The sequence below is a fragment of the Anarhichas minor genome, unplaced genomic scaffold, assembly GCF_050575085.1.
Source record: "Anarhichas minor isolate MPS153535 unplaced genomic scaffold, ASM5057508v1 ptg000007l, whole genome shotgun sequence".
Lineage (NCBI taxonomy): Eukaryota > Metazoa > Chordata > Actinopteri > Perciformes > Anarhichadidae > Anarhichas > Anarhichas minor.
This window is the reverse complement of record NW_027466453.1, coordinates 14,973,142-15,045,230: the sequence shown is the minus strand read 5'-3', so window position 1 is coordinate 15,045,230 and position 72,089 is coordinate 14,973,142. Positions and strand designations below refer to the sequence as shown.

Here is a 72,089-nt window from a genome sequence, read left to right as displayed (position 1 = left end):
GGTGAATACCAAACAAGACAGTCAACATGGTTAGATAGGTCTCTGCTTCCTGTAACAATATGCTGACCGGTCGTCTTGTCTGGTTGGGGTAAGCAGCCTCAGGACCTGGGGACCTGCGTGGAGGGTCAGGAAGAGGGTCTGGGTCGATGTTCTGGGGCCCTGAACTGAAAACCCAATTATCCCAGCATTTCAGTCAGGCTTAATTAGGCTTGTCTGATGTGCAGCGGATTCATTATGTTTCTAATTAAGTGCCTATCGGCCCCCTTAGAAATAATGTCTTTATGCTACATCAAAACCAAGCTGCACTCTGCTGACATGATTGCAAAAACTATCCTTCGGCGTTCTTCCTCAGTGGGTGGTCGCATGGAGGTTGGTGTCTCCTTCAAGAAAGGCAAGTTGTTCATCTTGTGGGCTACCGGGGAAAGAATGTGCTTTGGAATGAGATGGAAGTCTTTCTCAACCGCCAAGAGAAACGAAAGACAAGAGTATAAGATGTTTTAAAACAGTGGAATTGATGTTCATTGTTTGTTTCATCTCAACACCAGGGCTTCAAGACATACTTGTGTTGGAAAATGCCTGATTCCCAAACTTTGTGCATGGACTGCATTTAGATTTGTCTCACATGATTTGTGTATATAAAAAGTAATTTTGACCTTGAGAAAAGTTTCCCAACCTTCGGATATTCTCTTCAAAACATGGACTTGTTCATGTGCGTTCATACACAAATGCATTCATACAACAATGGGAGCGGCACGGTGGCAAAGATGTAAAGCAATATCGGTAAACAGACACTGCAAAACATGTCACAACCACCCAAACAAAGCGGCATAGTTGGGCTTTTGGCCTTTATCTTCTTCATGAATTTATGTGCCACTCTAGAGAACTCGAAAATAGAGTGCTTTGATTTGTTTAAGGCAACAACTACAAGCGGAACACGAGTCCTGGATGAGGAGCTCTAACTGCCGCTGATTTAAATATCTCAGAGGATGAGATACTCCAGGGACGAATGAGGGCTCAAGAGGAGAGAACGTGTGGGGAACAGAGGGGTGCGACGTGCACCGTAGCAGCTCTGTGAAACAAACATTTGAAAACCAGCCACCTTGCAGTAGAGTCAACAAATCATATATACAAAACAGACACCATAGGTGGTTTCTTTTTTTTTTTTTTTTTACTTTCCATATTTCTTTTTTACAACAATAGGATTTTGCATGCATACGTTTGAATGTTATTGAAGCAAAAAGCGAAACATAATATTTTAAATACACAATCATATGTGATATTTGTCCTTCTGTAAATTGAGTTATTATGGGCAGCCTTCATTTTTTTGCATTCGTGTGACCATGTGAGCTTAAATAGACCATTTGTTTTGTTTTTTAGATAATAACAGTTGGTGCTTGAGGACATTTGGGTCTCTGTAGGGGGGTCCGGGGGGATCATACCCTTGATAAACAAGCTCTGTTTTGATGCTTTTTATTACACTTTCCAGATTCATTTTGTTATTAAAAATATTATTAGTCTTTAGTCGTACTATATTAAGTAGAGACAGAATACTTCACAATTGCTATCACATTTATTGACTAAAGTTTAAAAAAACTATTACGGTTATTAAATGCCTTTATTGTAACAGCGGTGGAATGTACATTTATGTACTCAATTACTGTACTGAAGTACAATGTTGAAGTACTTGTACTTGAGTATTTTTATGCTAGTTTACACTCAGAGGGAAATATTGTACTTTTTACTGCACTACATTTATCTGACAGCTTTAAATACATAAAAGATTTTGATCAATAATGCAAAATATATGTATTATTATATATTAAATTACCCAGCAGTATATAAAGGAATTCAAATGAAGTCCACCTTTACCAGCAGCAACATTAAAGTGATGAACACATTTATGTATAAACAATTACATTCCAATAACTTTTACTGTACTTTTGTTATATTGAGTATAGTTTTATGATAATAAGTTTGAGTTTTTACACTGTAGTATTACTATTTTTACTTGAACAGAGATCTGAGTACTTCTTCCTCCATTGTATGTTAACATTAGTTTTTTGAAATAGTAAACGGGTTTTTATTTCACTAACAATTTTCGGACACAGTTCATTTAGTTTACTGTGTGTACTGTTTCTCTCTCTAAGTCATCTGCTGCTGTCTGTCTCCCTTTTCCCTCTCCATCAACTGCTTCTCTCTGTCTCCACTGTGACTTTAACGAAGTGCGTTTGCACACAGCATGTTTCCAGTAAAATTCGTAGTTTTCCGTTTAAATGTGTATGCAAACATGTTTTGAAGCTCGTCTCACCTTTTGTTAAAAACTGCCTGCCACGTTAAAAGGGAACAAGAAGAGCTGATGTGATCGGCCATTGCTGGAGTCATCCAACACCACAAGCAATGTTTTCCTCACAACAGTTTATACACTTGCAGCCCTTGTTTGCTGGCTCCCAGCCTTACCTCACTAGACGGCCCTTCAGCGCTGTGTTCTGTTGTGTAGACCACTTTGGAGTCACCCAATGTGCCCGGGGGAAAATCAATATCAGTATGACTGTTGTGATAGTGACCAATGTTCCAAACAGGTTTCTAATGATAGGACCTTTTCTTTTATCAATGCTAGATCAATGCCACATGGTAATGACAAAAAAAACTGTTGTTTTTAACGCCCAATGAGCATTGTGGTAGAATATATTATTCAATCGCAGCATCATTGATCCACTGTGGATTTATGAAACATGAAACGGTTTCCTGTCCGTGATCATTTGAACAGCACATGTCATAAATTGCTTTGAATGGCTGGCAGAGGAACTGTGTGTCAAGTGTTTACACTTGAACATTCATTTATATTTATGGATAACGCAAAAAAAAGAGGCCCAGGTAAAAATGTGATCAGCCTACAGTAAAATATGTTATGCATAGTCTGTCACGATGATTGACAGGCTCTGTCGCACTTGACGGCAATAGATCACTCAAGAGCCCTGCTTTGCATTCAGTAAGAAGAGTCACTGTGCCTTTAATTGTAAATCCTTCTTGCAAGGCACTTAGTTCTGTATATCTGTGTACGTGTGTGTGTGTGTGTGTGTGTGTGTGTGTGTGTGTGTGTGTGTGTGTGTGTGCGTGCAGCTGGTGGGATTTTATTTTATCGTTCAGTGGAGCAGAAATATGGGAGGCAGTAGGAGAGCATTGCTGCTGGGAGACATTTCGAGGAGCTGCGTGCAGGTTTCTCTTGGGGGGGAATAGGCACTTGGAGGCAGGTGATTGCCTGGATAGCCCTAAACCGTACTTTAAGTTTGTCCCAGTCAAAAGATGATTTCTTACTCTGTGAAAGCACTTGGTAAAAAAGATGAACAAAAATAAACTGATTCTGGCTTGTGTGGTGTGTACGTAATGGCGGCATCACCGTGCATACAAGGCACCAAAAACAGTGAGACGGACCCAATCGAACATCTTCTCTTTCAGCTGTGGTCAAATATCTGACATCACTCTTGTTGTGGGTGACAGTAATTTGTGAGTGGGACAAATGTCAAGCCTGGATTCTTGTTTGTAGTAAAAAAAAAAAAAAAAAAAAAATGGAAGAGGACAGAGTTTAAGTTTATATGTGCAGTAGCGTTCAGCCCTGACCGCCTAACAGTCCCGAGACGGCGAGTGAGAGCAGCTGTGTTATTTTTCATCTTTCTGACAGAGGGCTCGACACTTGTTTTTTTTTTGTGACAGTGTTTTGAGCTGTCATTGTCAATATTCACGATACACTAGGGAACGCTGTCGCAGTGATTGAGTGGGTTGTTATATAGAGATTCACATTCTTGTTAGATAATTTTGATTGAATTACTCCAAAACTGCAATAAATAATGATTACTGATTTCTTGACAAGCAAATAGTTTCTGAAGTACACATAAATATCCATTTAGAGAAAGATTTATTATTTCATGTCTCAAAAACACGTCTGATATTTGAACGAAAAACTTTTTTACCACCGGCTAATTGGATATTCTCACTGGATAATGGCTTTGATTGTCTCTGATTGTCTCTGATTTTGGAGGAGCAGGACACAATTCTAAGCACACTTTATGTAAAACGACACAGTGGGGGGTGGTTTTATATTAAACAGAAACGGATTACAGCACATTTTAGAATTTAACACTTAAATTAACACTGAATCTTGTGAATACTGACTCACCACTCCCTGACTTCTGCTTTGCATTTTTAGATGACAATCGCTGATGAAAATCGTTTTTCCCGTTGGACCAACAACGCCTGTGTGACAGCTTCAACCAAAAAAGTCACTTGTGATTTTGACTCATTCTTTAAAGTTGGACCACACTTCCCCAAACATCCAGTTTGTCTCAAGTAGAGGTGCCAGGGTTGATACGCTTGTGATCACATTACACCGGACATATTCACAAGAAAAGATGTTCATTGTCAATATCCGTAGAGCACTCACTTTGATTTTAAAACGTTGTGTAGCTTTGGCTATCGCTTCGGACCCAATCTGGCAGCCTCAGTATTGCCCGGCTTAATCTGCTCTGTGCAACATGCCGTGGCTCCATCAATAATAGACCAGGCGTGTATTTATAGTCGCTCGGAGTGTAGAGAGACACTTCCGGGACGCGTTGTAGCGTATCTGGTGGAACAAGCGTTGCCTAAAGTTTACGGATTGCCTCATTGACGTATCGGGTTCCCTTAAATTTGAAATATTCCAAAATAGCCGCATTTGCTTTTCGCTTTGACACTAAATCCTCCGCTGCAACTGTGCTGCTGCAGTGTTATTAGTTTTGATAGTAAGCTTAGTATTTTCTTTATTTGATGAACGTGGCCGTTTATATGCAGAAATTAACTAAATAGGTTTTATTCAGTGTAAAAAAGCAAAACAAGATATATGTATACAGTATATATACAGTATGTATATATTATATACTATATGTATATTGCATACAGTATGTATATATATATGTATATGTTTATAATTTATGATTATTTTGGTGCAGCCACGATGACAAAGGCTTTACTGACACATTCATATCTTTCTTAGCGTTTGTATTTAGGATGGCAGACTTCAGCGAATATATTTAATCAGCAGGTGTTTCTCCTTGTACTGACATTTATTTTTAAAGTTGGATTCAGATAATCCAAAGGATTATCTGCTCCCGGTGATGTAATGATGCTGTCAAAGCTCACAACAAAATAAATCCTTCGGATGGAAGCCTGCGACGTCAGGCAGGCTGTTTTTGATTTTGGGGGAGTTTGAGTATACGGTTTGCATACTGTAGTGTTATTGCGACATCTAGCACGGCCCCACAGTAAGACCCAGGCCATGCATCATTCATGACTAAAAGAAGTTTGCAAAATGTCGAAAAAACACTCGTGTTCAATAGCAGCACACTGGTTGTTTTGCTCTTTCCTGGAAAGAAAGGGAAAGCTAGTTTATACTGCAGCAGCCACATTGAGATGTACAGTCTCCAGTAAGACAGGGTTATGTTTTTAGGTTGTTTCTTTTCAGCCCACGTTGCCAATTTCTTACAACTTTTCACCCTTGCAGCGGAAATCTAACCTCAGAAAGCACAGAAGGTGTTTCTCATCTTTGCTGTGCAGAAACCTGCCTGAACATGGATTGCGTTTGACACCTGAAGAAAAGAATCACATCTTCTAGGTACTGACAACAGTCGTTCCCCCGACTGACACGAGCATTACACAAATCACAAATACATCGGCCACTGAAACAGGACTTTGACAAGTTGTGCTTTTTCAATAACAGCAATCTTACACTTCAGTCTTGCCATGCTTGTCTGTTTTGATTGCTGTGATGGTGAGGGACAAAAATACGTTTTCATTTTTCTTAGAATTCATGAAGGCTACAAGTTATCAAAGTATGCGAGGTTCTGATGACACAAACTAACGATGGGGATTGGAGACATATTCAAATTCTGACACTTACTCTTTTAAAAAATCTAGATACACTCCACACAAACCCATTGCTGACTTCAAGTATTTCAATACAAAAAAATGTTTTCATGCAAAAAACACAAAAATATTGAATTAGTGAAGCACTGAAAATATTGAACCAAACAGCACGTCTCATCCTTCATTCAGACCCTGAAACAAACGGTGCCATACTTTCTGACAGTTAAGACAGTGACCGGAGAAACTGAGACTCATTAAGCAAACACAGCTGCCTTTCACAAAAATCGGGAAAACAAACCATGTGCCATTTCATTTTACACCTCATTTCGCAAGCTAAGCAGATAAACCATTATTGCCCGGTGGCAGAGGACTAGCAGGCCTCTGACTACCACACTGCTCGGATGGTGACAGAATTAGCACAGCTAAGTGTTTCACACTCCAAAGGTCAGGGGCTTGCGGTGATTGAATATTAGCTTGTGTAGCACAAATGAAATAAATTACCTTTGTGCTTCATGGAGGGAGAGGAGAATACAGAGAGGGGAGAGAAAGACAAGTGCATCTGATGGAAAGGGACAGTCAGCGTGGAGGCTCAGTAGACCGACTGCTCCGATTCACAACCACGATCATTCACAGCCACGATCCTCTGCTGGTCATTTTCTCTTGTTACCATCTAATGCCACATCCACATCCTATGCTCTTTCCTTACCTGAGATTTTTTACTCTTTGATGCTGTTGTATCTCAGGTAAAACTGGATTTATTCTCTTACATCGAGGTGTCGTGGAGGTTACACAAGGATGCTAAGTAGCTCTGCCAAAGGTACCGCTGGAGTTGATGTACAACTGCATCTACACACTGACTTTAGGTGTACAATTAATGCACGACACAGACATATATGAGTAACTGGTATCATTTGTATGAGACATCCGTCTTGTGTTGCAGCAGTGCTACAATGATTCAGAGTACAGTCTAAATACAGTTCTGATTATTATGTTTATGACCACAGCAGCAGTTTTATTGTAGCCTGAATAGAAGCCAAGAATAAAACAAAAAAACTGCAGTAAATGGAGATGTAGATGTTCATTATGGGTGACATTTCCATCCACCAGCAACAGTTGGGCTTTTCACACTTCAGTGGGGATCCAAATGATAATTGTTATGTGCATACAATGAAACCAGAACATTAGAAATTGGCGAGAGCAAAACAAACAAAATGCAACGTGACATGGTGCTCACTTATAACCATTCCATGGTCTGTCAGTTACACCAGGTCCCAGCAAAGCTCTTCCACCAGATACAGCTTTTTTATTGCATACTGTAAAATAGGAGAAATGCCAGCCTGCATGAATATGTGTATTCTTCTTCCATGATTTATTGAATGTAGAGCTGAAACAATATTCATTTAACAATATTTTTATTATTTTTATTTAATTGTTTGGCCAAAGAAATGTCCGAAAACATCTGTTCTGTTTTGTATCTGTCCATCTATCCATTTTTCGTCCACTTACTAGGGGCTGGGTCACGGGTGAAAAAGGCTAAGCAAGCTTTGCCAAACGTCCGTCTGCCCAGACATTTTTACAGCTCTTTCTCAGGAACCTCGAGGCTTCTCAGGTCAGATGAAATATATGATCTCTCCAGCATGTTCTGGGTTTACCCCGGAGGCCCCGCTTACCAGGACATGCTCCGACCAACTGGTTACAAACTAACTTCATATTTATTATACCTACAAACCAGATTTGACATCAATCGTTTTTATAATTCTTTCTTGAAGGGAATCCTGATCAGATGCCCGAACCAGCTCAACTGGCCGGTTTCAATGCAAAGGAGCAGCGGCTATACTTTGAGCTTCTTCCGGATGTCTGAGCTCCTCAACCTATCTCAAAGGCTGAACCCATCCACCATACGAAGGAAGCTCATTTCGGCGTCTTGTATCCGCGATCTCTTTCTTTTGGTCATTACAAAGGTTACAATGTCACAAGGTTTAAGTACGCAACGAAATATGACAAATTCCATAACTGCATTTACCCGCGCTTCCATTGAGCCAGGCATGTTGTTTTATAGTCTGAAGGGCTACATTCAAATATGAACGCCTCCCAGGGAGTGTTTAGGCTGTCAGAGAAACCACCATGCTGGGCTGCGGCACCAACGGAGATGCTGAGGTGGCCAAATATAGCCCCCTCCACAGGAGGTCCATCCTTTCCAGCTTCTCATAATGCTCCTTCAAATGCAAGGACGTGCATCCCATTGTAATTGTCTTCTGAAACCTTTTAGGGCAATGGCAATATTCCATGAGGTTATAAATGACTTAAGATGTTTTGCCTACGTGAATTTTAGCAGTTCTGTTTTCTTGTGTTTTTGGTTTTAAGGAACTTTTATGTTTAAACAGCGATGCTGCCATGGTAAGAACTCATCAACCTCATAACCTGTAGCCACCTTTCCTCTCACCTTACTTCAATAGGCATCAAATTGCTTGTACGTGAGATAAATGTGTCTTTGTTTGTACTGAGATGTAGGACAGGCCTCCTCTGTTCCCTCCCACGCCTGGCGACTTATCTCTCTCTTTACCTGCAAGAGAAGGAGAAGTGGCAAGTGTGGATAGTCTGACAGATCTGATTTGTCAAGCCATTACCCTGGTTATGTGCTACGGTGGCTTCGCCAAGCAACGCTACTCAATGAAATAAATACGCATTAGCCCCCGTCTGCATCAGCCCACAACATTTCGCTCACCGTTCATGGCATTCTTGAAGCGTGTGCAAATTCCTCTCTGTCAAAAAAGGCACAAGGGGGGGAAAGCTCTGCTCAAAAAACTGGAGAAGGATGAAGTTGGTGCGGGTCGGTGGGGAGGACGCGCCAAACACTTGAGCTGTGATAAAGGCATTAGTGTCTTCAATAGGGTGGAAACAATATGTGCATGCGTGGAAGGTGTGAAGCCCATGGATGAGAGAGCAGGAGACACAGGGCCGAATCAGTCGCAGAGAAGCCGAGTGTCAGAGAGGCAACAAATGAACCGTAACTCAATCTTATTTTGGTGAGTCATCTAAAGTCAATATAGCATATATAAAACAATATAGCAATCCATACTAGATTTGTGACATGCTCTACTGACACCCCTCAAAGCGCTTCTTTTCTTTCTGATCGTGACACGAGTCACTGTACCATGTAGACTTTGAGCTCCATGTTCACCCAAACAAAAGGAATGGCATGAATAAGAAGTGTGGTGTCTGTCCTCCGTGTGGCCGACGACTGTGAAACCACAGCTTTGCTTTGGTCACAGGGTGGTGACACATGTTAAGGGGCTTCGTGCCGCTGTGTGCATGAGGGCGGAATTTGTCTCGTTAGTCATATTGTATTTTTATTAGTTTTTTTTTATATACTTACTACACTATACTATAAAGTTCAGTTTGTACATAAATTAATTTTGTGCACAGTACAGTATGTCATGAATCAATATATTTTTTGTGCATGTGACTGTAATGTTTGTCAGCCTGTATGCATGCATGCATGTGTGCGGACATACCTCTTGCACACGTGAGTGTATGTTTAGACTTTTAAAGGGGCCTAATTAGAGCCTTGAGTATCTGGGGTTGTGTGGGTGGCAGGTTGGTGCTGTTTGTGTCGGCTCGTGTGACGTGCAGTCACAAGTCTGTGTTGACTTGATGTGCGTTTGAGGTCAAGCTGTGGAATCCAGACGTGTGGGTGTGTGTGGTCAGCTGTGGTAAAAACCTGGATTTCCCCCTCTATGGTTATAGCCAAACTGGGTTGCTCAGAAACCACTGTGACTGTTGTTGGATGCTGGCCACTGTAAAGGGAAAGAAGAAGAAAAGCTTCATGAACAAGTCACTGTTTCCTTTATTTCCTGTGTAGGTTGCATGGAAGAAAAGATGCAATCTTCAGAACTCCATTACACTTAAAGGCAACATTGTTTCCACATTATATTTTTAAGAATAATTTGTCATGTGGAAGAAATTATTTTGGTTGCTGAGTGACAAGAAGCTTGTGTTTCAGCTTATGAAGTCAAGAGCAAGACAAAGTTTTTAAGTTTGGAGGGTCAGGTTGTCGCTTCCACTCAATGACAATAAAACGGAGAGATTGTGATGAACCACCTGACTGATTGCTGGCATTTCAAACCCACACTAGGTAACTCTCCCTGGGCGGCTGTCACAGCTGGCCCTGAGCCTGCTGAACACGGAAGCCTAAATGTCACAGCGCCTTTTTCTCCACGGAGGTGAGACTGCAGGGCACCCTAAGTGCTGATGTACCCACTCAATAGCCAACATGTAATGCTCTTAAAGGAGAGAGCTTGATGGTGAAATTATATGAACTAAAGCATTTAGAATGTGAAACTTTGAAAGTGGTATACTGTATATACTCTATAGTTGTGCATTTGACATATTTCCATGTCGCAGTTCCCCCCCCCCCCCCAATGATGGTAGTGACGCCTAAAATGTAGCCATATCAAAGCAATGTTGCTAATATAATTGCTTTCTTTAAAAAACGACAGAAAACGTACGGAAGAACAAAACGTTTACCCACGAAACTACTCATGCATAGTTTAGAACTTGCTTCATCTGTACCTGACTGAGTGTCTCTATCTGTTGCTACCAGACAAGAACATGTTATCAGTAGAGAACAAAAGCAGCATTTTCCACAGTTTCACATATATTATTTATCTTGCGTGAAGCTCTGCTGACACTGAACTCCAAAAAGCCCTTTAGATGGAGACAGTCATTTTCGTGTACTCTATGAAAACAATGAGAGAGAAATTGATTCGGATAGGATCACAGGTGTATTTGCGAGAGATACTCAAATGTGTTGAGCAAGGGCTGGGCAATAATGGAAAACTCACGAGTACAGACTGCGAAGACTACAGAATAGATTGAGGAAATTAGGGGGTTTATGGAGACCAAGCTCAGTGTTGGGGGTGTGGAAAAAGAGAGTGAGCGAGCACATGAGCCAGATAGAGTAAATAGAAAGCAGCCCAGAGAGAAGAGACAGAACGAGTGGTGGAAGAGAGCAGATGGTGGGGTAATAATGCTCTGCTCTCATTACTTCCCCCTTCCCTGACATTATTGTTTGGGAAATGGATATTACAGCGGACATAATAGCCTTTATCGTCAATTTTCCCCTGTATAATTCCCTTGGTTCTGCTCCTTCAAAGGCAGATGAAATGCTTACTGGATGAGGAGAGAGTCAGCACTGAGGAGAAGAAACCTACTCCACTGGCATGGACAGCATGTCGTTTATTTCAGCCAGCTTTAGTGCAATGCATACAAAATCAATAGAGCGGTCTGAAAATCCATGAGGGGTAAAACGCTTCCAATAAGATCCCATCTGGCCGTATTCTTTACCAGCCTGTTCGGTGCCATAAATATAAATCTTGCAGTGCTCCAGAAGCCATCAGTCACAGGAGTGTTTTTTTTTTCATTTAAGAAGCCATGTCTTTACTCTGGATCACAGAACTTTGTCTTAGCTGAATCATGGATATCGACAAGCCATGTAATGTATATTTGCACACGCACATGGGTAATTGCTGGTTGAAGCATAGTGACCACTTAAGGTGTTTCTCGTTGAAAATTGTCAAAACAATAAATCTGACGATTGATAATCTGCTAAATTCTGTGCATGGCTCTGCAAAGACAACCGGAATTCCTTCTCCCCAACCAGTCCAATGAATATCTATAATCCAACTGCAATGTGTTTTTTGAAGGAGAATGATAGGCTTGGCAAATTCTTTCATCAGCAGATTGGTACGACCAGAATGGCGCTGCGGGCCTAATTGGAATAATTTAACTGCTGACTTTGAAGTGTAAAATACGTGCGCTGGAGAGGAGGTGCCTGAAAGGTCAGTGCTAAAGGCGGTACACGTTGCTGCTTTGAGCCGTAGAATGGCATGTAGACATGGTATCATTATCTGGATTTCTCTTTGATTACCAGTGCAGGTTGTGGTAGTCCTGTGCATTTTGACGACATATATTCACACGGAACTATTTGTGCTCGCTTTGTTGAGATTGTTTTTTTAAAAAAGAACCCACTTCAGGATTTAAACTATTGCTATCAGACGTTCTGCTGTCCCGCCCACGGCCTCGGTCGGGTAATGTTACCTTTTATTGACGCGTCAATCTAATTGTATCCATACTGAATTATGGAAATGAAATCAACACTTTGTCCGACCTCTACGAACTGAGACCTGTGGATGCAAAACAAGATTTGCAAGCGCACACTCAGATGTGCAAATGTGTTCTGAGAAATGTAAATGTATACCCAAGGCGCCAATCCATTTTTTGATCTTCACCGTGCCCAGATATGGCGGCCGTGTTGTTGTGGATGAGTCCTCTCGATGGATCTTCTTTGCGAAACACACATTAACAGGACGGCATGGAGAGATCAAAGCATGTTGGTGCCGTCGCCTGGTAGCGGGTCGGCTGCCATGTTTTGCAGATCTTACATGCTAAAGGTATACGGGGAAATTAAAGCTGAGCTGATTCTGGATATAGTTTCTGAATTATATCTTCCCCGTTTTACAATAAATGTTGCACAACACAGTCCTAACATATACAACTCAAAACATACACTCTATCCGATGTTTTGTATGGATTAAAAGTAACTACTGTTCAATCTAATAAATGAATTCCAACTGATGAATAAAAGTTGCAGCTACAGTTTCGTTCCATAAATAAAAGCTGTACAGTGATGGAGGAGAACCTGTGCTTTGAGCTATTATAACCCTTTTTCACTGCTGCCAGCTTGGCAACTTTGTTACACCAATTTTTTAGACTTCCACCAAACTAGCTACTGATTATGACCGTGTTTCCCATGAACAGCGGCATCACTTCCTCTGGTAACAGCAGTGGCCTTTAGCAAATAGTTTCATATATGACATTATCTGAAGCAACTTTGACTTGTGGAAAAACTATTTCCTTAATTAATAGATAGCTAGGAACGCTGTTCCATTCATTTCTTTTGCACAAACAAAGGAAACAAGAAGAGATTGGTGGTACAAGCTGGACTAAACTCTTCGCTACTGGGAGACGTAGCACTCTGTCCACTGGTGCATCCAATCAATTCATGTGAACAATCGCGAGGACACCAAATATTCAGGTATTAGTTATTATAGCGATCAGAATACAAGCTATTTATGTACAGAAGCTGCTTTATTACCATACAAAAACATTTTCCTTGTATGATACAAAAAGTTCAACTGAGATTATAAATTCCAAGGTTTAAAAGAAATGTCATAGAACCGAAGCAGAATACAAACAGACGACCCAAACAAATTCACAAACGCTGTACACACTATATACGTATGTATGATTACTTGTACGAGTCTGAATGGAATTGCACTGTCAATCAATAGCAATGGCCCAGAGATGAGTAGATGCATATAACCTGATGCAGAAGGCTGGCAGAAATCGCCACGCGCGCTTTCAAAAAGCCAATTCCACCCCGTCCTTCAGAAGGCATTGAAATGCTGGACGCACTGCCTCGGAGATGCTCACAGCGTGCTGTTGCTGCGAATCTGCAATGCCGTTGCACAAGAAGGCTGAAATGGCATTTGTCACAGACCCATTCTCACCAGTTCTGACTCATTAGACTTATTTGCTCACGAGTATTTGTTCAGTTAGCTTTTGTACACCTGATGACACAGCTGGAGGAGAAATGAAAAGTGTTCATGTTTCATAATGTTCGCAATAGCTACAAAGGTTTGAAGGTCTTTGTCGTCCTCTGTTTCACAAGCCGTACGGTCTGTGTTCCTGCGAGAGGCTGCCATGAACGGCTGGGTAGTCATGGAGAGTGTTGACATCACCGGTGATGTTTCAGCGGAGGTTGTGTTTTTATTTGAGTCTCCTGATTAGGATGACGTACGGGGAAAGCTGTACTGGGGGAAATACAGCGGGGGTTCTGACTCACAGACTCAGTGTCTGGACTAAAAATGCATTTTGTAGGTGATGATGTTCATATATGTTGTTTGTGAAACAAAATGTTCTCAAGAGTATGACCGTTGCAAAGCAGCAATGAGGTTTCTTGTTACTTCCTGTGCAGACTAACAAGAAAGATGTTGAACTGTGACTACTGGTGAATATAAATGAAGTTTAGAGTTAATTAGTGCTGGTCTCAAACCCCAAAAGTTTACACTGTGACTGATTTAAGTAATATGAAACACATCTCATTAATCGCATGACTTAAAATGAAGTCGGAATCTGACTTCCTGCGCTTCATCACCTGTTTATTGTCCTTGGTGGGAATAAATTAACATTACTTGGCATTACATTAGTCAGCTGATGATGAAATACTCATTACGAACTCCCTCTGAATACATCTAGGTTTGTCTTACTCGAGGCTTTCCTGGTATATTGGGTCCCCCTTGCAACATTTTATTTTTACTGAACAAATCTGATATTTTAAAGCTGGTTAAGTTTGATTTTACACTGCCGACACCCCTCGCATAATCTGGTTTTGAGGCAAAGAATTTTTTTATTTGAAATAGGAATTTGTGGTTTGTTGAACAACACTTTCCCTTGAGATGTTTATTTTTGCATCGTGTTGGGATTCAAAAGTGTATCTTTTCATAAAGATTCTATTCATTTAGATTGGCTAATTGACATCGCTCCACAACTTTGAACCTGTGTACTGTTGTTGTTTTGCAGAAGAAAAATAATGTGTCAAAATATCTGCAAACATATTCTTGTTTCCATTCATACAAAGTTCTCCACGGTAGCCTTGAGGCGTTGTGAGAAACTTCACATGGAGATAACACAAAGCGATGATTGGAATCAGAATAGCTTTTCACCTCGACACTGAAATATATCAAGCGAACCTGCGTGAGAAGCAAACTCATCATAAAGACGAAATGTAGAACTCTTAGTCAATTCCATATCAAATGCTCATGAGATGCAGAGGCAGTGAATCCAGGTGTCAGTGTTTCACAGCAGCTGAGATAAAAATAAAAGAATATCTTCCATTTACAATGTGGTAAAAAAATATTGGCTGTGTTGACATCTGATTTAAAATGGGTATAAAAGATAAAAGGTATGTCTCGGTGTTAGCTTCAGAAAACACACAGACAGACGTACTGTAAAGCTAAGACAGAGCCAGACAGGCAGCACACACAAACACGCACAGAATCCCACCTTCCTGCCCGATCACACGGTCTGTCAGACGGCTCCTTGGACGGGAGCTGATTTATCTCTCTGACATGTGCAATGACTTTTAGCGGGAAATGTTTTCCGATGTTTAATAGCTGACAAATATTAGCGGATGCTACCGAAATGAGCTCATCTCAAAAATATTTACCTTTCAGGGAATATGTCTGTATTCAATTTGGCAGCCGGCGTTTACACATTACCTGCTTTAAGACACAGATGAGCTCCACTTTCAAATAATATCGTGAGTTTGTTTGCAAAGTTATAAAGGTAACGCTGCAGGATTGCCTGGAATAACATTTCGAGCTTTTGAAACTGGAAGGAAATAAAGAACTGAAGAGCAATTTCAGCAATTTTGTCCACTCTTACCAACCCTTGAAGCCATATTTGTGTCAGTATTTTCACATAAAGTCACAAATCTCTGGCATCAATCGACATCACTACAACAATTCTTGTTCTTTGTTCCTTTTCTGTTTCCCTTCCCTTCAGTTTCATCAGCCAACCCGCCAGTCATGTATCTGTTCAATAATTCAGAACTGTACTTTTCTTTCTTCATCTGATAGAGAGACGTTTATTTATGCTGTGGAAACTGCAAAGAACCGAGACTGGGCCGTGAAATTGGAGTGCCAGGCAGGCATTGACCTGGCTAGGTATGTACATATTAATATGCTCATTATCTGCAGTGTGGAGGCACACCAGTGACATTCAAGAGGACACAATAGAAAGGCACATGTGTTTACACCGGGAAATCTTTAGCCAAACACACACACACACACACACACACACACACACACAACCAAGTCCACTCTCATACACCCATGCTCATCTTCACAATTTGTCCCCGTTAATTCCCACAACAGAAGGTTTAGGACGGCATTATTAATCATGTGCAGCTTCCAACAAAAAAAAAGCCAGCCAAACAACCCCCAAGAAACAAACTGTAACTTGTTTATGCAGGAAATTAATTCTCTGTCATGCACATCTTGTTTAAGAATTAAAGAAATTAGCCCGAGGTAAAGACGTATCCGTGGTGCGTGTTCGACCTTGTTCTCTGGCTGTACAGGGTCTGTATTAGACTAAAGACAGAATGAATGTGCAGCAGCACCAAAGGATAGAAATTGTTTGGAGGACAGAGCGGAGGGTTTACGGGGTTACGGCAGAATAAAAACATGAAAACATGAAAACAAAATATCTGTTTTATAAATCATCTCACATTTCTTAAAAGGCTTTTTTTTTGCGCTGCTTGTGTTGAGCCTTGAGGGTTATCAATATAGATTTGTTTTTTAGAGTAGCACATCAGACATATAACTGCAGCCTGTGGTAATGTATTAATCAATTCATTTCTTTGGTTTCTGTAGTTCAACTTCTGTTATCAGCTGCTGCTTCATCAAAGTTAATGATTGACTTAAAGGGGAACTTTGGTATGTTTTAACCTAGACTCTACTCTGCCATGTTGTTTGAGTCTATGTGACTAATGGGGACAACAATTTTTGAATTTGGTTCAGTATTGAGTATGAACGCTGCAGAAGGCTAAACGGTATGACCATAGTTGGCAAATTCCTCAGCGTCTATTTACATCCACTTAAAGTGTTCGTTTTTGCCATCGACTGGCGCAGATTGTTACTATAAGTGTCTGACTCTTTCATGGAAAGGACCCTACACAGAGAAATAATCCAATCTGTTCGTTATTGTGTCATATGACTTGTTGCCGGAAGAAAACGTGACTGAGAGTTGGAGAGAGGAGTGTCAGAGTTTGTTGTGTTGGAGTCAGTCGGAGTGCAGGAAGCGTAGCTTTGTGTTGTCTGATAGATTTTCAGTGTCATGGCTGAATATGAAACTGATATCGAAAATGTGGATTTGAAGATTTCAGAATGCGACAACTCTGAGCGAGACACAATAACAAACAGACTAGATCCAGCGAAAGGTAAAAAATATAGATTTTTCTGAAGTAATGTTGTCAGATATAACAATCAGAGACTGTCAGTAGCAGAAACAAGCACTTTTAATGGATTCTAGTGGCGGCCGTCTGCAACGTTGTCCCTCAGTATTGGACCATTATCAAAAATTGTTGTCCCCGTTAATCACTTGGACTTAAAAACATGGGAAAATAGGGTCTAAGTTGGAGGAAAAAAAACGTTACCCTTTAAAGCTTGACCATACGGTAGCTTTGCCAGAGATGCCTGTTGTTTGTGAGTCCCACAGCAAAGAATTATGGGTGTTTTCTAGTCAAAGAGCACTTAGTTCACTCCTGCTTTATTCCCCTATCATGTAACACCACTCATTGTGTGGCAGGGTTATATAAGTACACACTGAAGGCTCTTGGATTAGCATAATGACCAGCTGCAGACTTTAAAAAGCTGTAATCAAGTTCCTCAATGAATCTGTACATGCTAATTAGACTCATCGAAGACTTGTTCAGAAAAGAAAAACGCAATCTAATGTGCCTTCCAGCTAAGTTTAAGTGTAGAGTGGAGCTGAGAAAATGAATCTGAGGAGGCCAAACACTTACTTACATTTTATTTACTTCTTCACCGAGAAAGCATTACTCTGCACAATGTTACGGAATACTCTTGTGATTATGTCAGTCCATTTAAAGGTCTCTGCTTCTATTCTCAGAGCGGACATAAAGACATTTTCTTAGGGCCTGACTCGTTGTCCAGTCTATCACATTCACTCCCAGTGGACGAGTGAAACATTAGTACAGCTCACTCAGCTTTTGTGCCTGAGTCGGCGGGATAGCAGGAACAGGACACGGAGCATAAGGACAGCCCACAGTGCTGCTGAATAAAGGCATTTAAGTTCAAGTAGGACAACCGTGGAGGACGGTTGTGCGTGGAGGGCATTTCCCATTCTGTCAGTAAGTTGCATAAAGCTAGTTTGACGTGCATTGGTGAATGTTTTACATGAAATATGTATGATGCGCAGCAATGTTTGAAATATTAACTAGACACATTATGAATAGCCTATACATCATGTCAAAATAAATCACATGGTGCAGCGGGTGATAACATAGTTTGCTGCACTACTGGCTTGTAGCCAATGCTGCGATCAGATTTTGACATTTACAGTTACACAAACAAAAGGCTGTGCATTTATGGGGAAAGAGATGTGGACATATGATCCCCCCCACATTACCGTGCTTCAGTGGCCATAAGACTGAGGTAGTGGCTGCAACAGAATTTGCTCACAGGTTACGTCATTATTTGTATTATTTACTGCACAATAAAGAAGAACGGGAGATCTCTTGTTCACTCAGATCTTTTGTAGAAAAATAAGAAGGAGAAGGAGAAATAAAATGTGCTCAGCACTAATTGCATGCTTAGCAGCTGTGTGTGTCTTGGTGAATTAAAATGTAACAATGAACAATCACAACACCAATAATAACTGGGGACATAGAAATGATTTGTCTTATGAGCGTTGAATAATGTGTTCCAATCAATGTAAGTTAAACACATTTTTTAAAAGACTCCAAGATTTAGCACCACTACTTACACAAATAAGTGGCCTGACAAAGTTCTGCTATATTAGTATTTCAACTCCACACGTTACAATTATCCTATGCAATTTTCTAATGTCTTTTAGGCTACATCAATCCACACGTGTCGACAAAACTGGGGAAATAATGTGTCTCAAATCCCTTTTTAAAAAGAAAACTGATTCACAAATTTAGGAAGAAATGACACAACAGCAACAGCTTTGGGCAGATGGTTAGATTATCTTAGGCGGAGAGAACACATTTGCTTTACATGTTGCTGTGCTCTTATGATAACTGTAATCTAATGTAGATGTGCAACACGCCAACTAAAAGCTGGCATGGGATATTTTGCCAATTTGAGAAAGACAAACAAAGACCGAATGTCAAGAGAGCTGTGGGTGAGAGTGCTGAAAATAGAGCCCTTTCTCTGATGACAGACTTTTGGGGGGACAAAGCGACAGACCAGAGCCATATACCTCTCATTGGGAAAATAGTATTTGTAGGCCACAGCATGGACTATCAGGAGATGCTAAAACGTACAATCCAATCCGCCTTATTGAAGCATAACATACAAAAGTTTGCTTTCTAAGAATCCCTTAACACTGTGGCTTCATTCTTTAAACGTGATGGCTTTTTTCTCAAAATATCACAACTTTTATTTTCAAATTCTCCGGGGGTTCTAACTACGCTGTAGTAAAGTGCGAGTTCAAAAATATTGAGTCTTTTACATTTTCTCTTGATTTTTTTAAATGTATTTTTTGTAATTTTTTTATACAAACGTCTCAAAACAAAAATGCTTTTCTGTAATGTTGTCATTGTCAATTTACAGAACATTTTTAGTCAGTCCTGGCGACATGAGATGGAAAGGGAATTTACCTCATCAGCTGACTTTCACATGAGAAAACAAAACACAGCAGATAGATCACTTGATAGATTAGCAACAGAAAACAAGGCGAGACAATCCCATCTCCGCTGCGTTGGTTCAAAACTAAAAGCGCTGACTCATCGCCTCCTGTCATATTGACGACATGTAATATTAGAAGTTTATCTTTGGGTGGAATTTTCCTCTAAAAGCAAGACGCACGTCACGATTTTCATCACGTTGCAACACACATCATACACAGTGACATATCGTGACATAATCTGTCGTCGTTACATTTGTTTGAGGACACACATTATGCAAATGCAGCATCATACAGCGATTCCTTAAATTGACAGTGTCATACTTAAGCTGATTATATCAAAATCATTCTGTTTGTTTGAGTTCTATGTTAATTTGGTGACGCCGAGCTAATTTTGTCGGTTGCTATTGTGATAAACAAGCATGAATATGCATGAGGGACAGTTTAATACAGTGATTTCTTCTGACGGTACACTAATGCCTGTCAGTGGCAATGCTGAGGAATGATATTGATGAGATGTGTTTAAACAGCCCCCCCCCCAGCACATAGAGGCCTGATGATCTCCAATAATGAATAGTTCATCCTAACATGCATCCCCAGCTGAGACATGAAGCAGTCAACATTTTCCAAAAAAAGCTCCAGGAGACAGCAAGCAATTGGCCCGTCCAAACTTTTAAGACTACTTGGCACATGCTCACACACAAACATACCAAACACACGCCCTTGTATTGGCTGCCCTGAGCCGCCCCCTGACTAAAACCACTTGTTTACTTGGTGATTCCATGTTGACTTCCAGACCACAGTGGCCTGGGAGCGGGGTGACTTTCCACAGGCCTTGCCTGCCCTGTAGCCACCATCTCTGGCTGAAGATCAAGGTTGTCTGGGTTCACAGCCGGCGAAGAGACGAGGACCCAAACACTGCAGGAGGAAGAGAGTGAAACAGGCAGGGACACAAGATGTTGGTGACAGCACACATCACATATGTAACTGCGCTTCCAAAAAGTGCCTGCTCCATTATTTTTGATGATTTACACACTTGTGTTATTTACTGGTACACTATAGCATCATCTCTCAGGATGTGTTATGTGTTTTATTGTTTTTCTGCTATTGCTCTCCATTTCTTTTCTTTTTATCAAGCATGAGTTGAGGTGTTCAGTGTAAAACTGATTAGGCGAGGGATGATAAATATTGTGAACAACAGCAGAGCCAACAGAACACATATTTTACGAGTTAGCATGAGGTTTTGTTTGTATTTCTTGATAGGAAGGTGGAAGATTGATGGATTGGTGGTGCAAGGGGAATTGCAGAGCAGTCAACATGCCCGAGGTGACCCAAAGGTCAGAAGGAAGTATATCGATCACACTCAACCTCAAGCCTAATTGGTTGGTATTGGAAAACCTGGAGGATTGATTGCATTCAATCTGATATGCATTCAGGAAACATCAGCAAACAACATGATGCCAAAACAATGGGTTATAATTGACACAACCGCTGAAAAAAAGTCTCTAATGTATTGCAGTGTTGCAGCATGAAACAGCTTTCAGAGCGTTGTGGCGTGAACAGGTTTCACATCTCATACACTACTGCCTCGCCATCATCAGGGACAGGGCTCACCTCAGCCACCAACAGGCAATTATTCCAACGCAATTAAACATGACTCTACTCTGCCTCTTTCACGATCGATACCAATCATTTCCTCTAATCACAGGAAACGTGTCATCAAAGTCCAGCGGGGGTATCACTTCTGTAATCAAGCCACAAAAAGCTCCTCATAGCGTTTGTGAAAACAGGCCACTACTCCCACTCCGTAACCTCATCCTTCCTCACCAGCATCCAGTGCTGTCTAATTATGGGCTTCCAGGATGAAAAGGCATGGCCAAACACAACATATCCCAGGAGCCATCGCACACACACACACACACACACACACACACACTGACACTGTAATGAGAAGAGAAATGTCTGCCTGTTGCTGACTTGACAAGCTCAGCTCAGAGTGTGTGCGTGTTTTCTTATATTTGTGGGTCTGCCGTGTCTTTTTAAGTCTGAATGTTTGGAAGCACAGCCAACGCCCTGCAATGACCTATGTGTCAACAAGCGAGTGGGTGCAGAGCGGTAACAGGATGTGGCCCACGAGGGACACAGCAGCAGCACTAGAGCCATGCCAAACTCTTTTGTAACAAACAGCCTGTTAAATCAGCCAGAGCCAAGAGGAGGAAGTGAGGGCCAGTGGCTGCCCTGTTGCAGAAAGATCCCGCACGTACGATGAAATCAGTAGAGAGGATTGCCACATCATCATACTGGCTTTCTCTTGGTTGCTCTTTCTGGTGATTCATAATATGTCAAGCTAACCGGGCACTGCAGGCAAATGAATCCCAGAGCACAGAGTAGAATTTAACTTTAAAAATACAGTGTGCAAGATATGGTAGTAATACACATACTGTATCTATTGTTTTTACAATAGGTGATGTTTTTTGTTGGTCTGTCTGTCAGTCAGGTAACTTGCAGCTAATGGCTGATTTTTTTGTTTTTTGGGGGGGGTTTATGACCACCATTCATTCATGGTCCCCAGAGGTCGAATCCTAATTTGTTTGATGATCCCCCCCCCTCACCATTTTTAGCACCACCAGTCCAAAGTTTCCACTTTTATCTGACTTTTCATCGACCTTTGATTAGACCATGCCCACAACATCTGGATCTGCACACGGTGCATTGAGTCATGGACTACCCATATCCCAGATGGACATTGATTTGGTATCCATTTGATTATTGGCCATATGGAGCAATTCATAATTGTATTCTATGTGCTGCATTTTATTCCCATAACATCCAAAACAAAGGCGGAAATACTGTGACTCTATGGCAAGCTAAAGGCAGTATCCAAAGCATGTATTATTGGAAGTGACACCTCACTAACAATATCATCATTATTCTCTCGTGCGCATTACTTTTGTTTGGTTGAGCAGTATTCCAGCTTCAGCCCTGCTGGAGGAGATACAGCCCGTGATCTCCCTCTGAGGCGTCACACTCTGACATCCAGAGAGCTAATATGACAGCATATTACCACTGCAGCCCAGCTTACCAATAACCTTGCTGAAATATAAGACTCTGTTCTGCTACAGTGAGTGGTTGCAGGCCTGTCCTCTCTCACTGCTAGTATGTTGTTGTCATAGCTTTGGACAAGGTGTTTTATTTAACCTTCCGAGCCGCTGAACGTGATCTTCAGAAATTGTTATTTCCCTGCTAACAATATGCATTGTGAATGAGGAGCTGGAGGTTCAACTATAATAAATCACTTTCTCCCCATGTGCTCAAGTGCAAAGTCATTAAAACAGGTTTCTGTGATAAGCATAATGACTAATAAGTCAAATGGAAATTGAAAACATATTCTTTTCACCTCATGTTTATTGTTTGTTTGCAAGCTGCTTAATTGAGGGCAGAGGTTGTTGTTGGATCCAGCTAAACCCACCAAGCCTTTGTGGTGCGAGACCACATCCACACACACACACCTGCATCACAAACAAACAAACACATATTAAAACATACAAATGTGAAACACTAGAGAAGATCAAATCTGACCACCGAGACACAGCTGGATAAATTGACGCAGGCTTATCCCTGTTGTACCAATCAGAAGATTCATGGACCATACAGTCATTATCTTGCTCCTCTTCCAAGTGTGTTGAGATGATGTCAATAGAGGAAAGATGATGTTTTGGTTCCTAATTAGTCAGCTATTAGTTGTAACAATTAGAGTCCAAGATGTTTAGTCAAGAGACTCCACTATAAACAGACAATATGCTCTTGGGAGGCATAGTGGATGTTTGATTTTTAACAATCAGGAGGTGCACGTTAACAATAAACAGTGTTACAGAGTATGTTTATCTCTCTCTGATACAACTTCTCTTTGGTCAACATCCAATCTATATTGGAGGCAGGGAATTGTTTTTGGTCAAATAATTCACATAAGTTTAGACTCACTTGCTCCAATGTCTTTGTGTTTTTGTTGAGCAGGACATTAGGAAGAGAAACCTTGATACCGAGAGGTCTCAGGTGCTACGTATGTTTGTCTCAGCCGTGTCGCCTGTTTAGAGAAAACGCCTTCAGGCATTTTGAAGAAATCACAAACAGAGGTTACAACAGAGAAGTCTACTTAGATTTATCATGCATACCTAAAAAAAACATTATAGTGTTGAGTGGGTTATTCTTGTAGCGGGAAATGTTGAATCAAGAGCAAAATAGAAACAAGGGATCTCAGTGAGGAAGCTCTCCATAGAGTGAAAGGTAGACTCTAGATGTTTCCCTTTGTTGCACTTCGTTTTAGTGTCTTTTGATTTAAAGAAATCTCTCAGCAGGGTTGGTAAACATGAGTGCTGCTCACTTTTGTCAAGTTGCATCATTTCTTTCCACCATTTGGTAAGATTTCGGAGCATATCCCAAACTGCCGTTGGTGCAAACAAGTATAGCACAAAGTCCCCAGTCCAACACACGGACATTAACACAGGCAGGCTATTTAAATCCCCAGTGCACCTGAGATGCAGCTCACACTGTGAAATGAAACTCAGATACAGAAGAGAACCAACTCCACATGGAAATCTGTGATTGTCATTTATGTTATTTGAATATGAAATGACAAAAAAAATCATCAATATGGAAGCTGAGCTCAATTTATATGGATAGTCCCCTCAGAGTAAAAAGAAAAGGCAGACATCTATCATCTGGCCTTTGATGGTGGTGTGAAGTGGGACCTTGGGGGACAACAAGGTGTCACCTCCTTTGTCAGCAGATGATGGACAGACAAGAATTCACCACCTGAGCACTCTGATGATAGATGGGCCAGCAGCTTGATGTACCACTGCCATGTCTCTGTTAGGAATAGAGCATTCATACACACCACATCACACAAAGAACATACAACCATCCCTTCTGTGCCTCAACTTCCAAGGTCACACCCTACCACCCTCTCATCTAAAATCCCCAAGCTCAGTTTTACTCTTTGAGTCTTTGAGATGAAGAGATCAACACAGCAGGACCACTGTACCACTGCGCACGGCGCCAATGGTCTCATTATTCTAATTCTGTGTCGTGCTGCGATTGGCACAGGCTCCAAATGAAATACTAATACAGTCCATGTGCCAGAGTGATGCTTTATGCTGAAATTCATATTACACATTCAAAAGAGTATATGGCCCGTAATGTCAGTGTATTCAGCAAATTCCACTTGACGCTTTCACAGTATTTGAAACCGAAAGAATTTAATCAAATTGAAAGTTCCACGTGGAGAAAAACAAGTAATTTGAAAATAATAGGAGTATAGTTTTTTACTAAAGGAAATTACACTGAGGTAGCAAATTAGGTGGAAATATTTCGACACTTACAGTCTGTGATGGGCTCTTTTCACACAATGTTCCCAAAGAAGTCCATTTTCAGCTTGTTCTCAGTCAAGTGAATAATTGTGTCATTACTCAACACTCTCCCTCTCACTCGTTTCTTCTCTCTCCCTCTCACTCGTTAACTCGCTCGGCCACACCCTCCTTGATTTTAGCGTACCAGCGGTGCCCAATGACAAGCCATTCGTCAAAACATTTGTATTGCTATTATCCACTTGCATTATTCCCCGATAAATAACTTCCATACTTGTGACATTTGCGCAGCCATTTATGGCTCAGCTTGAAATTAGCTGTTAACAAATCATCACGCTCATAAAACTGGGCTTGATGTGACGGAGCTTATGGCCTTTTATGGAACGCAGCAATAAAAACTGATTTTTTTTTAATTATTATTATTGTTTCCAAAGAGAGATATTGCGAATGTTTGATTCATTCGAATTAGAAATAAGTTTTGCCTTAATCTGGTGCCAAAGTCACGTTGTTTTATAACCTTGATTCCTGCTGACTAGTTTGACATTGGTGAGGTCTAGAAGCTCAAACTTCACAAAGTCCGCTTCCAACCCGAGGACGAGACGATGGGGTCAAACATTCAGACACAAAAATATTCCTCAGTGGATACCAATGGGCCAGAGCTGAATCCAAAGTTAATATTGATCTTTTATCCATACTGTAGCTCCGGTGTTTCTCCCTCTCCTCCCTTCCCATCTTATTTTAAACACAAGATGAGTCATCCTCTGATACCCAAGGCTAATCAAAATGGTATGAGACCAGCTTCGGCTATGAAATGCAGAAAGACTTTGGGTCCCCGTGCTGAACTGCTCCATCTTTAGTCACGTTTCCTTCTTTGGCTCAAAGGTTCCCGAAAGAAAATAAATTTCATGAAGATAAATTGCCGTGGGAATGAAGCTCTAACTTTGAGCTACTATTGCCATATCCTTTACAAGAGTTGATTGATATTATGGGCTAACAAATAGATCAATTTTATTATTATTAATTATCAATGTATCAATTATCATATCCATTCGGGGATTATTGCTGTAGTGAATGTATTCTTTACCCATTATTACACTAATGTGAAGACAAAATGACCCAGATGTGATGTGAGGCTGGTATGTGCTTAACCTTTATGTTGATCATTTCTTCATATTTTTTGTCATTCAAAAAATCTAAAAAGGAATACATCAAAGACAAAAGCAACATGTGTATGTATTGTTTTGCAGCAGGTAGCGACTTAATAAGAGCCCATACAGAGTGACCTCACAAAAGACCATCCTGCTATTTTTATTTCTCTCCTGAGGTTTTGTAAAATGTCAAAATAGTTCTGGCTCATTCTGGAGCACTTTTAACTTTTAAATTAATTTGACTCCATGGCCTGAATCCAAAGCAAAAAGGATGCCGTTGCCTTCTTTAGGCCCGTCAATTGGATGCATATTACTTTTTTTTATTACGTTTATGAAATTGAGTCTCTCAATTTTCCTTTCCATAAGTGCTCTTAATTGCTTTGTTGCAAAGCGCATGAATGATACAATTTCTTCATAATCAACACAAATGGGTATTTAATCTCTCAGTCAATGTTTGCCAGAAATGGGGGAAAAACAAAACCTCTTTTCAGTGAAAGTATTTTGAAATATTAAGCTCTGGACAGTGGGGAACAAATAACTCAAATGCTTCAGAGAGAAGACAACTGCAGTTGCCAGCAAACGATTACAAATCGGCTGAAATAGGTTAGCTCTGCTCACTGGCAATCCCCGTTGATGTTGTGTGCCAACTGTGTGTGACTGTAGCATGCTCACAGGCTCAGACTGCTCCCACAGTCAAATGTACAAAATCCATCGTATGAGGTTTATATAGTCTTTTGAGTCCAAGCTAATTAAATAGTTCTTGAAATACCTTTTTTTTATCAGTGGATTCCGACGTGTCTGAACGTGCCAATTTGTTTTGTTTGGAGCACAAGATGAATTGGGACAGTAGAGCCGCCTTTGGGAGAGCAATTTGTTTGCTTGTTATCTTTAAGATCCCGTTTTATTTAGACGCACAAATCTGGCAGTGGCATGAACTCCAACTCAGTGCCTCTGGGAGGAGTGGCGCAAGCCAAGTGAAGCTCTTCCAATCGGGCCCATTTAGTGAGCCATGTGCAGCACACACACACACACACAACACAAGCCAAAAGAATATTTACCATTTGTTCATTTCATTACTCTGTGTTTCCGCTGAGCTGACATTACTATAGCTTCCCCATCTGACACTGAATACCCCTTCTGCTTTGTGACAAAATGGTTAAATAGATTTTCTTAGTGAGTTTGTATATTTCTGTCTGGCAGCTTGAATGAACTCCATGGCAGTTCAAATGTTTAATCCTGCAGAGTCTCAGAGAAATCTAGTCCAGGCCCAGCTATAAGTGCTGGCTTCAGTAATTGCTGCCAGTGCCCCCCCCCTGCAGTTAACAGTAAATGAAAGGTGTGTTTCACTTAATCAGCAAATCGAAAAAATTGCTTCTGAGAAGGCAGGCGGGTGTGTTTTGAAAGCAAAAGTTCCATGAAAGAAGATTAATGTTTGTGGACAACAAATAACCATATTATAAACCTTTGGATTCAAATTTAATTGATCATGTCTAAAATAAAGTGTGGGTGGACAGCGAAGCATGAGATTCCAAGACACACAATTAAAACATGAATAAACTCACAAAATACCAAATATTCTTGATACTAACTCAGAATAAAATGACTGTGAAATTTACTCACAATTAACAAGCTTCACATCTATCTCTCGCTCTCTTTATATATATATATATATATATGTGTGTGTGTGTGTGTGTGTGTGTGTGTGTGTGTGTGCTTTATGCTCACATCAATCAAATAAAACTGTAGACAGACATTTACAGCAAACAAGCACAGACAAGCCAACTGCCTGGTGAAGGAAGTCAAGCGTCTATAGGAGGTAAAGACACACACATAGATATATATATATATATTCTACATTTTTCATTTATTTATGTGTCTACCTTATTTATTGATTTATGCATTGTTGTTTAAGCAGAGTTGGTGCTTAAACAAGTGGTCTATTACTCTGTTTCAAAGATCCACAGAAAAGCAGACGACAGTTGTATTGACTGATAATAATTGCCAGCTCGTGAGTCTGTATGTGAGTCATCATGGCTACATGAGGTCCTGGAGACACCTACTGTAGAGGGAACTACCACAGACGTGGTTTTGAGTGAGTCGCCAGTCACAAAACCTTACAGGTGTAGTTGAGATCAAATGGAAGGTAGAGTTCCAAAATGAGCTTAATGACCCTGGCCCGACTTGGTGTTGCTGGCTGCTGTGAACCCACGATGGTCTCTAGTTAGGTTTGTTATGAAGCAAACATGTCAAACATATCTGATTTCAGTTCCTCAAATGTGTTAATTAGCTGCTTTTCGCTGTGAGAGGGAAGTCTGGGTCAGCCTGCTTGGCCTGTTGCCACCGCGACCCGACCCTGGATAAGCGGAGGAAAATGGATGGATGGATGGATAGCTGCTTTTCTCTGTGTTGTATAATATCGATACATAACGAGAGAATGCACAATGCGTACTGTGGTTCTCAATGAACACGGGAGACTACCGTCCACTAGGAGTAGATGCCTTCTCCTCTGAACTTTGCCCCAGAGCTCTCCTTTAAGCATTGTCCCCCCCCCCCAGTTCCTCTGATTCCTCACCTTTTAGACTGCATCCAGGAAGAGAATCTAACGGTCATTCTGCTGGCCCCATAACGGACATAACCCTACAACGTGTTATGCGGGTAAACGTTCCGCTTTTCAGTGCTGGTGTGTGAAGAGAGGCTCAGACCCTGCATCGTGCCATGCCTCTCGTGTTACCTTCAAACGTTTGTATCTGGTGTATCTGAGCCTTCCCCTGACTCATTTAGTGTTAAATGTGCCAGACAGCATATGAAGCGTTGCAGGACTGGCATGCTTTTACGCACTTGTCTAACAGTGTGCCTGTAATCTGACCATCACAGATAAGTGGGCTGCATTGGGACTATTATGATACATATTATTTTGTCCCACTCTTCTGCAGCAACAGTGTAGTGTGAAGAGAGTGTAACATATTATTTCTCCACACAGGACTGTTAACCGTGACACAGCCAATGCCTCTCTGCCTTATTGCCGGGTGTATGCTGTCTGCCTGTGGACCTTGGTGTCACAGTGGGGCATAGACTACATCAGCTTCGCCCTCAACCCAATAGCGAAGCCAATGGTATTAGTTACATATTGTACCTTAGGTTATCTGAGATGTAGGCCCCTATGGCTTCACCTACGCCAGCTGAAGAAATGCTAGTTTAAATTGGGAGCAGAGCTATGGTCGCACGGCTGTTGTATGTCGCAAGTGCGGCATAAAGGCGGGCCTATGCAGAACATAAGGGCCAGAAAATAAATCTTCATGACTACGCTTGCAAACAGGGATAAACCCTATAGCGACAGCTCTTGGAGGGCTACGCCTATAGTCTAGAATCTTTGTATCTAGAATGATGTAGGTGTGTCTGTGTTTTGGCCAGCATGTTTTATTTTGTCTCAAGAAACAGACTTTTGTTTTGGGTACCAATATAATAGTCCATCATCTGTCCTTGTGTCAGCCTCTCATAAATGTTGAATGAATTCCAAATATTCCTGGTGTGCTGCAGAACCCTTGGCCCATCCTCAAGGACCCATCGTGCCTCCCCAGAGTGCACTTAAAACAACTGTAGCTTATTGAGCACTTTCAAGAATTGCGTGTAGTATACATACTCATTGTTCTTCACATCATATATCTCGGTACAAAGCCAGCATAGTATTTCAGGTTGTGCCAACGCCCCCTGGCTGCGTGCAGGGGAGTTGCAGCCTCAAAGTCTTTCAGTCCACATATTTTTTTTCCCCTGAAGCTCGCCTTTCATGTCACTAGTGCTCCAGTACTTGTATGTGCAGACGCAGCCAACCTCTTCCTCGTGACGCAACACCGAGGCTGGGCTCAGAGGGCTCCGATCATAATATTCAACACACCCACCGTGGATGAACACTTGGAAGGAAGACAAGGCGGTGTGAAGGGGGGGGGTGGGGGGGGGGAAGACAAATGACAACCAGGATCCTTACACCTGCCAGCCAGTCTCTGATTTGACTTCAACGAGGCTTTGCACAAAGCAGGAGCGGGACAGCATCCAAGCGCCTCAGCGGATCAGCTGGTATTTTCTTTATGGAATTTTCACTTTCTTCTTTAATAATCAATTCATCCTAAATACCAGGGAGGCTGTGGACTATACCAATCTCTTTTTTTTTTACTTTTTTTCAGTCATGACACAATTGACACCTCACTCCGTGCTGGCAGCAACACAAGGAAGCAGATTTGAGGAGGAATATCGGTGCTTTTAACAAGACCCCCCCCCCCCTCCTCCTTCTTCTTCTTCCTGTTACCTATTCTTAACGATTTATTTAGCGGTCCGTCCTCCTGACACGATATCCTGTTCAACAAGGCAATGAATGAAGAGCACTTCTTGAGCCGCTGCCAGTGAAGTGTCCAGAGCTCACAATGTGTCGGTCAGCCCACCTGTCTGGCGACGAACAATTTGGACTATTGTGAAGAAAATAACAATAATAACAAAATAAGACCGAGCACATCATGGAGTTGTTAACATAGGCTGACACGCATTATGTGTGCAATGATCACAGTACATCTTCAACCTAACATTGCTGCTTTGTCATCGCATAACAGTGTTGGACATCAATGTCGGTGCTGTAAGGTGCGCTGCGCTTAAATCGTATTAGCCTGACTGCGTAAAGAAACATATATATAAAGATGATATTGTTTCGTAAATTCAGAGTGTTGATACTCATGGTGTTTTTGGTAGCGTGCACCATGCACATTATGATAGACTTGTTACCGAAACTAGAAAAGCGGGCGGCGGGAGCGGACGGCGGGGACGGCGGCTGTCAGTGCGCTCACCACCCCGGCGGGGAGTCGCAGGGCTGGGGGAAGCAACGCGCCATGTCCGCGGCTGAAGCTGGCTGGCCTAACAAGCACACGCTGAGAATCCTGCAGGATTTCAGCAACGAGCCGAGCTCCAACCTCACGTCGCATTCCCTGGAAAAGATCACAGCGGCCGGGGACAGAGCGGAGTCCGTCAGGCGGACGAGACCGTCTGCGGGGAAGGCGGAAGACCACAAGCCGCTCATCGGAGACGCGAGCGCGGGTCGGACGGTGCCCGCGCACGGTGTATCCCGCCTGTCTGCTCTGTTTGAGCATCCTTTTTACAAGGTTGACCTTCCTCCCCTCACAAACGATGACACTTTGTTCAACGTCAACACTGACATCAGGTTCTATCCCAGAGCAACCGCGAACCAAGGATGGTAAGCTGATGGAAATGTTTAAAACTTAAAGGGTTACAAGTGGGACCTGGGACAGACGGCTTTAACCTATTTAGCTGTTGATGATAATGGGATGGAAGAAGGGGACCAAAAGTAGGTGATATTACATGTTTGCTCCACAAAGAAATATAAGTAATCTGATATCTACATTGAAGTAGTTGAATTCAGTTAGCTCTTGTTCATGCAGGCCTGCAAATCATGAGACATGTGCTCATATCTGCCTGCCTGTCTGTCTGTCTGTCTGTTTGGATATCATCAAATCAACCAGCAGACAGGTTCATCCGTCCGTTTTCTCTGCCTCAACTATAATGTCCACAGATGCATCTGCTGTCTCCACCCACCTATTCTCATGGCATTTTACCTTTAAGGCACACAATTTACAAGTTACCATCATGCTGGATTGTTTTATATACCTGTCATTAAGGCTATATTGTAACTATTTTAACTCCATGTGTTACTTAGAATGAAGTGTTTTGTGCCAAAAGCCTATCCTTCAGCTTGAATTTGTCTGACACAGTTAGTCTGCATTGAGACTGCAACAAATTGTCTACCAATAACAAAGACTAAAAATAATCTAAACAGGAATCTGCTTGCACCACAACGTCTTGTTAAACCTCCTCCACTCTCCCTGTTTTCCAGGCACAATGAGGAGGGGAACGAAGAGGAGGAGGAGGAGTTCTCTCCAACAGGAGAGCTGACTGCAGAATCTTACCCCAACTGGTTACGTTTCCACATCGGCATCAACCGCTACGAGTTGTACTCCAGACACAGTCTTGTGCTGGACGCCCTCCTGAAGGACCTGGTCACACAGAGGATCACCAGCGTGGGTGAGTCAATCACAAAGTCGTAAAAATCTGAATGAGAACATGTGCTGCGCTACTAAATTGAAAGTAAGGATGGATAACAGATGGGTAGAAAAGGAGGGATCACACATGCCTGAAAAACGTCACGACGAAACATCTTCTGGCAAAGTTATTGGCAGGAAACATGGAGAGAAGAGTGGAGAAGAATTTCCCTCTACTAAGTCTAAAAGTCTAAACATTGCTTTCATTGCTAAATATCCATCACTGTTTTTCATTTGTAGACACTTTGCTTTTCAGATGATTAATATGTGCAAATTGCTAGGGGAACTCAAGGGAAGCTTTAAGAAATTCTGTTCTGTAAAAAGTAAAAAAAAGATGTCACGGTGCAGAGATTGCAAGATTTCTGCAAAGTATTTGTCAACTGACAAAGAGACAGGTCTGCTATAAGACTGATTTGTATTTTTCTCCCATGATGTACATTTTCTTTACTGTAGTTTGTTTTTTAACTTCTCATTACACTGATACCATCTTCAACAAATCTGTGTGAAAGAGATCTCAGTGTGAATATACCTTATCATTTTTGCTATAATGGCTTCATAAAAACTGGACAGTGAACACCAAAATATCCTCCACGGGGGCGTGTTGTTATCTCTATCTCTTTGTGCATCAGTGTCATTGTATTTCTTATTGAGGCTGTTCTCCACTACCTCTTTGTTATGAGTCCCTCTGGCAGCTCACAATCATTCATCATTCATGCTACACATCTCCGCCTAAACTTAATAGTTTGTGTGTTTTTGGTCGCCTCTGTTTATAATATATAAACCATCAATCTGTGCCCAGACACACCTATAAAAACACACACATCTGTCTTCTGAAATGAAAACCCAGCGCAGTGTGTGTGTGTGTGTGCCTGGAAGCACGCATTACAGCTTTTGTGCCCCGTAATTAAAGCACACGCACACCTCAGATCTGTCCCACTAAAATTACTAAACACAGAAGTTTCTCTGTTCAGCATTTTCTCTGTAACAGTGCCTCCCTCCTCTGTGTCTGTCCCTCTGCGGCCTTTTGTTCCGTCTCCAGCTGCACTCATAAATCATACGCACAGTGCCGTGAGGTGGCACAGGTGAGAGCAGGGTGGATTTATCATCATGGGGATGGGAGCGCACTGTGATGGTGGTGGGCAAGGCCCGGGGCTTTCTGAAAGACCAGAGAACATGAAGGTTTAGAAAAGGCTACATCGATTCATTTGTGGATGCTCGGAGAAACGGAGCAAGAGATGGATGGTTAGATCAACAGGGGCCCATACATCCTCGCACAGACACCGAGACAGATGGCCTTTAGGAGAATCAAAAGAATCTTTTGTTGAAGTGGGCGACGGTGGGTAAGTGCAGAGCAGGGCCGTCTTTCAATCAGGCGGTTCGATCCCCGGCTCTGGCTAGTCGCATGTCGATGTGTCCTGGAGCTTAACCCCATAAATTGCTCCCGTAGCTGTGTGTTAGAATCTGAATTGTAAGTCGCTTTGGATAAAAGCGTCTGCTAAAATGACTGTAATGAAGTTCGCTGACATGTTTGATCACATGTCAGCGCAGATTCAATCCAGGGAAACAATCAGCTGAGCTCTGCTGGGGTTTTTCACAGGGGATTAACTTTTGTAGTTTCCAATTAGAAACAAAATTTTATAAACGTCCAGCACAGAGCAGAGAATTGAGGTCAGCTCCTCAAGGATTGTGGCTTATGGGTTCAAAGTCACAGTATTAAAACATTGTCCAGTTGTTTGCAATCTCTCAAAGGTTTTAGGTTTGCTGTATAGCTGTAACAAGTTTAAAGATTACTCTGGGGCACCGTCCACTTGTCCTGGCTGCAGCAAATCTAGCACACGTGTAGGCATAATGCTCTCGGTGCGTTCTTTGGCTTTGATTGCCAATCTACTTTCAATATCCATCCTCTGTCGTGAAGAAGAGGCGCTCACCTCAGGTTATGCGGGTTTAACTCTGTGCAACAGTGGATGTAAAATGCAGAAGCTTTTGAAAATGAGTCACGGTAAATGGGGAGGCTTGCCAGCAGTGAGTAAAGCAAAGTGAGACAGACAGAGCATAGCAGAGACAATATGAATAAAAGGATGGCATGTGCAAACAAGGAAGGAGAAAAAGGGTTCTCTCATAATATTTCTTTTATGAGAGAACCACCAAGAGATTCGATAAACACAAAAGACAGTTCTGTGGGTAGAGTGCAGCCAGCTACTCAGCCAGCAAGCCATTCAGTAAGTGGGTCCACTACATGGGGCTTATGTTGATATTGGGGTTAGGCAGAAGCGCTGTGTTGTGTAATACGCTCAAGTTAATGCGCTGTAATAAATAGGCAAATCCCACTGAAAGCCCGTCCATTATGACGGAAACACAAGGCATTTAGACAGGCCGGGCGGTGCCTTTGTTTGAGTCGGAGGCAGGCAAGAAGTTAAGGCTCCATCAGCCTCTGGGAGACACTGTGGACATGACTGATAGTCAGAGACATGGGCCCTGGCTCACGTTTTGCTCGTTGAGATCAGTTTGGTGGGAGTGAGAGGAAGACACAAGCACATCTGTGTACAGAGAAACATCTGGTCAGAAAACAGGTCTGTTATGTGCACATATACACACATGGATGGAAACACGCGGTTCGTTTTCTATTTGATTCAGGAAATGAAGATTCAGCCAAGTTTTGAAACAAGAGGATGTTCAAAATGTAATTGCACAATAATAACACGCTTCTGAATTGTAGTGTCCGTGGACTTAATGTGCCAAAAATCACTGTGTGTTTTTTGGCTCTCTCAAAGTGACACATGTTGTCACTATTATATTTGTCCATCTCCAGTTTCATCAAACTCAGAACTAGCTGTAGTTGTCAGCAGACGCTTTTCACGCCACTTCTGTCTCTCAGTCACACCCACCTCCTAACTGCCACTTTGGTTGTACAGTGTCTGGCAAATTGGTCAGCAGATGTGAGAGCTCTATTACGCAGTCATGCAAAATTGCATCCTCCAAATTGGCAAATAATGAAACAGCTGTGCTTATGCGGAAGTGTATTTCAGTGTGTTTGGGTTCATGTGTGTGCGTGTATGTGTGTGTGTGTGTGTGTGTGTGTGTGTGTGTGTGTGTGTGTGTGTGTGTGTGTGTGTGTTTGTTTGCTTCAAATACTCATCTAACATCTCAATTGTTTTTCTCTCAGCCATGAAATCAGGAGGCACCCAGCTGAAGTTGATCATGACTTTCCAGAACTATGGACAAGCTCTGTTCAAGCCCATGAAGTAAGTAGCACAGATACTAAATTTACACTTTACTCTCCACCAAATCATCTGGTTATCGCAGATGTTATCAGTGTCCAGAGTATCCATCTAAAAGCAGTTTCTCTGCTTTAAGTTTGAGCAAAATCTGCATTTTTCCACCTAAAATAACTAACATCAAAAATCTGTTCAATGCACTCGGTTTGATGCGCCCACTTGTAATGCATATGCTTCAAGAAGGCTACATGAAATCTCCTCTGAATAGGTGCCAAGCGCTGCCGCTGCATGTTTTCGTGCGTTCGGATATACAGCTCTCCCCCTCTGTGTGATCTTTTTTTTGTCTGCTTTTTAATTACCATCAACAGGCTTATGTGTTAATTAAAATGAGCATTGAGCCGTCGTCAAGACGTCTTTGGGGAAGCATATATGCTAGCAAATGCGCTTGGTACATGAAAAATAAATACCCTCCCTCTCAGCTGTCTTGAGTTTTACCCGATGAATTCCCATGCCGACGCAAATAAACAGCGTCCAGGCCAACTGGAAGTAATTGCTCAGGAGCCTGGTGCGATTGCTATGAAATGCATAATGGGTTTCTACATGAGAGCCTCAGTGGAGAGTATAAGATCCTGGGAGAGGGACAAGGAGACTGACAGAGGGGGTGGCTGGGTGAGTTTTTCTTGCAAGAACTGGTGCTTAATACTTGTGAAAGCTCAAAGTGTCACATCTTGACATTCTGCACAGGTATACTCTTTGGTGATTCTTTATTTCAAGTGAACCAAGCCCGTTACCATACCAGCCAAAGCCACACTTGTGGGAGGGTAAACAGTCCAGGCCTGTTCGGTCAACGTCAGCTTGGAAATGAATGATGCAACATTATATCTTTTCCCTGTCAGGGCGTGATTTATGGAGAGCTGCAGCATTTATTCTCAGTTTATTCACTTAATATTTGGTGTTTGTATCCCTTATTCATCTCCTCTTTACCTGAATGTAGTGCAACTTAGCATTTCATTTCAAGGTCAATAAGCAGCTGAATTTTTTGAACATGTCGCGTCGTTTACAGACTTGGCCGCAGAGAATATGTGATCCAAACAATGACAAGCTGAGCATCTATTGAAGGTTCCATACATACAAACCTTTCAAGTCAACAACAGCATCCAGCAGGCATATCTGACAGGAACAGAGATTACCCGATGTGTGTGTGTGTGTGTGTGTGTGTGTGTGTGTGTGTGTGTGTGTGTGTGTGTGTGTGTGTGTGTGTGTGTGTGTGTGTGTGTGTGTGTGTGTGTGTGTGTGTGTGTGTGTGTGTGTGTGTGTTTTGATTTAAATAGATGTTTGATTGGATAAGGCCTTCACAGGCTCCTTCTAGGCAACAGACAGCATGCATGAGTACTGTGATGTCAGGATGGGTTAAAGAAGGAGAGTGTTGTGAGGTGTGGTCAGCAGGTGGGCTGTTGCTCTGACTATCATCTGGTCTTAATAGTATCAGGGGAAAGTCATACATTATCAGCAGTCATGCAATGTCTTGTGATACAGATGTTGTCAGTTTCAGAACACAGATAATGAGTTCCTTATAGGAGTAAAGGTTGTCAAGGTGTGAAATGTCTGCACAACAAAAAATACACAGTGATTGTCTTTATGTATTGATATGTATGTCTACTTTTGTGCATGAGAATGAGAATAGTATATCATTTGCCCCACTTTTCAATAAACCTTTAGCTGATTGAAAGATTGAAGCCTCAGGTTCAGAGTTATGAGAATCTAGAAAGTAAATGATTTAATTGCTCGTGTTCGGGTTTCATTTTAAAATTTAAATGATGTTGCTTAGCAGGGATTGGATACATAACACTCCAATAAAATGTAAACGATAAGTGCTCATTTCTTACGGTAGTCTTTCTCAGTTGCTGTCAGAAATTCTTTTGACGGTAATTACATGCCAGTTTCTGAATTATATGCTACAGATTCCCACAGCTCTTTATTTAGCCTGTCATATTTTATTCAAACTCCTTGCTTTGACTGTCACCATCATCCGTCTCCAGTGTTTACAGATATTATGCAAAAGTCTTAAGAGCGGAAATACAAAAATATCAGTTTTCTGCGAGAGATAATGTAGAAAGATAACCTTTGTTCTTCTTTTGTTAATGCACATCATTAAGTTTCGTTTTTTTCTATCATGGCATTGATGTGTCCCACTTTTATTTTAGGATCTGTGGTGCATTATGGGTACAGTAGTTCAGAGCCTTTCTGCGTTGTATTGTTTTTTCTTCACCTGTCCTATTGTGCAGCATCAAGTGGTGCTTCAAAGAGGCTTTGATGTTTCAGGCCTCCTTTGAGCTGAATGCAAATCTGCACACTGGCATGGACCAGGAGACTGCACAAGCTGACAGCTTGCCAGACACCTCCACAAGATGTTTTCTCTGTGCAGCTCTGGGAAAAAAAGTTTGTAGCTCGCTTTTATTTGTCTGACAAGCTCTATGATCGTGTTTGGTGATTTAAAGTGTGTGCCAACACTCAGGGGTAGAAGATGCTTGTTAAGTTTTGCAAACTGCAATTTGGTTTAGTCAGTTAGGTCACGACAGCCTGTTTTTCCCCCAACAAAAAAATATCTCCTCTAAAATTGGAGTCAGCCAAATGTTTCTGATCCTCCCGAAAATTTGAATCTGACAATCACACAAGTACAAATATAGTTCCTTAGATGCGGATATTATAAATCATTTTTAGAGGTCAATTCATGCACAACTGCAGGTGTCTGCACTAATGCCTTGACTACCTACGAGTAAAAAAGTGGATGAATTATAGCGGTGTCACCATGAGAAAACCTTTAGCCAACAAATATGAATGCAAATTCTATTTGAACGAAATATAGGGATATAAGATGGCTGTGAATTAGGATGGAGAGGAATGAAGTGGCATGTGAAAAGCGAGAGGGCTGGTGTTGGAAGACAGATGACAGGCAGTGATAGACCAGAGGGTAGGCGAGCAGTTAGCACTGCCAACCTGTCAAGGAACTGGGTCTTCCAGCTGGAGGCGGGTTACAGGCTGAGCGGAGACCCTCTATTGCCAGGCCTCTGTGTCTGTCTGGCTCAGGTCCCTGGTGCCCCATCCTACCCATCCCCTTGCCAAGATCCTGGCTGTGGTGTGTATACAGAACAGCAATGTTCATGTCATGGTAATTGGATTTGTCAGACAGAGGGTTGAGGGATTGAAGGAGGAAGTGTAAGCCTCAGATATGCAAAGAAAGAATTAATTTCTCCATCACACGCTGTTTGACAAGCCTGTTTCCACCCCCTTCGCTTTGATTTTGTTGATAGTCTTACAGTTCCAAATGGTGTATGCATTGCAGGAAGAGCAAAAATAACTTTGATCGTCCCTATTTGTTGTGTGCATGTCCCAGTCGTGCCAAGAGCTATTATATCAACGCACAGGGTTCATTGCATGTAAACACATGTGCTAGGACATATACAGTATATAGGGCACACATGTCGCTTCTTTAGCACCGTGGGAAATCAAGAGACATGCTCATCTGCATGAACCAGAACAGTTATGACAAGCTCTAGCGCTGGTAAAGCCAATGGGGATGGATTCTTAGCTGCAACACCCAAGAGGCTGTTATGTTTTTATCATCTGCAGGCTATTTCATAACCAAAAGTTAATTTGAGGGCCTCATCATATCTGCTGTGCCCCATTTGGGTTATGACCATCTCTGTAGATGGGGAATTGTATTAGGGCTGAAGTCATCTAATGTTCTCTGGAGGTAGCCTCTCCCTGCTCTGGTTATTGATCTTATCATGAAAGATTGATGATTTTATTAATGATTTGCATGCATTTGTGTAAAGTGCAAGAGGAAACAGAGCTGTTCATAAAGTGTTTTTGATGGTTTGTAATCTTTATGGTAAGCTTGATGCTGGAGAGTTCACCTGTTGCTTACAATTATTTCCTGTATACGAGAACTGCCAGTTAATCTGTCCATCCATCCATTTACTCTCCGCTTGTCCGGGGCTGGGTCCCGGGGGCAGCAGGCTTTACAGGGTATTCCAGACATCCCTCTCCCCAGCAACACCTTTACAGCTTTACAAGTTGGATGTGCACGGAAAACCTCTAAAGGGAGGCGTCGTGGAGGCATATACTGATCAGATGCCCGAACCACCTCAGCTGGCCCCTTTCAACACAAAGAAGGACGGCTCTACTCTTGAGTTCCCTCCGGATGTCTGAGCTCCTCCTTCCATCTCTAAGGCTGGGCCAAGCAACCCTGCAAAACCCCTTCATTTCAGGGGTTTGCATCGGTCATGACCCAAAGCTCATGACCATAGGTGAGGAACAGAACATAGATGGACTGGTAAATTTAGAGCTTTCCCTTGTGGCTCCACCACAATGGTCTGGCACAGCCGATGCCAGTGCTGATGCCGAACACTCTGTCAATCTCACACTCCAGTTTTCCTTCACTTGTGACACTTTCCTCCACTCAGCTGAGCCTTGAAATCCTGTCCATAAAGACCACAAACAAGAGCGGTGACAAGGGAAAACCCTGGCGGAGGCCAACAGCCACTGGGAACGTGTTTGATTTGTGCTGAGTAAACGGACACAGCTCTCACTTTAGTCGTACAAGGACCGTAAGGCTTGTAGCAATTACCCCAGTACACTGTATTCCTACAGTACCCCCCACAGAACTCTCCGAGGGACAGAACTTCTCCAAGTCCACAAAAGACATGTAGACTGGATGGGCAAACTCCCATGACCCCTCCAACAGATCTGCAAGTGTAAAGAGCTGGTCCACTGTTTCACGGCCAGGACGAAATCCGCATTGCTTCTCCTGGATCTGAGGTTCAACAATTGGTCGGAGCCTCCTTTCCAGCAATCTGGAATAAACTTTCCTGGGGAGTCTGATTAGTGTGATTCCCAGATTATTGGAGCACATTCCCTGATCCCCTTTTGTAAAAATGGGAACCACCACCCAGGTCTTCCACTCCACAGGCACTGACCCCAACTTCCATGCAAAACTGAAGAGGTGTGTCAGCCAAGACAGCCCAACAACGTCCAGAGCCTTCATCATCTCAGTGAAAATATCCACCCCTTTAGCTTTTTGACTGCACAAGTTTTCGCCTCCAGAAACGCGCCCCTGTTTCCCTTTTCTGGGCGAGGTGCAACTCTTTTGGGTCAGTTATTTTAGATATCTCTTGACTAGATAACAAGCATCTGTGGTCTAAATTGGAAGGAAAAAAAACTGACACAGATGTCACAAAAAAAAAAGCCATCACATGGAGCTTCATAAGATCCATTCTGAGCCAAAGACATCCAATTGTTTGGAACCTGAACATCTCATTTCAAGGATGAATACGGCATGATTACATACATCTACATGCACTTAAGCACACTGTATGTTTACATATTTATGTAAATCTATGTATACATGGCATTCACTGTACGAACACACAAAATCCCCCTCTGAATTCATCATCATGTCTTAAAATATGTTTTCATTATCCTAGACCCTTAAGATGAAAGTATTCCTCTTTGGTAGTCACTTGTATAACACTGTTACCCTAAAGAGCCCCCACAAGGGCCAAAAGAATGCCGTTGGCTCTCATAAGTTAGACACACTTTTGAGAGGTGTAGTCTGAGCTCATCTTTGGGGGTGTGCACCAATGAACCGTGTTACTATAGACAGCTGTTCGCACAGCTGCGGCTCACACACACACACACACACGCACGCACACACACACACACACACACACACACACAGACAAACACATACACTTACATGTGCACACATGCTGCAAAGAGAAGGATGCTGTGGGGGTTAAGGAGTTTGTGCACCCTCCATCACCCGGGGCTGGTACTGGAAAATCCGCAAGCAGCAAGCCAAGTCGCAGCTGTAGCCACTCACTCAGAGCTGTGGGTATATTACACAGAAGGTGATGACCGCAAGCCCACACTTTGCCTGCACACACAATAGAAAAGTAGCTCATTCAGTCCCGACCGCTCACCATTTAACACTTCCCTAATGATTTCCACCCTGACGAGTCAAAGAGCCTTGAAGCACATAAAGAGACTTCAAATGTGATGAAACGTCAAATCTTTTCACTTTAACATCCTCGTCTTGTAGACCATGATGAAGTTTTCTGACCTCAATCTTGCATATTATATAAAGCTGAGTTGTCATAACTCTCTTTTCACGTGCTGATAGGTTATGTAAACTGTAGCTATAGCCCTTATGGTTGAACGGACCGTAGCAACGAGAGACTCCTCAGGTTTTCAATAGCTCTGGCATCAGATTGTCTATATGTATACATATGTATATATATATTTAAATCTAGCTATTTTCTCACTATATTTTTATGTCAGTACCATTATCATTTATTTTTACTATATTTATTATTATTTTTTTATATACTACGGTCTTACTTGTAAATAAGATCTTGATCTCAATGTCACTTCCTGATTAAATTAAGTGTGGCTGGCAGCGGACAGAGCAGTTCACTGTGCCAAGCAAGTTGTCTGACCCGGCTGAAATGAATGACAAGCTGTAGCGAGGTGTGGTTTGTTGGCAGAGAAGTGTGTACGTCGAGTATGCATATTATGTCTGTTCATCTAGAGTGTGTTTTTGATTCTCTTTTGAGTCACTTCAGTGTTCGCACCTCAAGTGTTTGTATCTGTGCGTGTGAACGTGTGTGAGAGACTACTGTTTGACTTGTTTCCATATTTGCAGATGAGTGTCGGGAGAAAGAGAAAAAAGAAGTAAAAGAGAATAAAAGAAGAGAAAAAACAGAATAATGTAAGATATATAAGGAAAATATGTCTGCACTGTCTGACAGATGTAGACAGAGAAACAGTTGCTTACGTGTGTTGTACAACACTTCCCAACGAAGCCGTAACGAAACAGTTTGTTGTCATCAGTGTTGGTGTTCGTCTTTACTTTTTGGTGATGTCATGAAACTGCTGTAGTTATTTTTATTTTGTAGTTAATTTATTTATTTTACAAGGTTACATTTTAAATGCAATTCGTGCGTAGTTAGAGGAAAACCCTCATTATTTTGGTTGACAGTGTAGACTAGGACTATTCTCTTTTGAATTTGATTTATTTTAAAAACATTTCACAACTTGCTGCGCTTATTGAAGAAAGGGGTGACTGTTTATTTTTTATCGGACATGTTGTTAGTTTGTGGTATAGCAGCTTGGAATTACATCCGTATTGTTCCATTTCACTTCTCAAAATGAATGTGCAGTACAGGAAGGCAAAAAATAAGGGTGTGGTGGATGGGAATGAATGGAGTTGCAGACCTGCATTAAGATTTGCCTTTTCTATCAGTCCTAAACAAAAGATGTCCCTAACTTTAACCAAATGTCTTGCCTCACCTGAAATATACCTTGACCAGAGTTTATTTTCCATAGCCACAGTCTTTCCCTGAGCTTATGCAGAGTTACACGCAGATGTTTTGAATTAACAGACTGGTATTTACTTTGAGTAACAGTTCTTTGCAGCAGTAAAAGTAGTTGTAAAGTTGTAATTTGCTCTTTTCAGAAATAACTTTTGTTTTCTGGGAAATAATGTCTGCTGTCAGATATTTTCTGCTCCGACCCTCCTCTACATTTTATTGTCTATATTTCTCACACAAACACACACCCACACACACACACACACACACACAGAGAGTGAGAGTTTTGCGGTGTCAGGCGTTCACAACATCTGTTTCTCATGCAGCTTTGTACTCTCAGCCAGGCAGCCGCAGAGGGTCAGACCCAGCGGCTCTTCTTCTCCCTCTGCAGGTCTCTAAGATTAATTTTGGTTTTTAAGCTGCTCTAATGTGGCTGAGGACTGCTCATCTTATACAGCCTCGTTTCTCTTCCTCCCCTTTCATCCCCATCCTGACCTCTCGCCACCTTTATTCACTCTTGCAGAGAGTTTTTTGTCGTCGCCTGACACTGTTGCAACGTCAGTAGTCTCAGTGTGGCTTTCTACCATGTGTGTACGTTCTCACTGTTTTTCGTTTGTCCTCATTTACACTCTGATTTATACTTTTTCTGTTTCAGACATCCATGTAAACAACCCCAACTAATGAAATTCTCGATCTCTCAGCTCCGCACTGTGTGTTGCTTAGCAAATGATGTGGGTTGTTTGCATGTGTTTGAACTTGAAGTGTTTATATCTGGTTAACCATGCATGTTCGTGACTGTGTGTGTGTGTGTGTTTATATGTGTGTGTGTGTGTGTGTGTTGTAAGTGCGTAGGCGCTGTGAACTCTTGTAGGCTGTGAGATGAGCCAGTTAATTAGTCTGATGCTTTAACAGTCGTGTGACCAGCTGGTTTGTCACATCTGTTTCGTCACCAGCGCACACGCACACTTATCTCAGTTGAGAATTTGCATTAGTGAAGACGTTTTAATAAAGCTTGGCGAAGTCTTCATGAAGTCTACTGCAAATTTTCAATGTGTAATGTTTTAATTGAAGTGTCAATCATTTATGTGTGTACTGCTCATCATCTTTAATGTCTCGTCATTAACGTGTGCCTCTGGATCTTCTGCCTTCGATTCATATCATTCACATCTGCCACACAGTAATTACCAGTGACTCATTTCTATTCCATTGGCTGGATGTTCTCAAAATAAGTTACATCTTTTCGTGTTCCTCTTTCTGTCTGTGTCTCAGCTCGTCGTCTATTCTTGATTCAAGAGGTCGGCAGTGCGGCATCTGGCACTGAATGTGCCTGTGTACCAACTCAAATCTCAAATATATATATATATTTTTTTGTCTTATTTTAGACTCCTGAGCCTTAAACTCCCCTCACACCCTCCCCACTCTCACACACTTCACATAAAGACATCTCTCATGAATGTTTTACTAGGTCAGCTCCTGAGGAAGGAGCGTTTTTTCTTCACCATCCCTCCCTTCCTCCCTTCTCTCCGTCCATCGCTCTCTCTGTCTCCACCTCCCGTTCGTGCTCCTTTTTGGACTTTGTTTGTTTGATTCGCGGAGGCGGTACTAATCCTCGGCTTGTCCCTCGCCTCGCTGCTCTGTATTTTTAGATTCTCCCCGTTTTCTCTCTCCGTCTAACAAGTGTTTATGCACTCACTGTGTAATGTGGCCAAGCTGTGAGTACCCAAATCATAATGTGATTACAGGCCAGTTGAGTTGCTCGTGATGATACTAATTGTGTGTGTGTGTGTGTGTGTGTAGTTATGAGTTAATGGCAATGACCCCAATCATCAGCAGTCATACCTCAGTGTCCCATCTTATTACAAAATAATGAGCCACATCATGTCAGTTTCCATTCTTTCTTACATCCTGAGTTATTGTTCTATAGTTCTGGTCATCATTGCTATGATTTATAACGATCTAGTTCTGGACATGGAGTTCAATAGATGACATGAGAAACTTGAGCAGTTTAATCACACATATGTGGAGGAGGAAATGAAGGCAAATATTGAAATTGGAGGTCTTTGGTGTAGATTTTGCAAACAGATTTACTAGTTTAATTTTTACCATCATTGTGTATGTACAGTTTGTATGAGAAATATTGAAGGAGTAGTTTGCAGTAGCTAGAATAATCTGCTCAATGAATTTATGTGGTCCTGTATTTACAGAGACTCCAGGAAGTAACTGATCCTGTCCAGGAACTAGCCCGGCCCAGATCAAAACCACAACATATCATTTTTACACGTCGGTTTTTTGTCCATATTAAACAAAAGATATATAACATTTTCCTCTGTGAGCTTTAGAGGTCGTTCTTGTTAACTTTGAACAGAGCCAGGCTAGCTGTTTCCTTCTGTTTCCAGTCTTTATGCTAAGCTAACCGATCTTTTAAATCTCGCCAAGAGAGCAGATGAGCGTATTTTCCCAAATGTCGAACTAAATAAGAGAACAAACATTTTCCCTTACTTGTGATTGTCTTAAAAACTGTTTAATAATCAGAATATGCATTTATAATGTATACTTATCAACACGGGTGTAAGTATGTCTGTTATTTTTATTTTTTTAAGTGTGTGTGTTTTTGTGTGCATGCCTGTGGCTGTGTGGTTGGGACCAGAGCATGTCTGCTCCTCTGTGTTACTCCACATCCAAGCGAATCACATTCTTGCAGTTGTGCATGCCTGTTGTGGTGGATCTGTTTTTCTCACAGCTCTGTGTGGTTATGTTGCTCAGCCATCCTAACATATAATTATAGCCTAAAATACAGTATGGGGGGAAAGCTTCCCGCTGGAATGTTGCTGCCGCATTTGTCTGGAATGCTAAAAATTAATTTCCCTCCAGGAGCTGAATTGTAGACATCTCAAACGACAATCTCTTTTTATGAGGCGAGGAAAGCAGGCCAAACCTTGACTCATGAAGGGGATATTGTACCTTCAGCGGGAGTTTCTGCTGAAATTATCTGTCCCAGATCGTAAACGAGTACTCAGGAACGCTGCATTAGCTTGAAGGGAATTTTCAAAGGATAATTGTCATTTAAGTGATTTGGTGAATCCACCATCTGCAAGTAAGAGCTTGCATTTTATCAATTTACCCTGACAAGTTAGACAACAACTTGCTGTGTGACATAAAATCTTGCTAATGGCCCTGATGTTTTTAAATTCTTGTCTCTCTCAGAAGCTATAATGAGGATAATTGTTTGGGCTTCGACGGACCAAAAGGGGAGGATTCTTCTTGTTTTCCTTACAGCAGTCTGAAAATGACAGAGCACACATGCCTCATTGTTACTCTGTCACTAAATCAACTGTTGCCCGTTAACAATGGGACCACACGCACTGCACCAACCCTTACAACTGAGCTCAGTCATTAGATAACGACTTTTCCCAGGTAGATCCATCACAGTCCGCCTGAATGTCTCTTCAGGTCGAATGAATGAAACAGCAGTTCTTTAACAGAGAGACAGAGGGAGAGCATTGTGGCTCTGAAACTTTGGCCTATTGTGATAACATGCACAGAGGTTAATATATCCATTGTGGGCCAGGCCCTTACATGTCTAAGCCTGTCCTATGCAAGGTGGCAATTAGGCTATGTGCGACTCCCTTATCCCCCTGACAGAGGCCAGTGGAAGGGGCAGGAGAATGCGATCATTGTCGAACAATTAAACCAGTGGAGGGTTCTGCCTTGCTTTGCCCATTGTCAGGGCAGGATGTAGGAGGGGCTACTGTCGCCAGGTCTGGTATCACCGGGCCACCCGATCCAGGGGCTTGCCTGGGTCACCCCTCCCCTCCCACCCTACTTTTTACAGCTCTTGGCAGCAGGGATGCAAACAGAAGAGCCTCTGTGTTGGAGGTGCAGGGAGACTCCCATTCAGTGTTGCTGCTGCTTGGAAGATTGTGCGCAAAAGGGAGTGCTATTGGAACCTCTGGGTTTCACGAATGTGTCAACTGGCTGGTGGCACTGTAGGAAAAGTCAGGTGATCACCAAAATCATCAGTCTTTAAGCTTTGGGATCCACAAATGTCTTTACAAATTGTCCTGACATTGTATCTTGCCCCTCTTTGTGAGGTAGGAGGACCAATGCACCAACTACACATCATCATTACAAGATGATGAATTGGGACACGGTCTGCAGTGACATTAAAGGTCACATTACGCACACGATGATGCATGGACCTCATGATACGCTGTATGACCAGTAATAGTGAAGAGAATATATATATCTCCTCTCGGATTCTTCACTGTGAGCATCACTTGGTGAACTAGAATAAGAGCTGTAGTGTATCTTTAGACTAATGTCTTTGATAGATACTGAAAGTACATCAATTTGTCAGAAAGGTACACATGGTTGTAGTGAGAAGTCTCCTCTTCATTCCTTTCACATATAAATTAACTATACCCTCAAGTGTGCTGGACTCGTTCCATCCCATTTAGCAGTTACACAAGGATAAATGCAACCCTTGGAACTGTTTTTCCAGCGGTTTGACCACTTCCTCCTTCACCGCCATCACCCACTCATGACCACTATGACATCTCTCAGCCACCACTTAGCCTCTGATAGATGGTTTCTATTTAGGAAACGGCATCTGACCCCAAACCACTGAGCACAACAAGACTGTTGACAGGCCTAAATAGAAAAGTTCAGCTGCGGGAGAAGCGAAGCACAAACATCCATCCCCCCCCGATTTGGGGGCCTCGCCCGCAAAATAGCTTTCTGGAAAGACTCTTTTGATTGCTTTCTTTGGTTCGAGGTATCACAGTTTTTGACTTTTATGCAGTTACGTTTCACTCGGTGGCGTGGAATCCATTTTGGGACGGTGAGGAGAAGCGGCGTTGGAAATAACTGACAGCTTGCTAAAATTGAGCTGTTCCCTCTCTGAGCTGGATGTGGTGATGGATAAACTTCATGAGCTTTTAGCGCTGAGCAGAACAGATTGTCACGACTACCCCAAAGCCTCTCAGGTAATTATTAAACACATTCATTAGGGAGCTAAAAACAAAAGACAGCACTACTAAATCAAATGGAATTCTGTCATCAGTCATGCGCTGTTGGAACACGGCATTTTAACAAGACTCACATCGGACTAATTAGGGTAAAAGTCTTCAGAGATAATCAAAAGTAAACGACAGCCTCTGTGGATCTGCCGCTGTGTGCTAACACTACGTGTGTGGCCATGTGTGTGTGTGTGTGTGTGTGTGTGTGCATGTTTGTATCTGACAGTTTTCATCTGCGTTTGTGGTTCGTCCACGTTCTGTTTAAGTACACACAGATGGGGAAGGGAGAGATTGGCCCGCAGCCACATTGCCCTTCAAGGAAAAGGAAATCAGAAGGAGGGAGGTGAGAGGAGGCGAAAGAAAAAGGGGGAAAGTGATGGAGGTGTGTTTGTGGATACATGGCTGACTGATTTATACCCAGGGAATCTTAAGGGGGCACACACTGCCTGAGGAAGGGCAGAGAGAGAAGGGAAGATCATTATTGGAGCAGTAAAGATATCTGACATGCAGCAGGTGATATTAACCAGTGTTTTAAACAGTATGTATTTGGGAGAGAGACTGTGTATGAGTCCGTTTGTGTGTGTGTGTGTGTGTGTGTGTGTGTGTGTGTGTGTGTGTGTGTGTGTGTGCGTGCGTGCGTGTGTTTTTCTTATCTTTGGGTCAACATAATAGGATTGTCTTCCCCCCCCCCCCCCCCCCGGACAGATGGGTAAAGATGTCCACAATGTCTACTCACAATCCAATTAACTTTTCTTGGCTCAAACCGTACAGAAACCCTCCATGTCCTGGCTGAGAGCGGTGCGTGTGTGCGTTGGGGGCGGTCGGTCTGGGAAATGAATGCTTCCCAGGATTTAACATAATTTGCTGTAATTGGTGTTTGCTGTTCAGCAACTACTTAGCAATAATCAAATAAATCTTAATGGCCTGTACCACAGGCTATAGCTTGGAGGATGGACCTGCGTGCAAAGCCTCTCAGTAAAGATTCTCAGTCTATGGATGATTTATATGGTTTGGCAGGTATTCCAGTCTCATCTTCCTCAGCACTCATGCTGGCACACTCCTCTGCCAATTTCCACTCGGGGAATCTGCTTTGAATTTTATCTGAAGAGGGGAACATGATTGTATTGTTGCCCTGGTCACAGATTTATTTGTGTCCTTTTTTAACCTCAAATTTATTTTACGACAAAGAGAAAACATGCAGCTGTCCTAGAAACAGAGCATTGCTCTTTAATTCACCCTGGTTGTTTTTCAGACGACGGTCAAATGCCTGAGAACAATCACAGGGAACTGAGACTGAGACGAGAAAGTGTAGCTGCTTTCAGTATCTTTTCCTAAATCCTCCTCAGTCTGAGTGGAGAGACTACGTTGTGCTAGACCTGCAGTTTACTGACACGCTCGGACTGGGACTTTTTTTTCCCCCTCCTCTCATCAGCTTCAGCTTACATGTCATGCTGAATACCAGCGCTTGTTACTCAGTCCCTGTGAGATGAAGACTCATGGTAATGCCCATTGATTTTGTGTGCGGGCAGAAACAAAAACTTGCACGCACACACACACACACACACACACAGGGAAAGCTCTTAAAATCCACATTGATCCCAACAGGCGGAGCGATATCGAGTTTGTTTTCATTATGAAAGTGATGTCGGCTTTTGCGGACTTTAGTTGATCTTATGTTGCCTCTATAAGAACAGAAATGTCAAGGTGGGAGCCGTCTTTTACTTTTTCCCACATTATGTAGTTTGCCCCCCCCCCTCTACTCCTCCCTCCTTCTCTTCTTCTGGAGCTGTGAGGGATAGAGACAACTGGCAGAGGCTTTCTGGAGGCATTTCCTGCTGGAATAGATCGTATACAGGGACTGTGCTTGTGTTAATAACAATCCACTGCATTCTTGCATTCCCAGTGAATCTTTACGTGCATCATTTTTATGGTGGATAACCTGGTTAGGATGTTCAGTTTGGTATTGCTGTCAACATTTTGGTGACTTTTTTTGAAACAGGTGGTTGGCCTTTAAAAAAATAATATCCTGTTTCTGGTATTTATGTAGAAACATAAACTGAGGAAAGCTTCAGGAGAGAATCACATTGTGTCAGTGTGCAGCGCCAACGCACACATTTTGAAGCTTATTGTTCTAAGCATCCCCGAGCTTGCACATTTTCACATCTAACCGCTGGTGACCCAAGAATACCCTTGATGTTTGTGTATGTTCTGCATAATTCATAGTTCGTATTCAGTGCAAAGCCTGTCATGAATTGCGCACCCTGTGAAGGATTGCCTCAGACTTGTGCCATTGAAAGCGGTTAATCCTCTGTGGATGGATATGTAAATATAAATGGCTCTGTGTTGCTCCCGATTGTTGAGGATAAACCGATGTGCGTTTTGTTTGTTGTGTGTGACGGTGTGGGAGAGAAGGGAGACAAACCATAAGCATAAAGACCTGTCCCATTCTTCAAGTATATATAATCCCCTCAGTGAACACGCACTCCGCACACATTGCATACATAAGAACAGCCGTATTATTCCAGTATATGAACCTACAGTGCGTGCAGGTAACTGCTATGCTGCCCCATCAACACTGTTTCAATCATTCATTTCTGTGGCTTTGCGTCACTCTTTTTCACCTCACGCTGCGCATATGAGTGATAGAGTGTCAGCAAATGTTAGATGTTGGTTGGCATGTCAGAGTATTTGTGAGGTGTGGGGAAGTGTTTGATTCTGCCAAAGCAAACTCTAGTTCCAGCTTGCCGAAGGAATTTGTTTTTACGTCATTTTGGGTTATTTTATGCCTTCTCCGTCTCTCCCCCACCCTCCTTGATTTTACTTGACAAGACATAACCACTAATACAAATGCTGCCCGGTGTCAGTTTATCCCACGAGCCCAAAAGGCAGATGAATTTCAGCCCAGTTGAGAAGTGACCTCGGTCTGCTGAAACATCTTGCTGGCCTCATGTCACCCCCTTGGGATCCAACTCCTTCAAAACCGCCGCCAACCCTCTTTTCCTTGCACAAAGTGTTCATGTTCTCTGCATTTCGCTTACATCCATCGGTACCCTCAAAGCTTCAGCTGGTCTGATGAAAGTCCGCCAGGTTGGAGTAATGTTACCTTCTGCAATGCAAAATGTCCCCTTGTGCCAAGTATTCTCTTCAGATGCCTCTCACGTACATGGAGCTGTAGTTACTGACTTTATATTTGAGGCCAAGCTCAAAATATGAAAACAAGTATGAAACGCTTCATTGTTGTCATTTCCATGGTGAGCATGGAATACATTTAGTACATGCATCCATTTAATGTATTTACATTTAATTCACCAGACACCAACAAAATCTATAAGCTGCTGCTGTTATATATATGTAAAAAAAAAAAAAAGTATGTGTTAAAAACAATGCTGACTAAAATAATATGTTTTATTTGTTTTGTTGCTGTGAAAAAGTCCTTCTACTGTTAAGCTCTTGTAATGTCACAACAACTGTGTGACTTCTATTTTCCGATCGTTCTGAGTGAATGAAATGCAATCATCAAACATTTAGTCTGTTGACGCCAGAGAGCTGCTGTTTGCTAGCACTTCTTACCGAAAGCCCCCAGTGAATACGCTTATCTAGTAACAAGACAAACACTTATTTTAACATGGAAAAGCATTAATGCATTTACTCAAATGTGGCTTTGTGAAAATGAAAATAAGCAGTGATACTAATAAGATTTCCAGGGTTTTTTTTTCACACAAATTCCAAGTGCATTCAGGACTCAGGGGAGCCCGTTAAGATGATTGTAGGGAAGGGATCCCAAAAGCCCACATATAATTCTGCAGCTTTGCATGAGGTCTTTACAGTGATTGCAGGTCTTTAAACACTGAGCTCTGTGGAGTGATATGCTCAGGGGAACACGACTGAATATGTCACACTTGTCAATTAAGGCCAGCAGAGAAGGAAAAAAAAGATGAAAGTTCGCAGTCATTTCAGAAATACCTCTAAGAGTAATGTAGAGCAGAGTAGAAGGAAGTAAGATTCAGCCGCACAGCTGCAACTTGGGGAATTATTTGATACGTACACAATCCTACATGTTGACCAGGCAGGCATTAGGGATTTTCTGAAAATCCTGACCACATTCCTGGACTCTAATCAGCCAAATGGACTTCACACTGACTCTCCATCTGCACCAACATCCCAGACACTTTATAATATCCTCGCAAAGCCAGACAAAATGAAGGTCAGCATACACAATCATTTGTAAAATTGAGATTTAGCATTTACTCGACAGTTGAGCCGAGTCGCCCCGGACCAATCTGGGTGTGTAGACGATGGCATGACTTGCAAAACCATGGACTTCATTAACAACTATTTAAAGCCTCCTCTCCACAGAAAAAAAGGTGTTTTGCTGATTGTCAATTCACTCGGATGTTTGAGCTTCACTGTACAGAATGACGTACGAGTCCAGTACGTAACTTACACAAATGTGATTTTTAAACTTGAAACCCAGCAGGAGACATCTTGTTTATGTCAGTTAAAATTCTAAAATGATCAAAATTTGCATATACAATATATTCTGGATTTTCCGAAGAGGGAGAAGAAGGAGATGTAATTTTAAGAAATAATAATAGGGTTACTGAGGGAACTTTTTGTGGAAGAAATATATTAGAAATAAATCATTATTCAAGAAGGGGATCTGTAAAATTAGGTGTAAGTTGTAAACTGAGTGCAATTGCTTATCTTATTTATTCATTTCCAGGACATGTTACAATGTTTGTTTTTTATTTCTCACTGTGAAAGACAGAACTGTCAGTCATCTATGTTACTCTCCCGAGCAAAGTGCTTGCTAAACATTCCCAGACAAAAATAAATGGAGAGAAATTGTGGGCAGGGATTGTGAAATTACTCATGGTCTATTTATGTAGTAGTGTACTGTGTCGTTTATTGTATTTACACTAATCCCCCTCCAGGCATTAAAGGGTTTTCAGTCACTGACAATCGTATTCTGATCGGAGCTTTCAATGTTCACATTTTGAAGTTGAGCTCCTGTTGTAGTCCCTGATCCCCATCCTATAGTCATACAGTATCTTATGTGTTGTGTTTACAGCACTCTGTGCAGTCTGCGTACACAGAGGGCAGTTGGAGAGCAGCAGGGATTTGCAGACCCATAAGCCATTGGTCTGATCCCTGACACGTACAGACAGGGACTCCCAGCCATCTGGCCAGATGAGACCGTTAGAGATGCACATTCTCTCTCTTTGACTCTCGATCGTGACTCAACGTGACTGCACACGCACACCGACACAATTTACACTAGCTCTGAGGGTTTCTGTAATCTCAAGGGTTGCCGGAGAGCTCTGGTGGTCACAGATAGTGACCTAGCCCACAGCCGCGCAGCTTCCCTCAAAGCCGTACATTTAGATTTCAAATTCAAGTTTTCAGTTTCTGCCTGCAGGTTGTCTTATGGACAGAAGGTCAGACAGCCAAGAACGACTGAAGGAACTGGAGATAATTGGGAGGGAAGGAATAAGTGAGATTAAACTGTTCGAGATAATTGGAAGATAGAGAACAGAACACTCTGGGTTACAGTGGCTTTCTTTGTATTTTACAGCTTTGTGACATATACAGTAACACGTTTGTACGCAAGTAAAGATTGACTTTTTAATGCGTCTCAATCTAAAGCCTTAAACTACGTTAATCTGGAGATGTAATTGTCACATTGAATTTGATTGATAGCCCCAGTGTGCACAGGCATGGTGAAAGGATATTGTAATTGTAGAACTGCACAAGTATGAACTTTAAGGACGTCTCCTGCATCTGGAGGGTTTTTAAAAAAAGAATAGACCTCAAGTAGACGGTTGTTTGCACCTTGTTTGACTGCAGGTGGATTACATTTCTCCATCCTGGGAGTATTTGACCATAAAACCACCACTTTAATGTTTTTATGAACAGGTCCCTGTAGTGTTGCATGTTAGCACACATACTCTGATGCATACCCTCAAGAACAATGGGGACGGGGTGCACATTTCTGCCGACTATAAAGAATATATATTTACAGTTGGTGGCAATGCAGGGCCATGAAATGTAGCAGTAGTAAAGAAGAATACTGCAAACTAATGTGGTATTCAATGCAGTTGTGAAAACATTTAAAATAATTGTAACGCCTTTAGATTGAACAAATGTATTTGGTGAGAAACACTGAATATGAAAAACATGTTTGTTTACAATGAGAACCTGGAGATATTGAAATATATATACGATTATTTATATAAGATATTAGGTGCATTCAAATAATCAGTAACTCGTAAATCTTGCTAATCAAAGCTCAGTGTCGCTGCAACACGAGCGTTATAGGCGTCCGGTTATTAAATGTTAGTCCGCACCGTCCAGTCAATCAGAATTGAGAATTCTCAGTGGCCATCTACCCCTACCAACATGTCATTTATGGTGCATTTCCTTCAAAATGGTCCTGAATGTATAAATCATATAATATTATTTCAATGACTCATATCTTGAATGCACATCCATCCATCCATCCATTTTCCACCGCTTATCCGGGGTCGGGTCGCGGTGGCAGCAGGTCAAGCAGGCCGACCCAGACCTCCCTCTCACCGGCAACATGTTCCAGCTCATTCTGGGGGATCCCGAGGCGTTCCCAGGCCAGCTGGGAGATGTAATCTCTCCAGCGTGTTCTGGGTCTTCCCCGGGGTCTCTTCCCAGTTGGACGTGCCTGGAAAACCTCCAGTGGGAGGCGTCCAGGACGCATCCTAATTAGATGCCCGAACCACCTCAGCTGACTCCTTTCGACGCGAAGGAGTAGCGGCTCGACTCCAAGCTCCCTCCTGATGACCGAGCTCCTTACCCTATCTCTAAGGCTGAGCCCGGCCACCCTACGGAGGAAACTCATTTCGGCCGCTTGTAGCCGCGACCCCACCTGGAGGGAGCAATCCACCGGTTTCCGGCAGAGCACCATGGCCTCAGATTTGGAGGTGCTAACTCTCATCCCCGCCGCTTCACACTCGGCTGCAAACCGCCCCAGTGAATGCTGGAGGTCACGAATGCACATAATTCATGGATCTGGGTCCCTGGGACGATTCTTAGATCCCTCTCCGATACAGTTGCTGGAGGAAGCTAAGACGCGTGGAGGAAAATAAAGAGGAATCAGCAGACACAGAGTCGGGAATACACACAAAATGTATAAATACACTCACAACATGTTGCTGCTTGCAGGTGTAAACACAAGCACGTACACACACACAGCTCTCTCTGATACTTCTGCATGTATTGCTGCTGACAGACAAGCACCCTCTGACAAATCACCAGGCTGAAGAGGTTTTATCTTGCAATCTTTTATCTAGTTGGCCATCCCTCCACCTGTCTGTCACCTGGAGAGGTGATGTGAGTACTCTGCAAGGTGCCATTTACCTAAGAGTGTCCTGAACGTATCTAATCACTTGTTTTTCTCCAAAACACTCACGCGCAAAAAACTAAAGATTCTCAGCAGACTATTCCTCAGGAGAAAAGGCATAGCACTTTCCTAGTGTCAAGAGGAAGGGAAGATGTATATATATATGTATACTTTGTTGGTCAGGAGAGAGAAGAGCAAGAGAAGGAAAGACAGACACACGGACATGAGTACGGTAAAGGAATAAGTGGAAGAAAGAAGAAGCTGCTAGATGCTATACAGTATAATTGGTGTTAAATAGGGTCAGGCTGGCAAGAGGGAATTTGCAGAAAAGTACTCCCCAAGTCTTCTTAGCCACACACACACACACAGAGGACTGAGGGTCAGACATAGACAAAGGCGCCTGTCAGTGGGGGGCTGAAATCTGCTGTGGATTACCAATAGATGACAGATCTCCCATGTACCCTTTCTGCCTCACGCTCTCGCTCTCTACGTTGGATCAGTAGTCAAGATGCCATTACAGGGAATATATTTTGTATGATTTGTTTATATATGTGCTGTCACAACTTTAGGCCAGATATCCAATTGTTTCGATTAAAAGATCGCGTGCGCATGATGGCTGCGTCCATTAGGAGCGTTGGTTGTTCAAGTCCTCAGAAATTACAGCCTTGTGTCCGCAAGATGCAACACACACGTGATCGGTAGGGGCAGTGTAGGGGCAGTATGGTGATGTGACCGGGTCAGAGGTCAGTACGCACGATTACACGCATGAGTATGCACAGCTAGGCACGACAGCAGTGACAACAATGGCTATTAGATTTGAAGACGATCTAATAGCAGCCAGCAACCTCCAAGTCTGAAAAGTGAATCATATATATAAGTGCCGTAAACTTGCATTATCTCTACTGGCCAGCAGGGAGCGACTCCTCTGGTTGCAAATAGAAGTCTGATTGTATAGAACACCATGAGAAAAATGACTTCTTTAGTAAACATTGTCAATATGAGTTTATGGTCTCAGTCGCTAGTTTCAAGTCTTCTTCAATACATCATGATGTTCAATCAAATAGAATTTAAAGCAGGGTGTGCTTTAGGGCGTGGCTACCTTGTGATTGACAGTTCACTATCACGGTGTGGTCCATGTCTGTGAGTTGCCGTGTTTTAGTCTTAACACTTTAACCCTTTCACAGCGTGTGTTTAGTTCATTAAAAGGTAATTGTAACATTTTCTGGTCGCCTTAAAATGTCTTATTTAGCGTTCCATTGCCCTTAGCTCCGCCTTCTCGTGTCAATTCTGTTTGCAAAAGAAGGAGTGTGTATACCGAGTCTGGGCTACAGCTGTTGTTGCTGTGTTTGCCCCCCTCTCCTATCCCTCTAATATAACCATCCACTGTGCCTCAGCTCATGAAAGAGCATTAAAATTGCCGATTCATCACAAATTGAGTTCACATAGGCAAGCGGTTGAGCTTCCTCACCTCACGCACACACACGCACACACTCCTGAAGATTCTGCTGAACTCCAGGACGTTGTCTGTACTCTAATCACACTCTACTTCAGATAAAGCACCTTTTATTGTCAAGGACACTCATTCATAAAGGATGTGTGTGTGTGTGTGTGTGTGTGTGTGTGTGTGTGTCCGTATTTGAGTGTGCGTGTTCTTGTGTAATGGCTTTTCACATCACAAACCTGCAACTGCCGTACATTTGAAATTCTAAGCTTCTTCCCCCCGACAGGAAATTGCATTTCACATCTTGGTGACCATGGCAACCAAAGCCTAAAGTGACTGTGAGTCAGGTTTATGTTACACATTCTCCAAAGCGTAAAGTGCAATCAGGGGAAGAAGAAGAAAAAAAATCACACACGGTGGAATAGCTTGGAAGATACGGCATCATTATAGCAACTGTCTGACGGCAGACGAGCTTCAACTTCAGTCTCTCGCTTTTTGTATTCTGACTTTCCGTGGAGAGTTGCTCGTGTGAGTTATTGTGAAGAAAAAGCCTCCGTTTCACCTCTCAGTGTTCAAACTGAATGTCTTTGTGCCACTGAGCCTTTTTTTTAGCAACACTGATTACCAACCCACGATAAGGTGCTCTGATAAAAAGGCATGTTTGAGTGATAACGAGGTGCGTCACAGGTGCTCCGAGTGCTCTGGCTCGTAAAGTCACCTTTTAAAAGCAAAGGGCTCTTTGCTTCCTTTTATTCCAACCCTCTTCATCTACACGGTATCTTCCATCGCCTGCCCTGAAACCTGGAAAAAAAAAAAACACCATTAGTCCCCTTCCTTGCTCTGGGTGAGAAAGAAGAGATCACAATAGCAGCAGTTGATTAATGGGTAAATGGCTGCTTCCTTGACATGCGAAAGAATAGGAGCTTCTGTTGTCAGAGAAAATTGAGGGAGGAGGAGGAGTGAAAATAGTGCACCCTGAGGTCCAATGCACACTAATGTAGGGGAGGAGGGGCGGAGCAGGAGGGGGGTACATTAAGTGGCAGCTTTGAGTGAAATGTGCCTGTGCAAGCAGAGCAGGCTAATGGCAGGTGTGTGTGTGTGTGCGAAAGAAAGAGAAAGCAAGTGTGCGAATGTGGAGAGATGATTTCCTACTGCCAGACGAGCGAGCAGATAGACAGGCAGACACAAAGAGGCTTCCAGCAGTTCCTGACTCAGATCCATGGCTTGGTTGGCAGGGATTCACATCTCCTGGTTGTGTGTGTGTGTGTGTGTGTGTGTGTGCATGTGCGTGTGTGTGTGTTTGTGTTTGCTCGGAGGAACTGCAGGATGTGAGCAAGACTCTCATCCAGCTTGTCCACACAGACTTTGGTCTGTCCTAGAAAGGGATGCAGACGCTGAGATGAGTTTCACGCCGCGGGAGACAAAAATCCAATGAAAGCTGAGGAGATTGGCGTGGAGAGGAGCAGGAATGACTCAAATCAAATGATGGCATATACTTAACATTGAAACACACAATCATATAGAGATATTGTTTCGAATTGCCTTACCGATGCCTTTGTTTATAACATCATCCCATTTCTGATAAGTCAGTTCAGAGGGGGGCGGTACAAGCACACATTGTACGAATTCACATTTCATCTTTCTCCTCTTTCAGCCCCCAGTTGAACAGATCTTCTTCAGTTCAGGGCGGATGTAAATGTAGAAATGTTCATTGTTATCATGCCTCCTCTGGTTACTCTTATCTAAAGTTTGGAAATGAAAGGCCTCGGATTGAAAATGATCCTGCTGATATTATGTTTAATGCTTTTCTTAACCGTTGTGTTTCAGGCAAACTCGGGAGCAGGAAACCCCTCCAGACTTCTTCTACTTCTCCGACTTTGAGAGGCACAACGCTGAGATTGCCGCTTTTCACTTGGACAGGTGAGTTGTATCTCCTTGGAAAACCCCGTTGTGTTGAGATCTCTTTGTGACTCATCTGTTTCCTGTCCAAGCGCGTTTTCAAATCATCCTTCACGGTCTGTTCCGGGAAGAATGACCTAGAGGTACCATAAACTAGAGGTGCGCCTTAAAGGACTTAAGCTGTGAAAATCTGAATGAGATCCGATTTGGTACATGAGGGATTTGATAACACACCGAGCACTGAGATCATCTCTTTTACTTGCTGCTGAGTATTAATTTCCACGTGATCCTTTAATTCTCCAGACTTCAGCTGACGAGGACTCAAACGTGATAGTGATAGTTTGGGATTGTGGGGGAGGAGGATTATAATGGTGCGCAGATCGTCTTGAGGTCTGCCGAGGCCGTTATAATTACCTCACACATTATCACAAATACACACTCTCGCTCTCTGTTTGATGAGGTCAGCGACATTTGTTTGTGTGGGCAGGAGGATGGAGCTAAACAGGAAATGGCAGGTGCACCATTCCCACCAGGACATGGTTTTAGAGCTTGGGGGGCTGTTTTTAGATTGCATGCACCATGCGGGGTTGTCTATGAATTTAAGACCACAGCAGCCTCTGGATACCAGTCTGAGCTATTACTAGTGTGTGTGGCTTAATTTAATGTTGAACCAGGAACGAAGAGTAGGAGGCTAAAACTTTCGTTCATTTGATTTCTAATTTTAGACAGTGCTGATGAAATATACTAAAAATATCCCGAAGATTTAAGGTAAAAGGCCGCATCACTACTTCGGGGGGGTTTTACCATCTGTTCTTCGCCATACTCTATTCATCATCTTCGTGAACTCATTGTGACTCAGGGGTGTGTAATAGGTAGAGTGCACACACATAGAAGCTTGAGTGTGCTCTCACAGGCAAACACACACACACACACACACAGGTGCTCCTTTGTCACCAGGGCCCGACATGACGGTGCAGTTTGCAGCTCCTGAATGCGGTCCTCTGTAGGCTAAAGTTTCGCCAACTCTGTTCCATTCAGCCGGTCTGTCTGTGTGCGCGCCTGCTCCCAGGAGGCTTAGCTTCAGTCTCAAACAGGTCAGGGTCATTTGGACAGCAAACATACAGTGAGGCGGGCTAAAGAGGGGCTGAATAGGTATAGTGTTCAGACATAAGAGCGAATGAGAGAGGGAGAGAGAGAGAGAGAGAGAGATGGAGGAAGCACAACAGTTTGAGACCATAACATGTAGAATTAACTCAAGCATCTAAATATAGATTACAGGGTTCGGGTGTATTTGTCTGTGTATGAGTGTGTGTTGGTGGGACAGATGGGAGGTAGACACACACACACCTTTTTTCCCCCTTGTTTTGACGCGGATGTTGGTAGTCAATAAATACTGCTGTAAAGATAATGAATTATTAAACATCTTGTGTGCTGCGATGATACAGATCAGGTCTGGATTGTGAACCACTAAAAATGATTCTTCTGTAAAGAAAAGGTATCCTGATGTCTCGCTGTTTCTTTGAGCTGTCTGTATATCGAGAATAACGGACGTATGCGGAGCGCAAGAATATCCTGTTGTTGTGTGCATTAATAGAGAGATAATGTAAGCAGGAAAGGTGCAGAGATCTAGAGCACTGGGTCAGAGCAGCTCACAAAGACAGTGTAGCTGCTCGGTGTTCATGGCTCTGCTGGTTGGCTGGGGACGCTCTACAAATCTGCACCGCCTGAGCTGGAGGCTGAAGATCTTTTGTAGCTGCATCTGTTCAGTTTAAAGTTTAAAACATTGTGTAAAACGGTACAAATTGAGATCTGACTTGCCAGTCTGCAACTGTGGTATCAAATTCACTTTATTTTAGATGTTAAATGCATTTAATCATTACCTTTCTGTACACGTCTCTCTCTTTCTTTAGGATCCTTGACTTCCGGCGAGTGCCCCCAGTGGCAGGGCGACTTGTCAACATGACAAAGGAGATCAGGGATGCGACGCGTGACAAGAAGCTGTGGAGGACCTTCTTCATCTCACCAGGTAGAAACTCTGCCAGCGTCTGCTGCTTGGCACAATAATGCTGGCTAGTTGGCTGCATGAGCCGTACTTAAGGGACCGGGCACCGGACAACTCTGGCTTCACTTGTAAGACACTGCAGCTTTAAGTGAACTGGATTATTTATAACCAGTGGGTTGCGTTTCTGTAGTTGAGGGTATTCTGGGTTTGTTTGTCCTGGTCTGCTCCTCAAGGCGGTGCAAATGGTAAGAAATGTTTGGTGGTGATGGAGAAAGCCATAGCCAAAAGTTAACACCGGGTGGCACTGTAAATCAGCGTATTCTCAAAAGCTCTACACAGTGAAGCGTTATATATACACACACATCCATAAATACACGTCCATATAAAACCACTCAATAAAACAAACAAAAGATTGAACAAAACACTCATTCCAGACACAAAGTAGAATATCTGTCATTCTCTTTTTGTTGCTGGATTACATCATGTTTTACAGTGATCGGGGGAAACTAGACTCATTCAGAGTACAGGCCGAGTCACATTGTGTGTCAGATGAAGGCATGTTATGCTAAGCCGGTCGTTTGTCACATATGATGTGTCAGGATGCTACGAAGAACATCACAAACATATCATTGGTGAACATTAAAGTAACAACTTAAGCAGCTGTTTTTGTCAATATGTAACTGAGTTTGGCTGATAAGTACAAGTTTCTGAATGAGAAGACAGATAAATTGAGACATTTGTTTGAACATTGTACACGTCTTTGATCATTATTACACAATTAACACAAACGAAATATAAAATTCGAATGAAATGCTTTCCGTATTTTGAGCAGCCAGTTTGATCTGTAGTCACATCCTCTCAGTAGGAGGACATGTTATAGGATGACCAGGTCCCTCTTTGCTGGGTCAGCACTCTGTGAGCTGTGTTTAAACCCTGCGCCTGAGATAACAAAACCTCCACCACCCTGATACTTCACTGCTCTTTTCTCCTCAATGTCTCCATGTTTGCGTCCTCATTCATATTCAGCCACGGCGATGCGTAAACCCATTTAAGTGCTTCCTCTTCGACACAATTTCTAAATCAGTGTGTTGTTGTTTTTTTTCTCCTCAGCCAATAACATCTGCTTCTACGGTGAGTGCTCGTACTACTGCTCCACTGAGCACGCTCTGTGCGGTAAACCGGACCAGATCGAAGGCTCGCTGGCAGCCTTCCTGCCGGACCTGAACCTGGCCAAACGCAAGACATGGAGAAACCCCTGGAGACGCTCCTACCACAAGCGCAAGAAAGCAGAGTAAAGAAACGACACATTCATGAATCTGCCAGCACACGGCTCGCCCTCTGAGTCGGGGTTTCCACTCTGCTGACTACTGTGACTAAATATGGATGCAATGTTTCTTTAAACATGCATTTCTTATGCGTTCTCAGGTGGGAGGTGGACCAAGATTACTGTGACGAGGTTAAGCAGACTCCTCCGTATGACCGGGGCACTCGACTGCTGGACGTCATGGATATGACCATCTTTGACTTCTTAATGGGTAAGAGGAAAATTGGGTATGACATCACACATAAATATATCGCATTTACAGATGAATCAATGGCATAATGTATGTCTCTTTTTTAATCATGTGTTAATTAACTACAGTGTCCTCACATTTTATCACCACTTTGCTCTCTCCTTGTTCAGGTAACATGGACCGACATCATTATGAAACTTTCGAGAAATTTGGAAATGACACCTTCATCATTCACCTGGACAATGGAAGAGGGTAAAGACACTCCGCTTCTTTTGAAGTGTCTGTCTTAACATCCGTAACACATTTGACCCACTGAAAATTTACTTAATTAATTTAATCAAACATGTGACTTTGCAAATTCTGAGGTATTAATAGATTGATTAATTAAATTGTACTGTATCGACACACTTTAAATATTTCTCATGAAGCTCAAGAAGCGTCATCAGAATTAATGAAGCGATAGGATGAATAGCAACGTCTGACATGTTTGTGATCATTTCTTCCATGTTTGATCTTTATTCTCTCCCTTGTAGTTTTGGAAAACACTCGCATGATGAGCTGTCCATTCTGGTTCCTCTCAGTCAGTGCTGCAGGTCAGACTTTTGGTTGTTTTGTGAATTTCTTACTGTGCTTTTTGGTCGAGATAGAATGTCTTTGTCCTGCAGGTCAGTCAGTCGGTCCTCCTTCAGCCTTACCACACCAGAACAAGATATCTCTTCTTCTTTACTCTTTCTTGCCTTGAACTACTTTGGAAATCAATATCCCACAGACAATGAGTTGTAGTGTATTTGTGACCTGTCTGCTGCTCCATCACCACCATCAGCCCTCATCTAAGTAAGAATGATTATGTCGAATGTAAAATGTGAAGATTACTGTGAAACGTGTGAAACCCTTTTCCATTTTGAACACTGAGTTTTTGTCTAGCACTACCCTTAGAGCTCTCAGTTTAATTTACTAAATCCTCTAATTGGTGTATTGGCTATGAACACAATGCTCCTACAGGATGTAACACTTCAGTTTTTTAACAACTCGTGGCAGTTGCTTTAGCACCATCCCAAAGACAAAGTGTTTAGCACCTCTACCACACCTAGTGCATCTGCAGCTAGAATGAGAAGCTTGTGTGAATTGTAATTCATTCACCCTTGTGTTGTATTAAGGGTCAAAAATGACCCGACACTGTGCTTTACAGCAGAGAAAACCTCCTTATGGGCCTTTCACACAAATCGCAGTTAACAATTCAACCCGATTGACCTTTGGGCACAGCGCTTGGCGAGGGTGCGTGAAAATGGGTTTTAGAGTGCAGTGGCGCCGTTGCTGCTTCCTGTGTTAAAGGTCCATAAATCATCATTTTTCAACTTGCTGACTTTTGCTAAAGTGACCATAACATTAGAAAAAGTGAAACATTGTGTTTTATATTTATGAAAGCTGTACACCACCAGGGTACAAAGATTAGTTTGGGTCATTTTTAACCCAGCAGTTATAAAATAATTTTAAAAAACAAAGTTTTCTTGAGCTCGTCCCCTCCATGTCTCAAGTTCACAGACAAAATTTCCAAAAATGAGACACCGTAAACAGCATTATTTACTAATGAGGAAAGCAGTCAGAGGCGGGGGCTATCTGATATGAAGGTGCTGCAGATGACAGCACAATACTGTGTGCTGCACATGTGAGAAATACATCTGTTAAGTCCATGCACACAGACTTGTATACTGTCCTATATGTGCTAATTAGAGTTCGTTGTCCAATATATAAGAATATATAACTATGTTGTCAACTAACTACAAGACTGTTATTGTTTCCCTTCAGTTTTTCTGAACTGTGAAGAGGGGAAACCCAGATATTCACAAAGTTGATGAATAAAAAAATAGATCTGGGGTTTAAATGCCAATTTAGCTGCTTTATTTTAGGGGTTTTTAAGACTACACGAGGGTTAATATGAGGCATCCTGGAGGCCTAGTGGTTAAGATGCCATAAACATAACGTTCCCAGTTGCTGTCTGTATCTCTACTTGCATCTATCGATTAAAGCAAAAAGGGCAAGAAAGATACACGAATGTATGTCTTATAATGTCATCATAGTAGGAAAGAATACAGCAATATTAGATAGTAGAGTTTAATTTAAAATGACCTCTTTAATTACTCTTTCCAGGGTGAGGAAATCGACTTACCTGCGTCTCCAGCTGCTGGCCAAAGAGGAGTACCGGCTGAGCTCCCTGGTGGAGGAGTCCCTGCTCCGTGACCGACTGTCCCCGATCCTCATCCAGCGTCACCTCCAGGCCTTGGACCGCCGGCTCCGGCTGGTGCTGCAGGTCCTGGCAGGCTGCGTAGAGAAAGAAGGTTATGTTAATGTTGTTGAGGAAGATCTAGTCAGGGACACAGCCACCCACAGGAGCCCAGGCCACAGGTAGTGAGGGCGAGACTCTAAGGTGACAGAAACCACCATTGACACGTGAACAATGGACCAAGTCTGCGGCTGTTCGACCAATGGGATCGCACCAAAAGTCCCACTTCTGATATCAAGCTGAATTCAGTGAATTCCAAGACTTGCCATCATTGCCTCTCTAACAACTGCTTTTAAGTGTGTTTATAAAGAAGGAACTGACCACAGATGCCATGAAAGACTGTGCTCACACAGAGGCTTTGTATTAATTAGATACAGATGTATTTTTGTTGTATGGGACAGACAGGAACTACTGCTGTGTTCTGATCTTATCTGTTTGTTTTGAATATGGAGGGTATCAGTTTGTTTTATGTGTTTTATTACATTAAGTACATAACCAAATGAGAACGCACTCTGACTGGGGCAGCATATGGCCAGACAAAAAGCTTTATCGGTTATTACGATGTATGAAAAGGTTGAGAAAAAGTGTGAAAGGTTTTTTATTTTCTCTTTGTAAAACATGTCAGGCCTGGGACAAACCACCTACAACCAGGAGAATAAGAGTTTCAAAACAGTGCATTCTCTTTGCTAACTTCCGAAGCTCTTTTGTCTCGGCACAGACTCGGAACAGACCGGTTGAAAATGTTATCACATACTTCTGAACAGCATAAATCTGAGTCCAAGTATATTTGTAGTTCAAACAGTACATTCACTTTGCCTTATTCTGATTTGTATCTCTTTTTTAAGCCCCCCATCTGCAAGTCTAGCTTGTGCAACATGCAGTACAACAGCACAACACGAAAATGGTATTTTCCAAAACCAAAAATAATACAAAGAGACCAGTGTGCTGGTTCATTAATACGGTCATTTCATTCAAATTCAGCACTATTCTTAAATGAAGACCTGAAACATCTAAAGTTGTCTGTTTTACACATAATGCATTGCAAAATGTTACAGTTTGTATGTTGCAGTTATTATGAGATTTCATGTCCAAATGACTATTTATTGTGAGAGTGGTTTAATAAATTCTACGTTATGTTGCTTCATATTTTGGGATATATTTACAGACGTTACCGTAGCATTTTGGATGCTATTTAAATTCTAATTCCTTTTAAATACTATTTTTTCTGTTCACGTGAAAGGATAACAACAAAGCTATTTGATTTCTGACATTAAGTGGTACCATTCAGTTTCCACCTAAGAGTCCTGTGCAGTGGCTGACCAGGTACCTGTGCAATGACAGAGTTACAGTACTTGAATGTTTTTGGGTTGGCAGTATGGACAGGATTCACAGAGCTACAACTGGTGTAAAGCCTGAGTGGATAGACTCCAGTCAAAGAGGTGCTTTGAGGGTGATACCGAGGCTAAAAATGCCTCATCACACTACAGGGTGAGCGTCGGGCACGGTTCTTTGATTTTCACATTCTCAGTGTACATACCCATAATTACTTTGAAGACCTAAAAAGCTGCACAGTGATTTGCTTCTGTTTTCTGCTATTGCATTGTTACTGTGAAGATCTGTTTACTAAATGATTAAAGTGTGCAATAAAAACAAAAGTGAGGACACATTTCTGATTGTGTAGGTGGCTGTGGACATGATTTTATGTGTGGATGGAGGTGGAGGTCCTGTTTTTAGGGGTAAATAACAAGTGAGGATCAACAATATTCTATAATACACACACACACGTTGCTTTTCAGCAGGCAGTATTGGACCTTTTTAAACCTTTAACCTTATATTTAAAAAAATACAAATCAGGAGAACCTGCCCACACTAAGAGACCAGGCGGAAACAGCAGCCGCTCAAGCTCCTTTACCACTTCCAGCGCCCCCTCCCCTCCCCTCTTGTGCTCCAAGCCTCCAGCTCAGCAGAAACATTATGTCTAACTCTAAACCCCCCAAACTACAGAAGATGTGAGTGATGTCGTCAGACATAATCTATATTAAGTTAGCTAACATAATGTTACATCTTCATGTTAGCTAGCCCTATAAAAGGGCATTGTTAAATCGTTATTTTATACATGTTATTACAAGCGAGCAGTCGGTCCAACACTGTGCCTTTTCACTCGACACATTCATGAAAGTTTCTTTTTACATTTTTGGAAATTGTTTATTGTGGTTTTTTTTTTGCTCAGCAGGAACCATTGCCCTTGTCCTTTCTAAACGTGCTTCATAAAGATGTATGGAGGACGAGAGGTGAAGGGAGAGAGGCTGGCGGAAAACAACAGAGTGAAATCAATGCCACCTATGAGCACTTAGTGACAAGCGACATACAATACTATCACCTTTCACATGACTTTTTTGTCATACTATACTATAAATTTGTTCGATATACTACACTATGATTTTTTTCATAGTAAAAAAATCAGAATACTGTGTCAAAAATGATGGTATATATAGTATGTTGAAAAAAATGCATTCAACATTAAAGTATTGTTTGTCATAAAAGAAATAAAAAGTCATAGTCATAGTATAGTATGCCGAAAAAGATCATAGTATTGCATGTCAAAAAGAGTCACGAAAACGTCAGTGTAGCGTTGTAATGACTTGTGTTTTATTTGAAGCAGTTACTACCACCTAGTGTTAAGTTAAGGTGTTACGGTTTTTTGCCAGTTTTCGCCCACACTGTGCAAATACTGCTCCCTAGTGTTAAGTGTAGATGATGCAGTGTTCACATGTGACAGGAAGTAGCGTTTTATTCCTTTTCTTGGTTTTGTGACAGGATGGCTCTGTTAGTACTAGAGTGAATATATTCTTCATCCATCCAGCATTTCCTGGCCCTCTGAGTGGCAATGCCAGTGAGTATAATTTACTTTCATAGCTTTAAGTAGTTCTGAGGGTTACGTAGGTAGATGGCACAGCAATGTATGTTTCCATTATGTTGCATCACATACTGTAATTTAGTGCTGGCAAGTATGGCAACAAAATAATATAAACAAGAATTATATGACTACGGGCATTATTTTCAAGCTTAAAGATTCGGTTCACAAGAAAATGTTGGAGGAAGAAATAGATAAATTGCTATCCTGTATGACTTTTAACTGATGTACAAATATGAAGTCACAGTGAGAGTAGGATTTGTTTTACCACAGACCAATGGGTAAAGTTTTTGTTATGTTCAAACTACAAATTGTGAGAGGTACAAAGTTACCCATTTAAAAATATTATTTAGGTCTTATATACAAACGGCCATGACTCTTAAAAAACTGGACTTGGAGGTCCCTTGACCAGAATTAGGTCATTCTTGAACGCGATGCATATTATCTCAACACACATTATTGTGGAGTCTGACTGACCTTGCGCAAATCATAGAAATTCATATTTATGTGGGACTGCTACCAGTTGGTAGTACAGATTAAACTGTTTGTTGTAATGGCTGCTCTCCATCCTCTGCCAGCCATTGCACACATGACAAAATCTCCTTCTTATGCTCAATGCCACCGTGTTAAAGAACAGTAAACGTTCAGGCATTTTCTTTTAGCAGTGCATTCATCATTTCTGATTTGCTTGCAGTAAAAGAAGGTAAACCGTTTATTCCCCAGGAGAGGGCGCACGTGCACAGCTCTGAGTAGAGCGCTCAGGCACAAGAAGCTGTTACGGGCTTAATTCACTCAGCAATCTTGGTCATGTTTGAGAGGCTTGCAGCTCTATAGAGATTTGTTGATCTACATTAAGAGCTGATTTTTTTCAAGCAATGTCGAGAGTATTTTGACAGTTGACCTTCACTTAAACTAAAGGCGGCACAGAGGCTACAGACACGGGGCTTCAGTGTAATAATAGGCTGTAACGTCATAAGCAAACGTTTAACGCACTTCAAAGCAATGACCACTGGGTTGTGCACTAGGATTAGGCAACACTAAAATAGGTGTTATTGATTGATTTGAACAAAATTGACCATAACACGAGCCATATCCATCAAAGATTTATGTAATAATAAGTCAGATATGATTGTATTCATTGAAGTTTTTTTTTTTTTTTTCAACATAGCACACTCTTTTCTTATTTTTGGACCAAATGTGAAATATTTTATTCGAGAAAATAATCCAAGCAGGAATGTTGGCACTACTCCCGATCCCTCGCCCTCGCTCTCAGCCCTGATGTTGTTTACCCTCCACAGCAGCAGACCACCCCACATCCTGCCTAGTAACAGTATCCAACACCACTGTCCTCCCGTCTCTATGGCAACAGAGAGCAACCCCCTCCGTGCCCAGCCTCCCATTGATCTAAGGTGTGCGGTTGAATCCTCCATGACCCTGAACCTTACACCTCCCCCCACTCCCCGATCACTGAACTTGGCACACACACGCATTTCTTGAAAACAAAATCGCTGCAGTAAATCTCAAAAAGAAAAGAAAAGAATAAATTCACAGCAAAAAAATAATAAAATAGAATATCATAAAGCCACTTAAATTCACGAATAAGTAGCCTACTTCCCATGGACTACTTAATCGTTGGAACACTTTAATAACACTACACTGAGATCAAATTACCGTTATTGTGTAAAGAAATAAACTGTTGAACACCTGTTAGTCTTTATAAGGTCTCACCACACAGAGGAAAGCTCTCCTGCTGATATATCTTGAGTGGAAAACACACCTGAGAACATGCAATATGCACACACACACACACAAACTGTACACACAAACAGGCCTGTGCGTCAGAGCGTATGGCGAGCCGAGATGAGAGGAGCTTTCAAACGCTTCTTCAGAGGCGTTCGGTTTTAACCCCTGTCCGTCTCGATTGATGTCAGCGCTGTAGGCAAAATCACGCTTCACTCAGATCCGCAGTGATCAAAACAAATGCATCCCGGGGAGGACAGCTCACCGAAACGGTTTGAGCATGTAAATGCATAGTTTGGCTTCATGCATGTGGTGGTGCTTATCTCAAAACTGTCAAATACTAATTAACACATCTTTTGTTTTTTATTATATGACTGATGTTGTTTCCAGCTTTTAGGCATCAAGGTGGAGGCCGATATCTGTCAGAGTCGTCTCCTTAAAGCATCAGGTGAGTGTGTGGAGTGAGAACTTTACAAGCTTAACCCACTCTCCTGTATAATGAAACAATGCACTGTACCTTTACTAAAAACCCAGGCCTAGACCCCCCCCCCCCCCCCCCCCCCCCCCCACCATGGCGCTAAGCGTGCCAGTAAGGAGCAGGCTCATGTGTCTGAACTCATGAATTATTGAAAGGCGACTATTTCGCGGCTGTAGCTAAAATTAGGAATAGCCTTATGTTGGCTATAATTAGAAAGCAGATGGAAAGCGTTCATTTATAATAGTACATAGGATTTGACGTTTCCAGGTGAAGATGCTGTGTGTGTGTGTGTGTGTGTGTGTGTGTGTGTGTGTGTGTGTGTGTGTGTGTGTGTGTGTGTGTGCTTCAGAGTGAGCCTGGCGACAGAGCCAAAACTCTCCCTGTCTGTCGTCAAGGTCAGACGGAGGCGCATCCTTATTGCGTCAGGAGCACCGGGAGGGAAATTAAACTCCAAATCAATTGCCCTTGAACCATCGTGTGCGTGTGCTCGTGAGACTGTCTGACTGACTGACTGACTGCCAATGCGCGCCGGCACAATTTTTGTTTGTGGAAAGTGAGAAAAAAGCAGCCAAGGTTGTGTGTGTCCTCCGCTTTTCAACGCATCTGTCCTTCCTGGCATGCGTGTGTGTGTGCGTGCCAGGAGCGATCACGGGCCATTGCATGTACGGCATTGGAGGAAAAGAAGGGGGGCGCCGCTTGCAAAGCCCATGAAACACCCTGGGCTACACAAGAGAAATTCAGAGTGACCGAGATGGGCTTCGCTCGGTGCGTCGCTCGGTGCGTTGCGACAAAGCACTTCTTTTGCAAAGACACAGCAAATGGAAACAGGGAGAGGATGCTAATTATTGACGCGCGCCTGAGCAAGCTGCTCGTAGTCCCTCATCTGTCACTCAAGAAGAGGAGGAGAGGAAGAGAGAGGAGGAGGCGGCTGAATGGGAGGAGAATCACAGTCCCACTCCCCCTCCCCTGGCTTGCTCCTTATTTTCATTCATGACACAATCAGTGACACGCGCATAGGCCTACACACAGTGGCTGGCTCAGTCCCTCTCCATCAAAAGACCGCCCTCTCCCTATCTCCCTCATACATACATACACACACACACACGCAGACACACCATCACAAACACACTCTGTCCTTCTTCCTTTTGTTATCTAATTTTCTCATAAACACAAAAACACACTGCGCCCCCCTCCTCATCTTTTCCTATCGCTGTCTTTCACACAGGGATTTTTGGTCATCTCTTTTCATCCATGAGTAAACACACATAAGCACACACACACACAAACACACACCGTTGTGTTTCCAGACACACACATGCCGCGTCCTCGCCACCCACTCAGAGAGAGACCGAGGCAGAGAGAAAGTGAGGGAGAGAGGGAGGGGAGGAGTAGGGAGAGCAAACCTGAGACAGAAAAGGGATTTGAAGCTGCCGCTCGCCCTTTCTCTCTCCTGCCTGGTGCTTCTGAGAGCATGAGGAAGTGAGAGAGAGAGAGAGAGAGAGAGAGAGAGAGAGAGAGAGAGATTGCTGATGTACCGATGGGAGGGAGGTAAGGAGTGGTTGAGCTGTGGGACCACCTGCTCCTTGCTTCCCTCTCTCTCTCTCTCTCTCTCTCTCTCTCTCTCTCTCTCTCTCTCGCTCGCTCGCTCGCCCTGACAAACACACCCACACACACATACACAAACGCTCAGTGCGACGGCAATCCCTCCGCACCACCACCCCCCATCTGCGCTTCCTCTCTCCTACACACATACGTACACACACACACACACACACACACACACACATATGCGTGCGGTGGCTGTCGGACAGGCTGTTTGACTCCGCAGCAGAGGAGCACCAAGCACCCCAACAACCCCCTCACCTCCCCTTCAACACCCACCACCATCGCCCCCCCAAGCTAATTCCATTATACATTCCCGACTGGAAGTAAGAGGGGCTGTCTTCTAATTGCTTTCTTATCCCCCTGAGTCCCCCTCACTCTCTCCTCCTCCTCCTCTAGCACCATCAACCCCCCCTTCCTCGTTTCAGCCCGCCCCTCGCCCTGCGTGCACTCAACATGGCAGCAGACAAGCAGGGGAGGGAGGCGAGCTAGAGAGCAGGAGAGAGAGAGAAAGAGAGAGAGAGAGAGAGAGAGAGAGTAAGAGAGAGAGAGAGGGGGAGAGAGGCAAGCAGGCAGGCAGGCTGCCGCTATCAGGGAATACTGGTGCCATTTTCAGCATCGCAGGGTACAAGGATTGAGCCTCGCCGCTGTACGCTCGGCTCGGCTCAGCTCAGCTCGCCTCGGCGCAGAACAGCTGAACAAGAGGTGGATTGGAGGGACAACAAAAGGAGGAGAGAACGGCTGACCCCTAATACAGGTACCATACTTTTCCCTGCATTTGTTTCTCCTCTAGCAGGTACAAGACGGACAGCAGTGCTGTGCAGATGAAAGTGAGAGCAGGGGGGGGGGGGGGGGGGGGGGGCAGAGGGGGCGTGTGTGTGAGTGTTGTAGTCTATGTGTACGTCTGTGTGTCCATGCTAAATAGAGGAGGGACCCTCCTGGGATTGTGTTCTATTTTCACTCACTGGTTGCTTTTCATAGGGGGGGGGGGGGGCATTCGCCTCCCACACACACAAACACAAACACGCACTTTCAATAGCAGACACCTGCCTCAACCCTGATTTCCACCAGCATCTGTCCAAACAACAGACACAAAAAATGACAAAAATGACTGCATCTGCCTGAAAGACACATTGGAGATTGGACACGCAGGGAAAGTTGAGCTGCAACCTCTCTTGTTTGTCTGTGGTTTGTTTGTTTTTTTCCTCTTAAGCTGCATTCAGC

At 42.6% G+C, this 72,089-nt stretch overlaps 1 protein-coding gene across 1 annotated transcript; it reads left to right on the top strand.

Moving 5' to 3' along the window:
* Window positions 1–29,775: 29,775 nt before the first annotated feature.
* On the top strand, window positions 29,776–65,793 carry fam20ca (FAM20C golgi associated secretory pathway kinase a). Its single transcript, XM_076080750.1, has 10 exons — window positions 29,776–31,154; window positions 31,812–31,999; window positions 35,180–35,258; window positions 58,263–58,355; window positions 60,245–60,360; window positions 61,447–61,627; window positions 61,762–61,871; window positions 62,021–62,102; window positions 62,384–62,443; window positions 63,999–65,793. Exons 1-10 carry the CDS (start codon window positions 30,604–30,606, stop codon window positions 64,255–64,257), a joined length of 1,719 nt encoding a protein of 572 aa, XP_075936865.1. The 5' UTR covers window positions 29,776–30,603; the 3' UTR covers window positions 64,258–65,793.
* Window positions 65,794–72,089: the final 6,296 nt, after the last annotated feature.

What these genes read in the sequence shown, in the direction of transcription:
- fam20ca (XM_076080750.1), top strand. Translation starts at nt 30,604, where the DNA reads ATGATATTGTTTCGTAAATTCAGAGTGTTGATACTCATGGTGTTTTTG. An exon ending in GCTCTGTTCAAGCCCATGAA is followed by an intron (nt 35,259 to 58,262) that starts GTAAGTAGCACA and finishes GTTGTGTTTCAG; the next exon opens with GCAAACTCGGGAGCAGGAAA. An exon ending in CATCTTTGACTTCTTAATGG is followed by an intron (nt 61,872 to 62,020) that starts GTAAGAGGAAAA and finishes CTCCTTGTTCAG; the next exon opens with GTAACATGGACCGACATCAT.